The following is a 72,089-nucleotide window of genomic DNA, read 5'->3' on the forward strand; positions in this document are numbered from 1 at the left end:
CATCATCAAGATTACCTATGCTGGGTATTTCAGGCCCTTGATGTTTAAAGACACACATGCTTTGGTAAGAGAATGCAAGAAGTGTCAATACTATAGTGGTATGGACAAGACGACAACAATGCCACTCAGGCCAATAATGGTGGAAGAACCCTTTGCTCAATGGGGACTGGTTTTCATAGGGATGATTAATTCACCTAGCTTAGTCGGACACAAGTGGATCCTTACTACCACTGACTACACCAGATGGTTTGAGGCTGTACCCCTAAGGAATTCATCAGAAATAGAAAGACTAGAATTTTTGAAGGAGCTAGTATGCCGGTATGGTTTGCCAAAGACCATAATATTGGACAATGCACGTGTATTCATGGGCTCCCATGTAACTCAATTTTCTCTCCGCCAGGGCATATATCTGAAGACTTCCTCAAATTATCGCCCTCAAGGAAATGACCTAGCTGAATATACTAATAAGAACCTTATAAGACTCATTAAGATAATGGGGTCTAAACAGAAAAGGGAGTGGCATCACCACTTGAGAAGCGTATTATGGGTGGACTGGATCACGCCTAAGAAGATTTTAAAGAACTCTCCATATAAGCTAGTCTATGACAAATACGCCTTATTCCTCGTGTCTTTGGAGATCCCCGCTTCACAACTCCTCTAGTCCATTGAGGTGGCTCAAAATGAGCCCATGGAGGTAAGGTTGGTAGAGTTTATGGAGATAGAAGAAGCAAGGGAAGCGACATTAGAGTCTCTTTAGAACCGCCAACAAACCGTCAAGAGGTGGTTTGATAACAAGAAGAGTTCTGACCCTAAGCTCAAACCAGGCGAACTTGTTTTAAAATATAATGCGAGGGTGACCAATACAAGTCAACACACTAAGTTTGATGGTTTATGGGAGGGACCCTCACACATCATGAATTGTAAGGGGTTTAATGCATTCAATCTCAAGAATATGCAAGGGAAATCTCTCAAAATTCCAGTTAACGAGTTTCATCTTAAACCTTTCTATTAAAGCTTAGTGCCCCTAATTTAAATAATGTATTCTAGTGTGCCTTATTTATTTAATTATATTTCTTCATTCATTGTAAGGAAAATAAGTTAATCATAAGATACGCCTTAAACAACCAAAAAAATTGTTATATTATATATATCGGTATCTTTATACAATGCATAAATAGGCTTGCAACCTACAGATCTTAGTAGCAAGGTGGCAGTGTTTTAGCTATCTTCCTCGTCCTCATCCTCATCCATGAGAAATTATGAGTCATCATCTTCATCATCATCATCATCATCTCTCATCCACTCGTGGCCAGAGTCACTGTCGGATTCCTGAGATATAAACACAAGCACCAGGTTTGGAAGAATATGCGACACTAGGATCCGCAGGAAGATGTAGTCACGAAACTCGGTATACCATGTTGTGTTGGCCGAAGTGGGCACTATTAGATGGAATCTAAGGAGGAACTCCGTAGCGCGCTCTATGCATAGGCGATGAGCGGACAATGACATACCCTTTAAGCCACCTATAAGTGGATACCAAGTCACCTCCTCTCCGAGGGTGATGAAAAGCTACAAGTCCGAGGCCAAGGGAAAACCTTTGAAAGGGATGAAGTATTCCGCGACATCCTTAAGGCCATCTAGATTCTCTGATGGGAAGAGCGTCTTGGTTATCTTCGTTGTCAAGTAGTCACTTATCCCAGCATCCATCAATGAAGCCATGAAGCGGGAGCAGATATCGGTGTTGACACGATATTTGTCAACGTCGTCAATAAAATCTTCCCCGAACACCCATTTAATTGCAGCAGTGATCAACAGATTTTTTTGCCATGTCATTCCTTGCAACCTCCGGTCTGAAATGTTGCCAAGAAAAGCGACTTGTGCCTTGTTGCTTGTAAGCCTAACGAGAGTATCCATAACTCAAGAAACTCCGTCGTTGAGCTAACTTCTGTGCGAAAGAATGACCAAAAATATATTTATAGCTGATTTCCAGCTCTGAGTAATAAAATCAAATCAAGAGCCAATGCCCTCGATCTCTGATGTGGCTTTCCTTTCTCATTACTCACACAAGTGAATGGAGTCAAGCTTGAAGGTTTTATATGTCCTGTCTAGAGCCTCGAAAATAAAAATAGTACACTCAGATGCGACACGTATTTTTGAGTATGTCGTGCCTTAACCCAGTAGTCCACGAGTCTGTTTTGGCTTGTGCGAGTGTCGCTAGCTCTGTATTTTCTCTTAAATAAAGAGATCCATCCAGATAGGAAAATCATCTCTAGTGGATTGGAATGATGGCGTAGTGGGCTAATGTCTTTTCAAAAACGCAAGTGGCGGTGCTTCCTCCCATGTTAGCATTAATGTTGCCTGGAAAATGAAGTGGCATACGTGTTGGCAGATGCCTATCATGACTGCTTCCTTTTTGCGCACAAATATAGGCATGCGATACATTTAAGAAAGAGAGCTTTAAAATTGCATGTCATATTTGCAGTTTGCATTCCCAGTGCCAAAAGTTATAGTGTCAGAAAATATCGCTTGCAAAAATGGAGATGGATACCATAGCCTCAAGTCCTTCCTAGGGTGAAATGTGGGTGGACATATACAGGGAAGTTTCATACTCATCCCACGCCATGCCCCCCAAGCAAAAATATCCCAAAACCAAACTCAAATCCAAGACAGTCACCCATGATTACATGGTGGTGATTGATTCCTTAGACGAGGTCATTGAGCCCTAACTACACAAACAACCAAGAGCTCTTAGAGAGGTTGCGTTTAGAAGAATGCTAAATCACATAAACGAACCGTAGTCTACAATGTTCAAATTTTGGAATTTTGACACTCCTTAGTTTGTGGTCCCTATGGTTCCACATTGTCCAAAATTTGTGGCTACATGCGCAAGTAGATTCATGCCATAATCTCTTTCGATATAGGGCTCCTCTCTGTGGGTCGTCATAAACCCAAAAGCTATTCAAGACATGCTGTGTTGCCCCAAAATTGATAGCATGAAGGTGTTTGATAAAGACTCTATGGAAGACTAATGGCATCGAAGGCGGGATATTGTCCCATTTTTTCAAGCTAATCTGAACCGGAGTTCGATGGTCGATCCTCTAAAGCTCCCTATCCACTACAATGATTTAAGGAACAATGATCTCAAAGATATCTCCTCTACCATTGCGTTCTTGTGTAGTCATGACAATGTTGGCATTCTACACTCAGATGAGAATAGTTGATGTTGTCATTGATGGCAACCAACTGGTAATATGGCTCACAACTTACATCGGCAACAAACATCATCTACTGGCATCGGTAGGAACAACAAGCTTATTCTCACCAACACCCATTCTACACCGACAAAAGATCTTACCGGCACCCCAGCTGACATGGAAATTATATTGTTTCGTATTGTAATCATATTGTATAGCCGACATGATGTATTGTAAAGACTCATATATGTATGAGATCTTATAGGTCATTTTGTAAGTGACATAGGTAAGAGAAAAGTGTGATAGGTATGCATAGGTAATTAATGCAAGTAGATTATGAGAGAGAATATCTGTATATGCATTTTGATGTAATAATTTTGATGAGTGAATAAGAGCAAAGCAGAGCGAAGAAAGGTTTGTGGCAGAGGTATTTGACAGAGATTAAACCGGTACTGAATCAAGCATTGTAGATGCTATTTTGAGTAGTACATTGTCATTGGATTTAATCATCCAATTTTGTAGTTAGTGACTCCTTTTTGTGATTGAGCAGTGAGCTCTAGGCTATTGGCCTTCCTGCATGTGCAAGCCCCTATTGTATCAGTAATATTTATTCATATTAGCCAGTGAGTAAATATTGTGGGTCACAAATCCCACCGAGGTTTTTACCCTACCGGGTTTCCTTGCCAAAATATCTTGTGTTATGGTGTGCATTGATGTTGTCTCTCTTATTTCTCTTTATTGCTTTATTGCTTGTTTACTGGTACATTAATTTGGGATGTAAAGTTGCAAACAAGTTTAAATATTTCATATACCAGTTAGACACTGATTCACCCCCCCTCTAAGTGTCTTTGGGACCGATCGAGTATCTAACAGACAATGACCAAGAGATCACCGCTCCTATGATGGGTTTCTTGTTCAAATGCCGGAAGCAAAAGGAGCCATTCCATTTTGACTTCTCTGTGTTGATAGCTAGAAAAATGGTGAGGTAATTGATCGAATTTGAGCAATCACGATGGTTCAGGTTTGCCTCATTCCTAGTTCATTTGTTTGTACACCAAACTGTCATTTTCTTTAGTCAATTCATGCCATTGGCTACTCATGATGAGTTAGTAAACAAAATGCCTGTATCCACCTAGACCCCCATACTATTAGCCACTTATGATGTATACCAGTTTTTAGATAGTTTCCTGGCTCTCGTCCTTCTCGATTTTGGTGTCATCCCTAAGGAGCATCTTGCTCATTTTTCTCAAATCCAAATAAATTGGATGAGTAATGAACGTCCCTGCTGCGACTAGTTCTTGGGTAAGGATTTCTCTTTTGTCCGAGTGCATGGATTCTCTGAAGAGCCCTTCTACCTTACTACTTATGTTACTGAGAGAACCCTGGCTCTCAAGATATCATGACTGTTGGTGGAAGTTGAAAAGGCTATAGGATCGGGAAAGCATGATGCATCTATTACTAAGGACCACAAAGTTATTGACGTTATTATTCTTGAGTGAAGAAGCATCGACGAGAGGGTCTTGACCTCCAAGCTAGTGCAAATAGGCTTGGTAGCGTTGGATGATGTATGGAGCTATGACCTAGATGAATGTCTGTCCAATTAACATAGGAAAAACACTAGTAAGCATGTGCCACAAAACTCATGGGAGGGACACATCTGCCTGCTGGTGAATGATCCAAGACTTTATGTGGGTCCTAGTGACTTTCCTATCCTTGAGCGCCCCCCATGGTTGGCTTTTTACCATATCTTTCAAAGGCACAATTCAGCTAAGCCTATTCCTCGAAACATGTGGCAAGCCATGGGAAATGATCGTTGGTCGAAAAAGAAGAGAAATGATTTCTGGATCTACCGCCAAGAGACTAATCAGCCTAGGCTAATCTAAGGAATGCTCATTTTGATGACCGTTATGAGGAAGAATGGTGTAATCATAACAAGTCAGAAGAAGAGACAAGTGATGAGTCCTCGCGTAATGACTCCTCCCTCGAGGAGGTCTGACCTCAAGAGGACGAGATTATAAATATAAAAGAGCAAGGTACCAGAGCTGACATTTCAGTTTCTCTCATTAGCTCAGTTCAGAGGCCCCATTTCCAATCTGACAAGAGATCAGCTAAGAAAAAGACACCTGATTCCCCTTCTAGGAAGAAACAATATTTGGGTTCAGTGAAGAAGGGTTCGTCTTCTCAAGTCCCCTGTGGTTCCTCCAGCTCCTCAGCAACCAGTGGCTTCTACGGGTCAGGTACGCTCTACTCTTCCCTTCCTCTCTGCTCAATTTGGGGTTTCCTTAGCTCCCCAAGTTGCGTCAATGTCTACTAATGTACCTACTGCTCTTACATATCCCCTGCCAGAACACCGGTTGAGCCTTAGGTTGCGTCATCGCAGGTCGTTTCTTCGCTCCCTGCCCCCGATGTCTTATTTCTTGAAACATTTTTCCCGCAGATTTATGCTACAACCACCATTTTGTGTAGGCTTGGTTTTAGAGAGTCCACTTCTCCCCCAAATGTTAGTGCAACATCCACTGATCCTGCTCTTTTAGGAGCCTCTCCCTTTGTACCATTATTCTCTTCGACCACGTTAGCACAACCCATTCAAACCACTTTCACCGGCCCTATTTCCTATTTCCCCTATGCCATCTCTCCTGGTGTAGCATTTGTAGGGCAATCCATTCCGATCCTGAATACTTTTTATCAGCAAGTTTCCTATTCCAAATCTGTGCAGGTTAGCCAGGTACGCAAGAGAAAGGAGAAAGATGGTGCTAGGCCAGCCCAACCACATGTGCAAACACATTTCAATGAGGAAAATAATAATCTCCTCTTTGCAACCATGTTCCCAAAGGTCAACAAGCCAGAGGCACAAATGAAGCCCAATTATTACATTCTACATGTTGTCGGGGTTAATCTCTCAAATGCCACAGCTATGGATAAAGTAGAAATGATGGAAGAAACTTCAAAGATGCTGTCTTCGGATTCCATCAAGAAGAATCATTGCCTAGACAAGATGCAAGAAGAGCTCATCCACCTCAGAGAATATTTGGATACTTAGAGGAAAGAGGACAAATCTAGAAGTGTTGAGATAAACCACTTGTAGGGCTTGTTAACTCAAGCCAATTTTGAAAAAGAGAAGTTGCAATCCACCCTAAACAACATGAGCTCTCAATTGAAAGGGCAAGAAGCGAAGAGGAATGTGGCACTGAAAGAATTGTAGGAGAAGGGACAAGAGATACAACAGAAGAAAGCAACTTCCTGAGATGCTACCCAGATTCATACTCAACTGCGAGAGGAAGCCCGCCTAAAGGAATAATATGCTCGACAGCTAAGCAAAGCATAGGTCACGCTTTCAGAAGAGAGAGAAAAGTTTGAAAGAGAAACACATAAGATGTAGAGTAACCTTGACTGGACTAAGAAGAAAGTCCAGGATATAAAGAGATTATTACAGCTAGAGCACGACCACACAATGCAACTTTAGGAGGCTTTTCAAGATGAAGGTACTAAGATCCTCGCTTTGGAACATCAAGTGTTCCATGAGAAGGACATATGCAAAAATCTCCAGAATGAGGTAAGAGAAAAGGACGATGAAATCGCGCACTTATCTCATCTTCCTCCCCCTCTGGAAGTTCCTCAGGATCTATCCCTGGTTGTGAAAAAATTATATGTTTCTCATTGGGAGAAGATCAAGTAGCATTTCCCTTCGCTACAAGACGTGCTAAGGTTCCTGGGTGAGGTGCAATTTCTCTGTGCTGAAGTGGGCGCTCTTATTGATATCATTATACTTTTCATTGGTCCTAAACTCCCCGTCGCCCAAAGTTTGATTCATTTGTTGTATGTTGCTTTAGATGAGGAATTAAAAGAAAAAGGGGTGGCAGATCGCAAACAATTGATCAGGGAGGCCAACATTTTCATTAATCAATACAGGGCAACCATGCAGGCATCGACAAAACTTGAGTCCTTGAATATTTCAGTTCCAGTTATCAAGCGACATGTAGAGAAGTTTGCGTTCCTCAGTCTGCCTTGACCTTTTCCTACGAATGGCTTTGTGCTAGGGATTGAGCAAGTCATGAATCAAATCAAGAAATTGCAGCAAGATCGCACTTTCCTACAATGCCTTAGCAGTCCTATTTTGATGGAGGAAGTCGAGCGTCTCTTGCACCCCTTGGCCCAACTCTATGTGCTCCTGAAGATGGTCCATGATGAACCGACAAGCTTGCCATTTGATGAAGTGATCTGTTTGGACTAGAATTTTTAGAATATGGAAGCTCAGGTGTTATCCTCTGAAGATGATTGGTTTCTGTTGCAGCAGGTCTTTGATCTGCTTTTTCTTGTTCAAGCATGAAGTTTGGTCTTCGAACCAACAATTTTGGGTCCTAGCATTCCATAGACATAATTCCCCATTAAGTCACAAAGAAATGTTAATATTCTTTCAGAGTGGTTCGTGTGCGGCATTTTGGTAAAGTTTCGACCACTTTTTTTAGCCTGCTCTTTTGATCGCTCATGCATGTGCCAAGTGGTGTCTTGGTGTTGAGAGGACATAGAGCTACCATTTGTTGTAGGTCTTTTCTTCAGCTTATGTTTCCTGGCCCCACCGTCTTCCGTGAGCTGGCAACGACACTTGGTGCCCCCACATTGCATGTTCCAGTTCTTTTTGTGCTCGACTTCGGGTCTCCCCTGGATTGCCACATGTCTTCTTTGATGTTTCGTGAACCATAATGTTGTTTGCACCGCGATTTTCTTGTTTGGCAGGTGTAGGGGTCGCATGTTAGGTCCCAGAGACAACTGAGAGGGGGGGTGAATCAGTTGTCCAATAAATTCAACCAAAATTAACTTAACGAAAACTTAATGCTTAATACCGATAAACCAAACTTTATGCCGATAGACAGTCTTAACAGTTAACTGCAATACCGATAAAGATTAATGCATGAAATAGAAAGACAATAACATCCACAACATATAACACAAATATTTATACATGGAAACTCTGTAAGGGGAAAAACCACGGTGGGAAGCCTTACCCACAATCAAATGATACTACTGCAGATAGTATATGTGTACAATATGGATTCTGCACATGCAGAAAGGCCAGCTACCTAGAGCTCACTGCTCAATCACAAAATGAGAGTCACATTGACTATAATTGGATGGTTAAATCCAATGATAATGTAGTGCACAAAATAGCATCTTCATATGCTAGATTCAGTACCGGTTTAGTTCTGATTGCCTTCACAAAATCCTTCTTTCAACCTTCAAATGATGTCTATGTGTATAGCTCTGCTTATTTTCGCATATACCTTATTGCAATCCTTTTCGCATTCACACATTTGTCTCACAAATGAGATCTTACATTTATACCATAACCTAAGACCAATTGAATAGGTCGGCTCACTAAAAGATATTATAATAAAATCAATTACAAATAAATCAATATCCAATGCATGATGTCGGCTCAATGTATTTATAATAATAATAAATCATCTCCATAATGTGTCGTGTTGATTTGGAATAGATATACCTGCCGGTGCATATCCTGGACCTATTTGCCAGTAATAGCAAATATGCAAACCCGAATAAGCAAATAACCAAAACCAAGTGATCGGATAATGTCTTCGACATAACCAGGTAGTCTCCAAGTCATTCCAAGTGCCAGTGAGCAATATAATCTGCCGGTGAACCAAATACCGGTGACTGTACATAAGTCTCTGACTTGCCAGTGAACATAACCATAGATCTCCAAGTGCTGATAAGTGTTGACAAGTGATGACATGTGTTGACATAAATGACAAAACCATATCAACATATCCAAAATACCAACAATCTCCCCCTTTGGCATTGATGGCAACACAAGATGGAAAAACTATCAAAGTGCCAAAACAGAAATGCCAAAAACCAAAAACCAACAATCTCCCAAAAAGATCATTAACCAAAAATCAAAATACATAATATCTCTCCCCCTAGGAATAATCTCTCCCAAAAGAAAAAGAAGATAATGTGTTTTTCCATATCAATCTCTCCCCCTTTGACATCAAATGCAAAAGCAATGCAAAACCAAATATAAAATACAAACTTATTATACCAACTACTCCCCCTGAGAAGTAGCTCTCCTCATCAAAGTCGGAATAAAAGATTTCTCTATTAATTCTGTCGGTTGATGACAAACATCAACTGTCTAAGTCTCTACTGGTGGAGCCAGGACTCCAAGTTGCTCTCTGAGATACTCAAATGTTTCCTTAGGCAAAGGTTTTGTAAAAATATCCGCAATCTGCTCCTTAGTATTCACATAAACCAATTTCACTTCTTTTGCTTCAACATTCTCTTTTAGAAAATTGAATTTGATATAAACATGTTTAGTCTTAGAGTGAAATACTAGGTTCTTTGATATATCAATTGCTACCATATTATCACAGTAAATAGTTATAGGTTCCTTGCATTTTACCTTTATGTCCTTCAACATTTGCTTGATCCATAATACCTGTGTATAATTAGTTGTTGTTGCAACATATTCTGATTCTGCTGTTGATAGACTTGTACAACTCTGTTTCTTTCTCAACCATGAAATTAGTCTGCTGCCAAGAAAAAATGCTCCGCCAGTGGTGCTTTTTATGTCATCCACATCTCCTGCCCAATTAGCATTTGAGTATGCACATAAATCAAAATTTTCATCTCTAGGATACCATAAACCAAGATTTGTAGTGCTTTGTAGGTACTGGAAAATCCTTTTCACTGCTGATTCATGATTTTCTTTAGGATTACTCTGAAATCTTGAAACAATACATACTGCATTCATAATATCAGGTCTTGTTTGTGTCAAATACAGTAAACCTCATATCATAGACTTGTATCTAGTCGGATTAACAGGTGTTGATTCATCTTTCAAGGATAATTTATCAGTTGTAGTCATAGGTGTGCTTACCAGTTTACAGTTTTCCATGCCAAATTTCTTTAGTAATTCCTTCAAGTACTTAGATTGACATAGGAAAATACCTTTATCAGTCTGTAAAATTTGCAATCTTAAAAAGAATTTTATCTCTCCAATCATAGACATTTCAAATTCTTGCTGCATTTTGTTAGAAAAGTCTTTACACAAACCATCTTCTCCTCCAAAGATTATATCATCAACAAAAACTTCAATAACCAAGATGTCATCATTAGTCACTTTATAGTATAGATTGCTGTCAGCATAACCTTTAGTGTATCCAAGCTTCAAAAGATATTTGTCCAATCTAGCATACCAAGCTCTAGGAGCTTGTTTCAATCCATATAAAGCTTTCCTTAACCTGCAAACCATGTCTTTGTTATCTATCAAAGAAAATATATCTAGTTGTTCAATATAAACTTCTTCTTCAAGATCTCCATTCAAAAATGCACATTTAACATGCATTTGATATACTTTATAGTTCTTGTGTGCTGCAAAAGCCAATAAAAGTCTGACTGCCTCAATTCTAGCTACCGGTGCAAAGGTTTCATTGTAATCAATTCCTTCTTTCTGTGAATATCCCTTACACACTAATCTTGCTTTGTTTCTAATTACTATACCATCTTCATTAAGTTTATTTCTGAAAACTCATTTAGTTCCAATTACATTTTTGTCTTTAGGACGGGGAACTAATGACCAAGTGTTATTCCTTTCAATTTGTTCCAATTCATCTTCCATAGCTTTAATCAATATTTATCTTCACATGCCTCATTAATTGATGTAGGTTCAATTTGAGAAATAAGACATACCTCTTCATTTTCCAATCTTCCTCTAGTCATAACTACTTGAAATTTGTTCCAATTATCTAATCTTCAGAATGATTCAGTCTTACATACTGGGGTGTTTTTACTTGCTGTTGTTCTTCAGTGACTGTTGAATCTCCAGATGATGCCAATGTCACTGGATCACCATTATGTACCAGTGTATTCATAATAGGTTCATTTGTGATTATCTTTATTGCCGGTTTCGAGTCTGTGTACCTTGAATTTCCTCTAAACTGTTCATCAATCTTTACATTTGCACTCTCAATAATTTTCTGCAATCTCTTGTTAAAACATATGTATGCCTTGCTTTAGATGAATCACCATGAAATATTTCTTCATCACTTCTAGGATCAAATTTTCCATCTCTTCTAATATAGCATTTACTTCCAAATGTTCTGAAATATTTAAGAGTAGGAGTATTAGCAAACCATAGTTCATGTGGGGTCTTACCGGTTTCACCTCTGATGTGAACTCTGTTGAATGTATAAACTGTTGTATTGACCGCTTCTCTCCAGTATATATGAGGTAGATTTCCTTCTGATATCATACTTCTGACTGCATCCAAGATAGTTCTGTTTTTCCTTTCCACAACTCCATTCTGTTGGGGTGTCTGGGGTGCTGATAACTGTCTTTTGATCCCATTCACTTCACAGAGTGTATTAAATTCCTTAGATGTGAATTCACCTCCTTGATCTGATCTCAAACATTTGATTTTCTTGCTGGTTTCATTTTCTACCATCACCTTGAATAGTTTAAATTTCCCAAATGCTTTAGATTTTTCCTTGAGAAAAGTAACCCAACACATTCTAGAATAGTCATCAATGATTAGCATTAAATACCTATCTCCTTGTATACTTCTAGTTCTTGCTGGACCACATAAATCAGTATGAATTAAATCAAGAAAATTGTTAGACTTCTCCGGAACACTCCCAAAAGTTGCTCTAACTTGCTTTCCAAATTGACATTCCTTACATACCAGATTGTGAGGTTTACAATCTTAGGTAAATCTCTTACCGCCTTAGTTGTACTGATTTTCACAATGCAATCAAAATTTACATGACAAAGTCTCTTATGCCATAACCAACTTTCATCAATATGTGCAATCAAACATGCTTTCTCATTGTTGTTCAAATGAAAGATATTACCTCTAGTCTAATTACCGGTTGCAATTTCCAAACCAGTTCTATTTAAGATTTTGCATTTACCATTCTTGAATCGTAACTGAAATCCTTTCTCAACTAATTGACCAACACTCAAAAGATTAAGCTTCAAACCTTCAACATAGTAAACATTATCAGTATTGTGCTTACCATCAAAATATATAGTGCCTTTTCCTTTGATCAAACAAGCTTTATCATCTCCAAATATTACTAGACCTCCATTGTAATCCTGAAAGGTTAAGAATTTACTCTTATCACAAGTCATATGATGTGAATGTCCTAAATCAATAATCCATTCATCCTTATCTTCAACTTTAGCTGTCAGGGCCTGCTCTACTGGTTGAACAGTAGGTGCCGGTTGATCTTCTGTTATAGCAACAAACGCCCATCCATTGTCTGCCGAATCTTCATCAGAATCATCAGTAACTCCTTCATCAATATAATAACAAGATTTGTCTCTATTCTTCTTAAACTTGTATTTTTGATAGTCAGGGTTAGGCTTATATGTTCTTTTAGCTTCTTCTCTTAATCTTGCATGTCTATCAGGACATCTAGAAGCCATATGACCAATCTTATTACAATTAAAACATTTAAAGGGTGCTTTACCTTCATACTTACTTCCAATTGGACCTTTAGGCATTTTCCTTGCAAATAGTGCTTCAATTTCTTCAAGCTCTTCATTTTCTCTCCCGCTTTCTTCAAGTTCTCTTGTATAGAAGGCTTTTCAATCAGATTTATCAGATAACGATGATGATGTTGCAGTTGATGATGATGCCTTCAAAGCTAGATCTGTCTTGATAGTAGTAACAGGACCAAATTCCATAAGCTCAAAAGCTGAAAGTTTTCCAACCAAAGTGTCTCTAGATATTGATGCATTAGGCATTGTTCTCAATTCATTTATAGCAGTAACTTTCATTTTATATGTCGATGGCAAATCTCTTAAAACTTTAGAAACAATCTCATCTTCACTTAAGGTTCCTCCACAACATTGTATACCCAAAAAAAATTCATTTACTCTTTCCATAAAAGCAGAAATTCTTTCTTCTTCTTCCATTTTCAGACTTTCATACCTGACCCGGAAGCATTCAAGTTTTGCAATTTTGACTGTGGAATCTCCTTCATTCAATGTTTTCAGTTTGTCCCAAATAGCTTTAGCAGTAGATCTATTTGACAATCCCATGACTTGCTGATCAGACAATGCGCTCAAAAGTGCTTCTCTTGCTTTGGAATCATTTTCTTCATCTTTAGCCAAGGTAGGTGGATTAGGTTGACCTTGAGTAGGAGCAGTATAGCCATTCTTTGTAACATCCCATATGTCCTTTCCAATGCAATTCAAATGTGTCTCCATCCTGATCTTCCATATGCCATAGTTAGTTCTATCAAGTTTCGGACTGTCCTTCCTGAAATAGTTAGAAGACATTGGATCTCCTCAAGCTGTTAAACTTCTGCAAAAAGAGGACTATGCTCTAATACAAATTGTTAGGTCTTGAAGACAACTGAGGAGGGGGTGGGGGGTGAATCAGTTGTCCAATAAATTCAACCAAAATTATCTTAATGAAAACTTAATGCTTGATATCGGTAAACCAAACTTTATGCCGATAGACAGCCTTAATAGTTAATTGCAGTACCGGTAAAGATTAATGCATGAAATAGAAAAGACAATAACATCCACACCACATAACACAAATATTTGTACGTGGAAACCCTGTAAGGGGAAAAACCATGGTGCGAAGCCTTACCCACAATTAAATGATACTATTGCAGATAGTATATGTGTACAATATGGATTCTGCACATGCAGAAAGGCCAGCTGCCTAGAGCTCACTGCTCAATCACAAAATGAGAGTCACACTAACTACAATTGGATGGTTAAATCCAATGATAATGTATTGCACAAAATAGCATCTTCATATGCTGGATTCAGTACTGGTTTAGTTCTGATTGCCTTCACAAAATCCTTCTTTCAACCTTCAAATGATGTTTGCGTGTATAACTCTGCTTATTTTCGCATATACCTTATTGCAATCCTTTTCGCATTCACACATTTGTCTCACAAATGAGATCTTACATTTATACGATAACCTAAGACCAATTGAATAGGTTGGCTCACTAAAAGATATTACAATAAAATCAATTACAAATAAATCAATATCCAATGCATGATGTCGTCTCAATGCATTTACAATAATAATAAATCATCTCCATAATGTGTTGTGCTGATCTGGAATAGATATACCTGTCGGTGCATATCCTGGACCTATTTCCCGGTAACAGCAAATATGCAAACCCGAATAAGAAAATAACCAAATCGCCAAAACCAAGTGATCGAATAATGTCTTTGACATAACCAAGTAGTCTCCAAGTCATTCCAAGTGCCGGTGAACAATATAATCTACCGGTGAACCAAATACCGGTGACTGTGCATAAGTCTCTGACTTGCCGGTGAACATAACAATGGATCTCCAAGTGCTGATAAGTGTTGACAAGTGATGACAGGTGTTGACATCAATGACGAAACCATATCAACATATCCAAAATGCCAACATCGCCATGATGCAGTTGGAGTAACAACATTAAAGGCCATTTTTGATGGGCAACATCTCATGGAGTTCTACGCTGGGAGATTCCTGATCGGAAGTTGTTGCTAGGATTTTTTTGATGCTTTTGTGCTATTTGTTGAGGGCCGAGGGCTCTATATAGGCTTTCTTTTCTTCTTTTTAAGGGGTTCAGACTTTCGGGAGAACTGATTAGACTTTGGCTCATTGAAAAGTCTTTATGTTAATTAAATTAGGTGAATGGTAGACATATCAAATTGTGCCTATGGCCTCTGTGGTTGTTTTATTTGAAGCTTAGAAAATTGACTTATGTGTTGTATTCAGATTCAGTAACTTCTATGATATATGTTGTGAGACTCTACAGATTAAACTATGTTTTAGGACTTGTAATCTGTTGGATGAATGGTGAATGTCATATTATGTTGAATGAAGTGTAGTTTGATCTTCTTTTGTAACGATGATGAACATGTAGATTGTTGAATGAACTTTAAAATTGCATGTATCTGGGTTTTATATGTTGCTAGTGTCCCAAAAATATTCAGGCGTATCGCCTAAGTAGTGTAGTTTTTAAAGTTTTCCCTTCCCCTTTTCTCCCCCAATTGTATGAAGAGTCGGCTTCTCAAACCCGAAGGTTATTTAGTGAATCTCGCACAAAAGGTCCCCCATCACTGAATTTCCCATAAGGCTATTAGTGTTTAATGTAAAATTAAGAGCCAACAGTTCTTTCTGCTATCGCAATCTATCTAATGTCATGTTTATCCCTCTCAATTGGAGGAAATGAAATACTTGTCAAGAAGATGAGGAACTTCTATTGGCAAGGCCTAACAAAAAAAAAGAGAATGGTTTTGATAGCATGGGATAAGATATGTAGGCCTAAAATTTTAGGAGGAGTAGGATTGTGAAACCAATTATGACAAAACAAAGCATTGGGAGCTAAGCTTATGTGGAAGATTTATAGCTAGCCAAACTTGAAATGGGTTAGAATTCTCAAAGGAAAATACTTGGATGACTTGAGCTTAGAACGAATATTTTGAATCAAGAACCCTCCAAAAGGATCAAGAGTATGGAACTTCATATTGAATTGTAGAAATCTGATCTCAGAAAATATCTCATGGAATGTAAAAGATGGAAGTAAAGCTCTATTTTGGTCAGACTCTTGGGGTGGATATCTAGCTATTGACTCAGTAATGGATTCAACAAATCTCAAAATGGTTACTGAAAATAGATGGGGTCCATTTTTGAAAGATTATATAGTTAAAGATGAAAGGAATGAATCTCTAAGTTGGAAATGAAAAGATTTTGAAGAATTAAAAGTGGATGGAGTTCAAATATCAGAGCTTAAGGTTATTTTGAAACATATATCATTAATAATCAAAGTAGGTATGAATTCGATTATATGGCTCAAAACTAGTTCAGGGAGCTGCAACACAAAACATGGTTATAAGACAATTATTCAAAAATAGAATTTAAGAAAAACATAGATCCCAATAACACTTTGTTGGGACAACATATGCCTCCCTAAAGCTGGATATTTTGTATGGGCAACTTAACAAGGTCGAATTTTAACTACTGAATGGTTTAGAAAACTAGGTTTGAAGGGCCATCCAAATGTGTTTTATGTGAATCCGAGGAGGAATTGATTAACCATCTTCTCCTTTCATGTCCTTTTGCAGAGAAAAGTTGGCAATGGCTTTGTGCTAATCTGGGTTGGATCTTGGCTTTACCTAATGATATGTTGAGCCTCTTTAAGATTTGGCCTATCCTTTACTCATCTAGTCTGTTTCAATCGTTATGGATTTCTTCTCCTTCAATAATAATATGGGAAATTTGGAAGGAAAGAAATAGAAGAATCTTTGAAGGGGATAAATTTCCTTGGGAAATTTTCATTAACAACTTCAATAGTGGAAGTGGTAAATAGCAGTATTTTTAATTAGCAAATAAAAAATATGCACTTTTCATGCTGGTATGAAAAGATGAGAACAAATTGGTTTGGATTAAAAATTCCTCCCTTTATTGAGAAGGGGGGAGAGGAGACAAAAAAACAAAGAAAATCAATAGAGTGGAGTCCTCCTAAGGATGGTTGATCTAAATTGAACTTTGATGGGGCTTCAAGGGGTAATCCTGGGATATCTGGGGCATATTGTATTATCCACTCCTCAGAAGGTAATGTTGTAGCGAGTCTTAAAAAACCTATTCCAATTGACACTAACAATGTGGTAGAAATCCAGACAGTAATAGAAGGTATCTTAATTGGTAGAGATATGGGAATCAGGAAGATTCAAATAGAAGGAGATTCAACGATTGCCATCAATGCTCTTAGAACTGTTTTTAACCCAAACTGGAGAATAATTTTTTTTTAAAGTAGAGAAACAGATCTTCTAAATTCCTTTGAAATTTTTGCCATCAACCATGGCTACAGAGAGGAAAATGTGAAGGTATATTTTCTAGAAAATAGAGGGGCAGACAGTTTTGAAGAGAATTTCACAAAAACGTAAGAGCTCAAAAGTCAAGATCAGACTTGCCGTGAGAAAATGGATTATATAAAATAACAATGTGTCTTTTTCTAAACTGGCAAGTAGGAAAACGGTAAAGAAGAAGAATGATGCAAATTTCAAATCAGGATTTATCTTCCCTCATTAATTCTCGACAACAATTGTCAGGACAAAATCCGAGCTACCGTGAGAAAATGGATTGTTTTCTTTTTAATTTGAGTTAGCAATTAATTCGGTTGGTGGCAATACAATTACAACGGATGTCATTCCTTGGTTTTTGCTCTATCAATTATGCCAGTTTAGCGGTCTTTTTAATAACTTTCTTTTTAGCAGATTTGGTTAGTTTTTGTTGCTATCAAGTTTGGTGCTGGTTATGTTGCTTTTTAGTAACCATAGAAGTTGGTGGGACTCCTCCTTCAATTAGTATTCAAAAGATATGACGGATACATCAGAGATTGTCCAATGCCTTGGTTTCTGGTATTTCATCCTCTACAAGGTTCTCGCCCCGCTTATTTTTCCTCAGTGTTCTCTTCTCATTTCATTATTTTAATGTAGTGGACTTGCAAGGTCTTCTCAGTGAAGTTTTTTGGTGATCGCAGTTTTTGGTTGGGTGGTGAAGCAATGGATTCATCAATTCGGTTGATATCCTCCAAGAGATTAATGGTGTTTCAAGGAGAAATTTTGAAGGAAAGAATGCAGGAGGTTTTGCTGAAGTATCATCCAATCATCTTTATGGTGGTGAAAAAGATCTTGGGAAACCAATTTTTTAGGACAAAACACAAGTATAGGGTTAACATAGAAATCTCGATAGTCTTCTTGGCAACCCTACTGCATTTCGGTCTTCCAAAAAGAAAAATAGAGATTTAATGCAGAAAAGTGTTTAAATCAGACTTGTTGGGTGATCTAGATCAAGTTCTCAGAAACATTGATGAGGATTTGACTGTCCCTTTGCTAATTGATTATGGAGTGTCTATTAGGAATGGAAGAAAACCACCGAGATTCCCTATTCTCTATATAGAGGATAAGCTGATTTTTTCCAATAGAAGGTTCTCTGTGGTAAGCAAAGAAAATTTCCTTTGGGCCCTCTTTCAGTAGATGAAAATAGAAGATGATGATTGGATTCATAGTTTCCTAGACTTGCATGGTTTTACAAAATTTGTTTCAGAGGATCATTTTCAGGTGTGGGCAGATGAGCTAAGAGAAATTTGGATTAGCAATGGAGTTAGTCTGAACCAAGAGATCGTATGTTTTCCAAATCTAAAACATTAAGAAGGGGGTTGTCGCATTCCTGCAACCCTTGTTGGTTTGGGGCTAGATCCTCCTCTTATTCTAGGTTCTTCATCCTCTATTGGTTGATGTTTTTAGGTGTTTCTTATCTTTTGGTCTAGATTCGTGGTTTGTTGCCAAGATGGGAGTATTTAGAGCTATCTTTTCTAGTGCTATCCCTCTCTTGTTAGTTGCGTGAAGCTTATCAGATTCAACTCTTTAGATTCGAGCAGTTTGTATCTTCTTTGGATCTTTTCTGGACTCTATCTTTCTTAAAACTCTTTTTTAAATATGTATATTTTGCTTTAAAATTATAATATATCATCGACTTATGTCCTTTATTGATAAAAAAAATTAGGGTTACGGTTAAATTAAGATAATAAAACCACTAAGTAACCTAATTTACTAAAACATTAAGGAAAGATGGAATCTATTAGATCTGACCTTGATAGATCAAGATTATGATCAAAATTATAGGCCTCCTAAATGGGTCTCTTTCTTCTCTCAATTGAATTGAATTTGAATTGTTAACGATTAGGGCAAAATAGTGAATTATTGAAGCAATCTGATAGAAATAGTGAGATACAGATGTCATATGGAGCCACCAACCTGGATTTGAGTAGAAGAAGATGATTTGGATATGTTCCTAGAATTTTGTCTTGATTTTTTGGGACAGTGGTGCTCCAATTAGGCCTGGTCCTTTGAATTTATTGCCATCAAAATGTGAACTTGTTTGTCTCTGTGAATCTTGTCGATCCTCTCGAACACAATTCTATACCTATTTCTTTCAAACAAAAAAGAAGGGGGAAATTGTTGGGAATAGGGGCCTTAGGCCAAACCCCAGTTTTGGAATTAACCATGAAATTGAATTGAAAATGTAAATGAAGTACTATAGTAAAATACTTTCGTTTTGAGGGAAAGACTAAAAACGAATGAAACACTAATAATATACCTCTAATGAAGTATTGTTTATCTTCACAAGGAATTAGGGTTTCATGTAGATTGTCTTCATAAAACATAGAACATGAATGTCATCTTGAATGCTTGAATCTTGACTTCACTTACGCTTCAATACTTGATAGAAGACTGATTGCTTGATCACTTGAATTTGCTAGAATGTAGGATGATAAACTGATCGATTAGGTCCTAAAATGAGAGGGGAAGACCTTAGGTTTTATACTTGCTTATCGAAAAACAAATTAAATTTTTGATAGAGGCTACACGGGATCTAGGTCCCTACCTGACTTTGGTGACTATTATGAGGCCCCAAAATGGGTCCTTTTTGAGAGGACCATGGCACCCAGGTCCTGATTTAGGACTAGGGCACCCAATGCCACGGTCCTCTCAAAAATCAATGGCTTGGTTGGTAGCCAAATTCAGACCATAAACCTGAAAAATGTAAGCTTTGTCAATGCTCTATACTATCCTATTTTTCTCATCATCTGTTTGTGCCACTTTACAAACACATTTGGGACCATTACTTTCCCCAATTCCAAGAACCAAACATTTGATAAAGATATGCATGACCTCTTCCAATACGAGTGCTAAAAGAGTGCCCACTCAATTGTAGGAATGCTAGCATCCCTGCAATCTCTACCATTGTCCATTAATCCATCCAACATAATTCCTAGCCCTTGGGAATGCATTTATTTCCTAAAAGAACCTAGGAGCTAGACCATGAGGTCTTCATCTAGAGGCCTTTTTTATGGTGTTGATTGGGAGCTAGTTTGACTCATTTTTAAAAAGCTTGGGATTTAGGGTTTTCAAATATAGCTAGAGCTTAACAATTAAAGACCTTCCACATCCCACTTCACTTGTAATTATAGTTATACAAACCCTAGAATTTGAAAAAGAAAAAAAAGGAAAAAAAAGAAAAGAAATCTCATGATTTAGGACTTGAAAACTAAAATTACTTGATTATCACGCACAAATCGTAGTTGGCTTCTATGAAATCGAAGGAGCTTGAACGAGCACAAACTCTTTAAAAAAGGCACTATGGAAGATTATCGTTATAAAAATGCACTTGGGCATAATCTTTAAGAAATCCAATACATACCATTCAATTCCATCATTATTGCTCATCTGTTCATAATGTTCGCAATTAGCCATTTTTCTCTATTTGATCATTAACCTTTGATCTTGAATGGTGTGGGCAGAATCAGTGGTGATTGCCTTCTTTGATCAAATTTGAAAAATCCATTGATGCATTAAAATTTTGTTGCTCAATTCCATGGAAACTAACAAGTACACATGTCGATTTATCATGCTATTGTAGTACTCACTAGGTTTTTAATAGCCCGTGATATACCGAGATTGAACAATATGATTCTATGAGTCTCCATCCATGCAAGTTGGTTCTTGAGAAGAAAAAAAGAGAACCAGCAGTCCCACAACACATGTCCAAATTTCGTACCGTCATGACTTTACTAAGGTTCGGCCTTCAGGAGCATGCTAGATTCCACTTATGGTTAAGGAGATTGACAGAATTCATTCTGATTCTAACGTGATGAGACATGTCTTCATTTTGTAGCATCGTGGCTTCATTTCCTACTGATAAACGAGAACTTACAATAAGCCAAAGATGGGCGATGCAATGGAGAAACAAGACCTAGTGCCAACTAAGCATAAAGTGGGGAATACCATAGAAGCTGATTCTTGGGTAACTTGAGTGGTTTAAAAGAGTATGTGGGCTAATTGTCAACAAACGGATGATATTGGGTGAAGCATGAAAAGGAGATGTGAAAAAAATAAAGAAAATATTGGGTGAGGACAAGGATATCATGTCAAATGATATTCCTAATGGTTTACCACTTGTGCGCAACAGAAGCCACGAGATGGATATAATTCCCAAACCCAATTTGTGAAACAAAGCAGCATGCATGATGACACCAAGGAGAATGAGATGAAGCCAATGGAAGCAACATGCATGATGGCACCAAATGAGAATGAGGTGAAGTATGCATGATGACACCAAACTTGCTTGCAAAAGGATCGATCAAAGAAAGTTTGAGCATGTGCACAATACCTATTGTGCTAGAGCCAAAGAAATGAGAGTTGAGGATGTGCACTAATTCCAAAGCCATAAAGTCACCATTAAGTACATATTCCCATTACCGTGAATGAATGAATTAAAGGATTGCTTGAGTGGAATGTGATACCCATGAAACAAAGCAGCATGCATGATGACACCAAGGAGAATTAGATGAAGCCCATGGAAGCAACATGCATGATGGCACCAAATGAGAATGAGGTGAAGTATGCATGATGACACCAAACTTGCTTGCAAAGGGATTGATCAAAGAAAGTTTGAGCATGTGCACAATACTTATTGTGTTAGAGCCAAAGAAATGAGAGTTGAGGATGTGCACTAATTCCAAAGCCATCAAGTCACCATTAAGTACATATTACCATTACCATGAATGAATGAATTAAAGGAATGCTTGAGTGGAATGTGATACCCATGAAAATAGATTTGAAAAGTGGATACTATCAAATTAGGATCAATGTTGAAAATAGAGTAAGGACAACTTTTAAAATGAAATATGGATTATCACTCTCATGCAATCAGTGAATGAAGTGTTGAAACCATTTTTTTGTAGGTTTGTCATTGTGTATTTAGATGGCATTTGACTTCAATAAGTCAATGGGAGAACATCTAGCACATTTGAAATGAGTGCCACAACATTTGAATGAAAAGAAGTTGCTTATAAATTTGAAGAAATGTATCTTTATAAAGACACGATTGGTGCACTTAGGATTTGTGATACCTCAAGATGGTTTAAAAATGGATCCTAAGAAGATGAGCGCAAACCTTGAATGGTCATCACTAGAGAATTCTTTTGAAGCACACATTTTTTATGAATTGGCAAGCTTCTCTCAAAAGTTGATAAGAGACTTTACTTGGGTTTGTGTGCTGTCACAAAAAACAATGAGTGGTGATAAGAAAGAGTTTATCTAGACTATGAAAGCCAAATGTAGATTCCAACAATCGAAGAGGATGGTGATTGAGCAGCCAATGTTGTCACTACTTGGTTTCAACAAAGTATTCCATCTAGATCATAATACAAGTGCCATAGTGATTGGCATGATGTTGAGTTAGGAAGGTAAGATAATTGTGTGAAAGAATGCATGATGCACAAAATAAGTATTTAGGTATGATTAGGAGTTTTATGTTATTGTGCAAGCATTGAAGAAGTTAAGGCACTACTTGTTGCAGAAGAATTTTTATTGTACATAGACCATCATGAATTGCAATTCATAAATAAGGAAAATTGAATCAAAAGCACATGAAATGGGTAAACTCTTACAAAGCTACTCATTTGTCTTGAAACATAGGAGTGGCAAGTCTAATCAAGTTGCAAACACGTTAAGTTAAAGATATGTTTTGTTGAATGAGATGCACAAGGAAACCATGGATTAAACTAATTCCATAGCAATGTTGTATGCAGAGGATGAGGACTTCAAGGAAGCATAGGTGTGTCAATCCCCCACTTGCAAGCAAGGAGAGTTGTTCAAGGGAGCATATTTACACCTATTTGAAGGATTAATGCATGAGAACACCAAGTACAAACATAGCAAGTGCTTTTCTAGTCATTTTAGTATGGATAACAATGGTATAAGTAAATGAAGTTTATTTCTAACCACATCTATGGACCTACAAAGATTCATACAAGGGTGCAAGATTTGTCATTTGGCAAAGAAAGTAGTCAAAACACAAGGTTATATCAACCTTAGTATCTAAGGATCATGCGAGCATTTGGACATGTATTTAGTTCTTAGATTGCTTAGAACACATAAGGGCCATGATTCTTTTTTTGTGTGTGATAGATCGGTTTTCCAAGATGGCACATTTTGTGGCTTGTAAACAAACTAACACCATGCAAGTGGCAAATTTAATTTCCAAGGAAATAGTGAGACTACATGGTTTGCCATCCAACATTGTATTTGATAAAGTTCGTGGGGCACTTCTAACAAACATTGTCAAAGAAGCTTAACACTCAGTTGCAACTTAGTTTGATATATCATCCCAAAATGGATGGTCAAGCAAAGGTGATTACCAAGAACCTTGTAAGCCTATTGTGTTGTCTGGTGGAAGTAAAACCTAGACTATGGGACTTGATCTTGGCACAAATGAAATTTGTTAATAACAACTCAATGAATATAAGTTCTTGAATGAACTTCCAAATTGTTTATTGGCAAAGTACAAAAGCGGCAATAAATTGCATGCTACCTAAAAAGTGGAGAAGAGGGACACATGAGCAAAAGATTTCCAAAAATGCATACACAATGTGTACAAACAAGTGCACATGCAATTAGAAAAGAGTAATGTGCAATATAAGCAACAAACAAATATTAAAAGATGAGAACCTGAATTTCAAGTTGGTGACATTTTCTTGGCACATTTACACAAGGAGAGGTTTCCATAGGGAACATAAAAGTTAAAGTGGAAAAATATTAGACCATGCAAAGTCTTGCAAAACTTTGCATGAAATGCATACGAGATAGAGTTGCAAAGGTAATTGATATGCCACCTCCTGTCTTCAATATCGCAAACTTACACCCACATAAAGGAGCAACCTAAAGAAGATAACATCACAAATTTTGGAGAGGTTGATTAGAGACGATAATTGCCATAGAAAGGATAAGAGGTGCTTGAATAAGTGATTGATACTAAAGCCATGAAGACATGCAAGATGCATATAAGGAATCTCTAGTCAAATAGAAAGATCATGGAGTTTAAGATACAACATGGTTGAGCAAATCTAAATTTGTTGAGTATGACAAGATGGCAATAGACCAAACAAAATGCACAAGTGCAAGTTCATTGTCCTTTTCTTACCAAGGCGTTTGATGCAGGAGCCTCCAAGCACACAAGCAATCCTCATCAACCAAAAATAGATCATATGGATAGATGGCTTACACAAAACTTGCACATACAAAGTGAATAGTGTAGTCCCAATAAAGCTTTATGTTTGAGCACAAAGGTTGGGGCTTGTGCACTTGGAGCAATTGTGTTGTTGGTCACACACATAGATGCGAGCATGAACACTTTGAGGCAGCTTGTGCAATGGCACGCTCACTTGGTTAACCATGTTTTGAGAAGTCATTTGGCATTCATGCATTGCAAAGAAGAATGAAGTGACATACATATCTCAACTTAGATCATATACAAGAGGGAGATGTAACATCTTGATAGAACAATGAGTTGGCAAGTACAATGAACAATTCAATTATCATAATTGTTTCGTGTACCTTGATTTGACAAAGATTGGATTAAGTTGACAAAGGTTGGTGGAGGTTAGCAATCTGAGTAATTATATGTGAAGTCGAGTCTAGAAGCAAGAGACAAGTCAAGTGAACAAGAATATGAATAGTTTGAACTAGGCATTAAGAAGAGTAGTTATTGCAGAGCCTAGCTTGAGAGAAGGCATTGTGTATGTGACCTGAGCATATGAAAAGTCATTTATGTTGTTGATATCCCTTGTGGACTTCTGTAATCTTTCTATTGGAATATCATAATAAAGAAGTCAATGTTCTCTATCATTTTGTGTTTAATTCCGTTCTTAACTCTTAAGGATTGCATGGTCTAAGGCATCCTTTCATAGGTAACGTAAGGCTAACTGCATCACAAGGGCTTATGGATTAGATAATCTTCAAGAAACGGTAAATAAGCTTCCTATATTATATTTGTAAAATAGTGGCAATAGATATGAGGACAAAACAAGAGCCATCTACTCTTTTAATTTGAATTAGGCAGATGTTCTTAGGCTCCCGTCATTAGTGCTACAATTGAAAAGCACAACCAATGGCAAATAGTCAAAATTAGTGGGTTGCTCTAAACAAAAGATATGTTTAGAGAGAATCCATGTTCTCAAGCTCATGCCTGCATTTGAATATTCAAATTTAGTGGGTTGCTCAATCAAGTAAATGTTCATAGAGAATCCATGTTCTCACGCACATGCCTGCATTTATGTAAAATGATTGTCTTTTATTTGAAGAGGAGATGGAATGTTATTCTATTATTCTACTCTGATCTTTTACTTTCTACTTTGTAAAGGCAGTAACCACAATCCTGAAAAAGAACTATCAATCTCCATAAAATAATTCACCTAACCTCATAAATTTCCCAAAAATGAATTTTCCCATGCAAAATAAGAAAGCTTTCTGATTTAAATCTTAGATTTATTAGAACAATATAGAATGTGACTTATTGATCAAAATAATTACAATAAGAGCATAGTGCAGAAATATTAATTGACCAAAAAAGGTGTTTATGGCATTAATCCTAGTAATAATTTGGCTGTTAATGAGCCAAAACTTGCACTCAATATCCAGTCCAGATTAACCTTGCTGCACCTCTAACTTTAGATTTTCTGGAATTCTTAGAACAATCCCTCTGCTCCACACAGAAATTAGTCACCAAAAATCAATAGAAGATCTGGAATGATAAACTATCTACAAAATTCTCAACACTACATACATTTGATTTACAATCATTTATTATATCCTCCTTCAAGATGTGAAATAAAAATGATAATAACTATGGCCTTCAAACCTAAAATGTAGAGCCTCTGAAACCAAAGTAGGATCCCTGCCAATTACGACATAAAACCATGAATTATAAAAGGACCTTTAAGAGGTAAGAGATGACGTTCTACACATGTAGATCTAAGCATTATGCCTGCATTTCAATATTTTATAATTTGATACAAGTAGATCAATAAACAAGTTTCTAGCTGTGAATCTATAAACAAACCCATTTAACAAGACCAAACCTGATAGTCATCCAGTTCTGGCAAGTGATAAATCTGTTAAGGAGAACCAACTAATGCGTATTTTTATTAGATTCACAAATAATGGGAAAATTAATTAGGATCGCTGCGAACTACAACATAGAACCACTAATTAAAATAGGATCTTTAAGAAGTATGAGATAAAGTTCTTCGCATATAGATCTAAGCAATCAGAATAAATTTGAAAGTTTGATAATTTGATTCATCAAGTGGGCCAGTAACTGAGTCTTTAGCTATGAGTCTCTAAAAACTCACTGTTTAACAACACCAGAACTAATCATTAACCAGTTCTGGCAAGTGCTTGATCTGTTAAAGGCAAAACCAACGAATAAGTATTTTATTAGACCCTTACATAGGAAAAAATAAATTCATCGCCTGTTATTTATTCAGAAAAAAAAACATCTTGACAAGAATTTAACCAAACAGCAAAACACGGTCTCTAGCTGTAAATTCATAAGCTATTTGTAACCGAAACTCATTTAACAACACCGGAAAAACTGCTAATTACCCAGTTTTGGCAAGCGCTCAATTTGTTAAGGGGAAAGCCAACCAATAGGTATTTTTATTAGACTTAAAAAAAGGGGGAAAAATAATTCATTGCCTTTTTTTAATTCATCAACAAGAATTTCACCAGTACAACTGTGAGTACAAAAATAGCAAAACATATGCTAATTCAGTGAATTAAAGTTAAATTTATATGTATCAACCAATGTCAAAAACATCAGATAATTGTCTTCGACATCAGCACCCTATAGTTGTATTTGCACACGATAAGTGAATTGGTGACACACCATTAATCCTTGTAACACTAATATTAAAATGCCAATAAAAAAGCCTTTTTGATGAATATTTTGCTTGCATGATCATTTTTCTTTATTCGCAATTCAATTATAAATAACCTGCCATGGTCATACAAAAGTTTTTTGTCCCATAAGTGGCATCTTATCCTTTCATTCCTTTTTCTTGACTTGAGGCGGTATCAAATTATCAATTGCTGTATAGAGATGTAACCATAATAATAAAATATTCCAAATCTATGTCTTAATAATTCCATCTATGCTGGTCACTAAGAACTTTCTGCTATGTCTTAGTTACAGAATGTAGAATAGTGCTGCCATTTGACTTCTATTCTTAATACCATTATAATCTCTTCTCCCTTGCATCTTTGGTAAACCCAATGGAAGATATTATACTAGTCTCCCCTAGATCCGTAGTTGATCTCCCAATGGAATATTGGAATATTATCTGTTCCTCCACAGGTTTGCAGTAAATCTCCTCTTTGGTTATTGTATCTTTCTCCTATGTCTATAAGAAATTTCAAATTTATCAATGAGTTATTCTCTATTTTATCTGAGATGAGGAAGAAATCTGCCAATGAGATATCATATCTTTCTCCCCTAGCTCTTACTAAATCCTCCAAAAGTTTATATCTTCTCCCCTATCTAGCAAATCTAACAGAGGGCTATATTTCTCCTATATGCCTGTGGTAAAATAACATCTATTCTCCCCAATAATGTAGCAACTGGTAGGATATATTTCTTTCCAAGATCCATAGAAAATCTAAGTGTGGCATATTTCTTTCCAAGATCCATAGAAAATCTAAGTGTGGCATATTTCCCTCCTAGTTCCAGACACTAAGTAAAAACTAACGAAGAAGTACTGCCCATGGGTCTATAGTAAATCTGCCAGTGCGTCAATATATCTCTTCTTCCCTAGTTCACATTTCTCTCCTGATAGAGGATGGTCAAACATGAGTAAACTGAATCAAGTCTTAAGAGTGAAGATGACTGAACTGTAATTTAAGATTGGATATGGGTTGTGTTTGGTGCTGATCATGCTCCATACTTATCCTCATAGGTTTGGTAGAAATGCATTCACAATCTACGATATATGCTTGTACCATATCTTCACTGCGTAGTTGCAAACTTGCAAGTACAACAAAGGATTTGTAAGAGTTCATTGAAATGGTGAATGCTAAAAACATTGTTGAGCCATTACAGACGGCACCAAAAGTTGCAAGGTGGCAAGTTTATTAGTGGAGACAAGATATGGGCACATTTTTCGGACACCATGCATTGTTTATTACTCAACTTGGTGATGCAAAAGATTGGCGTAGAGATAGAGTGGGTGAAAGAAATGTACATCAAGATTGAAGAGATTTAGACATTCATGACAAACCATCGTTTTTCAATTTTCACAAGGCATCTTCAAGCCTTGTCCAAGTTGAAGTTGTTGAAAGTAAGTTTGTGACTTTCATTATATTTTTAATTTACTTGAAGTTTGCAACAAAATTTTAATTATATGAAATCCTCTACATTTTTATTTTTTTAAATACTATATTAAGTTGGTGAGACTAGATTGGCCCCACACACAATCATCATGAGACGACTAGTGAAGGTACCAATGTCATTGAGTGCCATGGTTATTAGCAACCTTTGAAATGTGTGGAGGCAATCAAATTTAGAAAGAACCCAAATGGTCAAATTATTGATCTTGGATGATGATTGGTGGACTCATGCAAATTATATCTTGAGTTTCACTAAGCCTATGAATAGGTTTGCTAATATGGATCAACTATGCTGAGGAAAATACATTATGGTATGGACTCCATGATTTAAAAAAAAAAGCACAAATAGCAACCAAGGAGAACGATCCAACAAAAGCATTTATTAAATGGGTGAAAAGGATCATTGTTAATTGTAGAACAAGATGACCAAACCCTTGCACATTCATGCATTTACATTGCCTCCTAAATAATATGGCACAGAGATACTTTATTTGCCCAAGAGAGTGGCATCATATAGAGACATAAAAGTTGTTGTTGGATGCAAGGCTGCATTTAGAATAATCTTCCCAAATCTAGATGCAGCTATATTTAGCTAGTCAAAGATGCTCCTACTAGTCTCTATAACCCCCTCTATTCCACAAGAGCACACATATAACAACACACGACAAAAAAAATTACATTGTTCCTAGAATTTGCCAAATGTATAACACTTATTCCTAACAATCTCACCCTTAGTTGTAAAGATTGCAAAAGCATAAGGGGTTCCAACATGATAGACTAACAGCTAGGGGCAGAAATGTCCATAGCTAACCAGCACGATCTGTACTTCTCTGTGCTCAATAGATCGTCAATGAATTTGCAGCATTCATTTAAGATCCATCCACCTTCTCAATCATCCTACTTCTGTCCACCATCTCATAAACAAAATGTTACTGCACATCAATGTTCCTTGTCCATACATAAAAAGTTGTCTTCTTGGCCCAAGTTAATGCCACTCTAACTATCACAATCAATCTACATTGTATCCTGTTTCAAGCCAACATCTAAGCACAAACTTTATAGTGAAACTACCTACTTATGAGCATGAGTAGCTGCCATGTACTTAGCTTCTATAGTTGAAAGACCAACCACAACCTGTCTCTTGCACATCCAGCTCACTGAACCATTAAACACATTAAAGGCATAACCACTGCTAGACCTCCTATTATCCACATCACCTACTCAATCTACATTAATGAATCCATGTATATCCATTGTCCTACTCAAATCAAGTCCTCCCTAGTAGCAAATAAGTGCTCAAATATTGAAATTGCGACACAAGAACTCAAGGCTCTAATACACAAATTATTAAATTGATGAAACATCTTCAAAAACCAAATAATTACATTACAATGCCAGTGTAAAAGCCTTTCTTCCTTCTAACTACCCCAACCACCACATAACTAACACCAATTAATAAATTAAAAGTATTATGTTAAATTATTCTTTATTATCTATTAATTATTAACCTATATTATGCACTATTTCCCAACAAGCCCCCTTTATTGCTAGCATAGAAACTTTTATGTTTGCCCTTCCTTCAATGGAATTTTTTCTTTAGATGTGAGTTTCCACTGATAACCCATCCTTTTACAAAACAAATTTCTAATTGGAGAAATATATTCCCTCTTATAAAAGTTTCCTGCCATTGTAACTGTTTGACCAAATCTAAACAAAGATGCCACTTGATGTCATGCCTGAGATCTTTTGTAAGGTTCTCAACTCTCAATGCTCTTCATCAATTACCCTGGTTTCAAATTATTTATATTGGTCACATGTCAATGGACTCAATTCCTAAAATCTTCAAGGAGAAGGAGCTGATGCAAACATTGTTTGTATCAGTCCTCCTTAATCTCAATTCTTCCACCCTGATTGTCAAAGATTGCAAATAGGTCTTGGTAAAGTGTGCTTAGTTGTTGCACCCTGCAATATTATGTATTTCTTTCACTCAAACCTATATAACTTTAACATTCAATCCAATATGGCAAATGACCTTGACCACAACCACCATCTTCACCCCCTGTACCCATGGTTTCGAAATCGTGAGCCTTGGAAATAAAGAGTGGAAAAATGTATTCTTTTCTTAGGTCTGTCATAGCTCAATCGGATCACCAACATATAGTGAACCAAATTCACAAAGAGATAAATGTGAAACTGTGTAGGGTTTTAAAAACAAAACTTTACTGGTCTATTCGACCATGGCTTATCTAGCTTTCTGAAGCGATTTGTTATCAAATGAAATGGCACCACAAAGTCCATAGGTGGACGTCCTTTTCTTCACCCATGCAAACAAAAAATATTGGTCCAAACAATTCTAATGCCAAAACAAAATAGTAATCTCCCACGCTGTGAAAACAAAATTGTAATCTCCCACACTACCAACAATAGATAGGCCCAAAGTATGATCTTCTTTGCAAACTTATGAGGAACGAGTCCAAGCAATTCATTGAAACAAGAAATCAAATTGAAATGGTGATCAAAAAATAAATAATGCTTATTCCAAATAGTGCACTAAATATAATTACTGAAGCAACACCAAAAATCATAACAAATTTGCATCCATAATTGTCAAATGGTTGAAACAAGAAACCACAAATTTATTATAACTGCTCAAGCTTCTTGTTTGGTTACTGGCCACAAACAACAATGGTTTCTTCTATTTGTCCATGTGATTTTTAGATGCCATCTTTACATGGCTATGGTTCTTAGTTCTAGTCAGCCTGGAACTTTCTCAAAACCCTAAATAAAGCTCCCACTCAAATAAAGATTAATAACAAGGTCACAATCATGGAAGTATCCCCTTCAAGTTTAGTTTGGGAAATTTGGAAGGAGAGGAATTGTAGGCTATTTGACAACAAATCCAGAAGAATAGAAACAATCTTGAACTCAATTGAATCGGTTATTGTGGATTCAGTTAACTGTAAGATAGCCTTTTCTTTGGGACCACCTAAAGTTTTCTCATCTTGGGATGAAAGCATTAGGAAAAACTGGCATGGAATCAGGATTCCTCCCTCTTTTGGGCAAAAAGACAATATGAGAAAGACCGCTATCTAGTCTCCTCCAAAGCCTGGCTGGATAAAACTAAATTTTGATGGCGCCTCTAGAGGCAACCCGGGCCCTTCAGGCATAGGATATGTAATCAAAGATCATACAGGAGCAACTCTTGGGAAAATGGCAAAGCCGACCCCCCCAGACACAAACAACATCGCAGAGTTCAAAGCTTTGCAATTTGGACTGATAGATTGCATAAAACATGGTTTTAATAACATCTTAGTGGAGGGTGACTCAGAGATAGCAATAAATGCCATCAAGAGGAAAAACACTCCAAATTGGAGATTGCAGGGAATTCTAGAAAGCATAATTGCAAGCCTGGACAGGATTGAAAACTATGAAGCTAAGCACATCTACAAAGAAGCAAACTCAGAGGCAGATGTTCTCTCGAAATTAGCTGCTCAAGGAACCTATCTCTACAGTTAGGATTAGGGTAATCTGCCTGTTATTCATGCAGATCATCGCACTTGACAGGCAAGGGTCCCAGAGGTTTTTTATTCAGATGTGAGAGTCTCCTCAGGAATATGCAGAAGCTACTTAACATTTCGCTACCTGGGCAAACATTAAATTTAACCTTGGTGGCTAAGTTTAACAGTTATTTCAATTCAAATTTAATCTTACCTATTTTGGGGAGAGTGGGCCCGCATTTAATCACATCATCCAAGCTGCAGTCATGTCCTAAGCTTTCTCCGATCCTCCTAACGAGATATAGCTGCCAAACTGTCAAATCAACTTATGGTTTGCGTGGCTTGAACGGGAGATTTGGCATGCCAAGGACAAACATCCCTCGCCACCTTTGCTGGCAAATTTATTGCATATCCGTCCCTCATCATTCGGCGTTAAAGAGTGTGCTAGCCTTCTTCTTCGCATTAGTTTTCTGCATTTTGTTCTCATTCTCATCCTCTTGCTAATTACTCTCAGAATCCAGATTTCTCCTTCTTGTTTGATAGCCTACATTGCCATCCATGTCGACCGAGCCCCCTTTTGGTTTCATTATGAGTGTGTATCCCAGACCCATCTCCTGTTTTGGAGCAGACACTCCAATTTCCCTCTCGGCGTCGACGCGCCAAGTTTCATTCAAGAAAATTTCAGACTTGAGGATCAAGCGCCTCCTCTACTCGGATTTCCCTCTCATATTGGCAGTCAAGATGATCTTGGGTAGCAGACACCTAAACAGAGACGAGTATCCTCGAGATAACACCAGTATCTCCTCAAGGTTTGTCGCCTCTCTGCTAGACCTAAAATTTGCCAAGCAGGCAATTTGGACTCTCACCAAGAAGATTTTTCCAGAGGAGGTCACCCAAGAGCTCCAAGAAATTCTAAACAAGGCAATTCATGACTCTGGGGCTCCTCGGCCAGGTTATAGAATCCTTTTCAATGCTCATGGAGAACTAATTAACTATTATCCTTTCCTGCTCGACCTGAAAGGAAAAGACTTGGATAGGCATCGCGTTTTTGCGATAGTTGGTCTTGGCTACCTTAAATGGCGGTTCTTGGGAGATAATTCAGATGACCCGGGCAGAGAGGATGACCTTATTCAGTTTGCAAGACTCAACGGCATTCTGCCTCTGAAACCAGAAGATGAAAACCCTCAAATGGAACAAGCATGCAGGGGTGGCGCTAGCAGGGGTTGTCGCGGGCCCGGACTTGGCCGTGGGCGTGCGAGGAAGGAGCATCTGCCATCTGAAGCCCACAAGGAAAGTGCAAGCTAGGTCCCCTTTAGCTACTTTAAAGCTTACTGTTTTGACTCTCGAGCGGGTATTTGTTTTTATCAGCATAATCTCTGTTAATAGGGCAGCAAGCTTCTGCCAGTTAGACTTTAAGTTTTTTATTAAAAGGGAATCCTCAGACTTACATATGTTAATTAGGAAGGACTCCTTATGCCTTCCATGGACTGCCTGGTTGCATTCCTTCTCCTCTACTAAAGGAATTTTGATGCTTCCATTTTGAATTCTGCTAAAAATCTATTTGCTATCTTAGCTTTGTAAATTCTACATAATCAATATAATTATGGCTTTGCCTTTACCGATCAAAAAAATTAACAAGGTCACAATAGCCTCTTCCCACGAATATAAACTCTAATACCAAATGAAAGGAAACTACGTTAATCCTATGAGAGATAATGTGAAGAACTACAAGACCTAGACAAGTTTCAATAGCATAACTACATATGGCACAATGTTTACTCTGGGATACCCATACAAGAAAAAACCAAGAGACAATAGCACATTCGAACTGTATTAATCAAATGAATAAATTTACATCACAATAAGTCTTAGTTCTATCAATGAAGATCCTCAACTATCTTCTAGAGTCATCCTAGATGCATATACCTAGAATAAAGTTACATATAATCTTCATCCCAAGCCTCCAACATATAGAACAAGGAGATCAAAGAGACCATAGGCTCAAAACCATGAGTCAACTCCAAGTCAAAATGATCCAACTTAGACTCATGAGCCCCTTTCCATGAATAGCTCCTCCCAACATAGCATGTAACTCCCTATGGAAAATAGTGACTCCTCAAAACAGAGGGGTCGTATGTAACTTCCAAGTGCTCTACATTTTAGCACTAATTACTCTGAAATCCTTCTTATACGTGACCATATTCAGCCAATCAAAGAGGCTCCTCCTATTTTGCTATGTAACCCCCCTTCATCAATATGCTGTTACACATGTCATAATATAACTTCCAAGTAACGTTGAATGTCATTCAAGGAATCGAATGAATTCCTACAAGACCAACACCCCATTCCATGATGACCCAAATATTGCACACACATTACAAGTTTTCGGACCCTTACATCCTAAACTTCTATTATTATTATGAGCGTAGTAATAACCATAGTTTAGTTAATATTAGGTTGTGTGCATTTGTCCCTCATGGGTTGTACTTTGTTAGGGGTAAATAACGTATGTTAGCAAGAATAATATTTATAAGTGTGTTTAAGTTGTGTTTATGGTTATGGTTGTCGTCGAGAGGTTCTCATCGGGTAGTTGGGAGTTGGTGATGGTTGGCAATGTGGCCAACCGTCGGGTCTATATATTGTTTAGATGGAACCTCGGCAAGGGAGACTATGTATGGAGATATTCAAATCAATCAATAAAGATATAACTCTTCTGATCTAGTTGTTTATTGTTATCGTTAATACTTATGCTGTGACATATGAATGTATTGGTACATGAATAATTGGTATGTGTGGAAAAAATTGTGTTATCTGTGAGTTTTACCAACCTTACAATAAGGACTAAACATTTTGGCGCCGTTGCCTGAACAAACCTGGAGATAACTATGGCGGCAAGCGGAAGGAATTAATGGGTCAGCCATTCAACCAGCAATTAATTGTCGTGGACAGCGACACGCACGAAGAGAGTACCACGGAAGAGGCATGAGAGGATCAGTTGACGACAGACTTGGTAGAGTTGTGGGACGTGTCGGTCACGCAGTACATGCAGAGAGAGGCTCGGGAGAGAGCCGTCTCGAAAGGCACGGTATGTGGTGAACTCACCGTCAGCACTCCCGTCTTTGACCTGCTCGGAAGTATTCCAAGGTTACTCGCCAGAAATCTGATTGCACTTCAAGACCGAAGGGAGGAAACTGCACAAGAACTCCATCGGCAACAAGTAATCTGAAGGTATGAGGAGCGGAGCCAGAGGGAGGAAGAGGAGAGGGAGGCTAGTCGACGCCGTACCTCTGGCACTTGATGCCCCTACTGCCAAACAAAGACAAACGTACCACTGCCACCGAAGGAGTAGACGAGGGAACTATGCGGAGATCCCTCCGCATAAAAGAACAGGCCGACCAAAGACGACGGTTATGGGAGGTTACTGACTCGAAGAGCCTGGAGAAATGCAGCAAAAGTCGGAGTGTGAATTGGAGTCGTAGTCGGGAGAGACAAAGGCCGTGTACGTGGAAGGAGTTGGTTGAGGTTGCAAGGAACTTGCCACTCCCAAACATAGCGGAGGAAGATCTCGCCGACCAGGCCCCACACTCGACGTCAAGTGAAGAGGATTTCGAAGCCAAGTCGCAAAGCAACCCATCAGAATATTCTGAACAAGGAGAGGAGGCGGTACGAGACCTGCACGAAGAGATTGCCACTATTTTTGAAGCAACATTATCTGGCATTAGGAATTTGTCCTTGTCAGAGGGTATCGAAATAGGAGGGTCAAATCCAGAAAGCTCGAGAAGGAGGGAGTATAGGACCGAGGGCTGGCATTAGGAATTTGTCCTTGTCAGAGGGTATCAAAATAGGAGGGTCAGATCCAGAAACCCCGAGAAGGAGGGACTATAGGAGCGAGGGTGACCAAAGCCCTGCGGACAAGGACCCAACCAGACCAAGAGCGTACGGTACCTCCCGGACACATAATACCTTCCCGGCATATAGTCATTTCCAAGCACTACATAAAACCATCCAGGCAAGAACAATGGCACACACCCCAGAGAAACAAAAGCTTCCAAAATTCATGGGCAACGGGTCTGAGGACCCTGTATGGCATTGTAAGACATGCGTGACCATTTGGGAGGCAAATGGCCAGGACAATCGGGATTACTGGTTGAAGGCGTTTCTAGCCACTCTATGAAGAATAGCAATTGACTGGTATACGGACCTGGATACCCAGTATAAAACGTCCTGGAGCAATCTGAAGAAGGCTTTCGAAGAGGAGTTCAAATTCCTACGGGACAAATTCCTACGGGACGACAACGAAATTGTGGCGGAGATTTACAACACCAAACAAGGGAAAAATGAAAGTACGCGCGCATATAACAGAAGGCTAAGGGAACTACTTAACAAAATGGAGAACCAGCCGACTGATGGCCTCAAGAAGCGGTGGTTTGTGGAAGGATTGGTACCATCCCTCAGACGGACAATAAAAGTGGTCCCTCCGCCCTCGTATGACAAAGAGTACAACCGCGCGATGGATATTGAAAGTGAAAACAAGACATCTCGGGGGAAGTGACGGGTGAGCGACGGTGACAGTACGGATGAAGACAGCGATGGGGGTCCAAAACCGTGCAAGCACTCCTGAAGGATATGATGAGGATGATGAAGGAATTAAAGGGTGACAAGGAAAGTGGCAAGGAAGGAAAAGAACTATGGTACACCGACTGCAAGACTGAAGGACACGCTAAAGGAAGTTGTCCCCGCAAAGTTTTCTGTGATATCTGCCAAGTAATGGGACATTCCACTAAGGAATGCCCGTACAACTTGAAAGCACTAGCACACAAGTGCTCTACGCCCAACCCGACCAAGCCACACCGCCGGCGACACCTCCGAATCCAACAGCAAACTCTGACGCCTCCCCTGGAGGGTACAGAAACAATCGGCGGGGGTAACAATAAATCCAATAATAACACACCAAGGAGTAGAATTCAATACAACGCGAAGGGGTGACCCATGATTCAATGCAGGAAGTGCAACGAATGGGGTCACTTTGCGCAGGAATGCCAAAACGGGGGTGATGTAGGAAGTTTGTTGTGCAGATGGTGCGGCCTAGGAAATCACGAGGACATAGATTGTCCAAAACAAAAAGGGGTGAATATGCTGGACGTGGAAGGACCGGGAGAAGACGTATTGGCAATCACAAGATTGCAAACCAAGAAAGCCATGTATCTTGACCCTCGCACGGAAAAGGAAAGGCTTCAGGAAGCCAGGGCGGATATTGAGCAGGCGATGGCAGAAGAGCGGAGGGCCTCGCACTTGGCTGCCAGTACACCACTCCGGTCAGGACCAGAGAAAACTATCACTAAGTAGATGTTACAGACCACAATACCCGTACGGGTATCCGACCTTCTGCAAACCATGCCACAATTGAGGATGGCCCTGACAAATGCAACCGGGGACACCACCCTCAGCAAGGAACACCAAACGATGATGAAACCATGTAGTACGGACCCAGTGAAGGGACTTGGTACGGACGCCATGAACCCTATGCTACTCACGGTAAGCGTTGGATGGAAACCGATAGTAGTAGAGATGGATATAATGGGACAAAAGCTCACGAACACCATTGTGGATGGTGGGTCCGGAGTCAACGTACTACCGGAGGAAACTTGGAGAAGCCTTGGCAAGCCTACGCTCTGGCCACCAACATTCCACCTGGTCGGGGCAGACCAACACGGTATCAAACCCCTCGATACCCTCATGGCACAAAAGATGGTAATCGGGACGCAGCAATTCCTTCTGGATTTCGTAGTCATCCCACTAGAAAGAAAAACATACGACGCCCTCCTGGGAAGGGGATGGCTGATCATGGCCAGAGCCAATCATAACTGGAAGAAGAATACACTCTCAATTGAGAGTGACGGTTATAAGCATGTAATCGATCTAAGGAACCAGTCCGTCAGTGAAGAGCTCGCGTCATCCGACTCCGACTCAGAAGATTCAAATAGATGGGAGTGGGGTTCTGAAGGAGACAGAGGAGGGAAAGGGCCCAACGAGGAAGGAGTGTTGGAACTGGACGGATGTTTCGAAGATGGAACTAGTTCACTGGCCGGACTCTTTCATTGGCAAATGGAGGACTATGAGGTCTTCCACCCGGAGTGTCACATGCTGCAAATATGTGAAATAGGGGAATCAAGTGGCGGTATGGAAGAACAGTCACTTCCCCTGCAGTATGGTAGGTACCAGGAGGGAATGGCGCGGATGGACGATACGCCAGCTCACCAGTTTGAACGAGATAAACCCATCAAGTACGAGGAAAGAGATGTGAAGAAGCTTAATCTCGGCAATGAGGAAGAACCCCAGATGATACTTGTAGGGGATGACTGGAACCCTGTGTTGAAGGCAGCAGCCTTCAAGATATTCCTGGAATATAAGGATGTCTTTGCCTGGACTTACAAGGACTTGAAGGTGGTATCGCCGGAGCTATGCGTACATCGCATAACCCTCGTACCAGGAGCCCAACCGGTATGAAGGAGGCCGTACAAGATGAACAAAAACTACGCAGCCAAAGTAAATGAGGAGATCAATAAAATGCTAGAAGCAGGGATCATATTCAAAGTGGAAACTAGTGACTGGGTTTCCTCAATAGTCATCTCTCTTAAGAAGGAAGCTAATCAGATAAGGATATGCATAGACTTCAGGTACCTGAACGCGGTAACCATCAAGGATCCATTTCCGATCCCATTCACTGACAACATCCTAGAAGTCGCCGGGCATGAGATATACACATTCCTGGATGGATTCTCCAAGTACAACCAGATAAGTATCGCGGAAGAAGACAAGCTGAAGACCACACTCGTGGTGGAGGAAGGGGTGTACGCCTATAATCGCATGCCCTTCGGACTATGAAATGCACCTGCAACCTTTCAGAGAATAATTTTGCACATTTTTGACAAGATGTTCGTAGGAAACTTCAAGGCATTCCTGGATGACTGGTCGATTTTTAGCGATCAAGACACCCATTTGAAGGTTTTGGGAGAGTGCATGGAAAGGTGTCAGAAGGCTAGGCTAGCCCTAAACCCAAGGAAATGAAGGTTTATGGTACCACAAGGGAAGCTTCTGGGCCACATCGTTTGTAAGGAAGGTCTGAAGACAGACCCGGACAAGATAGGAGTGATTGTCAACATGGAGAGCCCAACAAATGTGATAGGGGTGAAATCATTCCTGGGCCATGTCGGCTACTACCGAAGATTCATCAAAGGCTTTGCGCAGGTTTCCTGGCCCTTAGATAAGCTGACAAGGAAGGGAGAGCCGTTCGTGTGGGGTACAGAGCAGGAAGAAGCCTTCAAAGAATTGAAAGATCGGCTGGTGAGTGCACTGATATTGGTATACCCGGACTGGAACAAAGAGTTTCACGTACACGTCGATGCCTCCAACTTTGCAATTGGTGCTACCCTCGCGCAAGTAGGGGCGCAAGGACTGGACCTTTCCGTCTTTTTCGTAAGCCGACTCCTGTCAAGGGCTGAACGAAACTACAACACAACGGAGCGAGAGGCACTAGGGATGGTGTACGCAGTACAGAAGTTCTGGCACTACCTGTTGGTGACACCGTTCACATTTTATGTGGACCATCAGGCACTAATGTACCTGATAAATAAACCAATCATCCAGGGTAGGGTAAGTCGATGGCTACTACTCTTGCAGGGATTCACCTTCACCATTATCGTACAGCCAAAAAAGTCCCATGTAATAGCCGATCAACTATCAAGGATCAGATCAGGGGAACCAGCCGAGGGAGTGAACGAAGACTTTCCAGATGCACACTTGTTCCAAATTGCAATACTACCAGCCTGGTATGAAAAGATAGGCCAGTACCTATCTACCTCCACATTTCCAAGAGAGATGCCTTCAGGGGAACGGAGGAAGTTGGCGCTGAAGAGCAAGACCTTCCAACTAATTAATGGGCTTCTATATAAAATGGGTCCCGACCAAATCTTGAGGAGTGTCATGGAGGAGGAAATTCGCGGTGTGTTGAAGGAGGCACACGATGGGTTAGCAAGCGGACATATGGGACTAGATGCAACTGCCAAGAAAGTGCTTCTGGCTGGTCTATGGTGGCCAACTCTACACATCGACGCTTGAGAGTGGGTGACTGGGTGTGACACTTGCCAACGGGCGGGAAAACCACTCAAGAGGGACTTCATGCCTCTCTTTCCTTCGCAGTCGTAGGAGTTATTCGAACGGTGGGGTCTGGACTTTGTGGGACCTTTGAAGCCAAGTAACATGCACAGGTGTAAATATATTGTAGTAGCCACGTAATACCTCACCAAGTGGGGAGAAGCTAGGGCCTTGCCGGACAACACGGCTCTGAGTACGGTACGGTTCTTGTACGAACAGATTGTCACAAGGTACGGGATACCCCTTCAAATCACCAATGATAGGGGAGTGCACTTTGTCAATCAAGTATTTCGTACCATGACTGTAGAATTTAAAATATTCCATAACCTATCTAGTCTGTACTATCCTCGAGCTAATGGACAGGCAAAAGCAACCAACAAGGTGTTGGTATCAATAATCTACAAATCATGTGGGGTGGAACAGGAAGACTGGGAGGAAAGACTACTAGTCGTGCTATGGGCGTACCGTACAACATACAAAGTCACTACCGGGCATACCCCATTCCAACTCATGTACGGGCAGGAGGCAGTAGTACCAGCTGAGTACACCATACCAAGCCTTTGGGTGGCGGTGGATAACAGACTCGGGGAGAAGAGAGCTTGAATGCAAGGCTTGGTGGCCTGATAAAACTGGATGAACGAAGACTGATGGCACAATGGGCGACGGAGGTGGCGCAATGCCGACGGAAGCATTGGCATGACCAGCATCAACAGCGGGCCAACTTCCGATCGGGGCAGTTAGTTTTGAAGTATAACGGCCGGAACGAACTTCGACTAGGGAAGTTCAAGGTTCGTTGGCTCGGACCCTATAAGATCAGAGAGGTCGGTAGGAACGGGGCAGTAAAGCTTTTGACTTTGGACAACAATTCGATCAGAGACCTAGTGAACGGTTCCAAGCTAAAAATCTACAAAGAACGGAATAAACCTGTGATTGAGATTAACATGCTAGGATATGCCACCAGAGGGCACTGGACCATTGGCCAGAGCAAGGTAGTCGAAGAAGACCCAATGGTAAAAGGAGAACCCTACCAGAGAGATGACGACTGGGCGAAGCCTTTGGCGGCCATGGAAGAACGACTTGTACCGAAAAGGGTGGAAGGTGTGGCGGTTCCCAGGATCCACAAGCACCTCACGAATGCGTATTTTGGGGACCCAGCTGTGTGGGTGCGGGTTTCAAGACATTGGAGGAAGCAGGCCCCATACGAAGGACTTCGGGAAGGGTACGTAGCATATGATATTGATGAAGAAGCGGAAGCCCGGAGGAGAGCGGAGAACACAAATAAAAGGAGGAACTGGTAGACCTAGAGAAGGAACTTGACTTAGAGGTATATGGGGCAACACTAGGTCCTTGTTTAAAAATAGTGCTGAAAACAGAAGATCTATTCGTCATCGCCTCCCAGTCAGGCGAGGCAAAAGCCGGACCTAATTCATTGTACCGGGTGATCCCTAACCCCATGAGGCCACTGGAGGTTGATGGAGAGAAAGTAAAATGGTACCAACAGTACGGGGATCGCTACATTGACGACCGATACAAGGGTCTGGGACCTGCTCCGTTAGTGGACAAGATATGGGACCTGGAGTACGTAGGGACATGTTGTGCACAAGAATGTTACAGGAGACTCCCACACGTCTGTATGTGGTTGCACGACTCAGAGATAAGAATGAAGACGCAAAACGATCGCTCGGAAATCAAGAGGAATAACAGTGGGGATGAGGACACCGAACAAGAACCAAACAAGAAATGGAAGGAAGACAGGACATGGAACAAAGGAACGGTGAAGAAGGTGAAAAGGAAACATAGTATCTGGCCAACAAGGAGAAAACAAAGGGGGCAGAAAGATCGTTTAGCAACGGGGGTAGACGTAATAAACTGGCCAATGGATCCCAGAAGACCAATTAGAAGGCACAACCTGACCAAGGGATACATTGGTAAACTAAAGGTACAGGGACTGATATTTAAAAAGCTCTACCAAATAAAGGAAGTAAAACGACTGTTAAAGAAGGGGGTACTAAAGGGTGAGGAAGAGAAATACAAGGAGAAAGAAAAAAAATCAAAGTTAGCGAGTATTAAAAAATTGAAATGCCAGGCAAAAATAAGCAAAATAACTATGGAAAAATTAAGACTGCTAAAAAGGCATTTATTTCATATTAAGTTAATAAAACATTTGCACCTAACCCTAACCCTGACAAGGATAAGTGATTATAAAAACCTCCAAAAGGCCCAATTGTACACAGAGCAGGGAAGGCAGCGAAGTGAACCCGGCAGCCAGGCGGAATCGAGAGGACGAAGACAGGTAACCGTACGGCTGACCAAAGGAAGGAAATTCAGTCCGTACACCATATGGACTAACCGTACGAACGTAAAGGGGGGCGGAGAAACAGTGATAAATCCTTACGGCGTACGGATTGCACGAGCTGGGAAGCAGGAGAGCCAGAAGTCGACACCGTATGGCATACGACCTACGCGTACAGACGTGACGAAGGAGAGCATACCATCGAATAACCCATATGACGTACAGTGTATGGGGAGCATCTCGAGGGAAGGCACGTGGCGTACGGTGGTCGTACTTGGCTCATACGGTGGGTACCCAAGTTAAGTATTCCGTGCGACAAACAACTTCAGCGCCATAGTCCGTACGGAGTGCAACACATACCGTATGGTCAGCTAAGAATTTCGTACAACAGACAACTTCAGTGCCATATTCCGTACGGAGTGCAACACATACCGTACGGTCAGCTAAGAAATGGGTACAGCAATGTTCGGCGGTTGACGCAGGGAAGAAGGAAGTCGTACGCACATGGAAACAAGTACTGTACAAAGAACAACACGCAATAGTCCGTACACGTAGGCACCAGGCAGGTATAAGAAGCAAGAGGCAAAGCACACTACGGGATCTGTACGGTGAGAAGGCTGCAGGTAGTGCAATGGGTTGTACAAATTGGCGAAGCACACTGTCCGACGGTTATAATAACGACCAAGGACGGGGCAGGGGAAGGAGAACAAAACAAGGCAATTGCAGTGCAGCCATGACTGCCATAGAGCCAGCCAGTAGTAAGAAAGCCAAGAACAGGTCAAAAGTGCAGAAGGATTCAGAGGGAATCACGGCGGAGAATGTAGCATTTGAGAGTGTGACTGGCAGTGAATGTCGTACCTGGTGGGAAGAAACCCCTTTGGACCATGTAACAAAGGATTCTCTCAGGAGGGCCCAAATCGACCACGCCATCCAAATGCCCACATTCAGCATTAAGGATTTCGAGCTAGTTCTACGAACCATGGTATCCAGATACAACCCACAAGAATGAGCTTCAGTCATTTAGTTTCAAGGGTGCACAGTGCGAGTTTCGTTTAAACCAGAGGATTTCAGGAGGGTATTTGGTATACCCGAGAAAGGGGCATCTGTGGCCAAACCAACCAAAAAACTCACCAAGGAAAAAAAGAAATGGTTGATGGATTTGGTTTGCAGAGATGATCTCACGGAGGAACAATGGAAGAGTGCCTGGGCTGATGGCAGAGGAATGAAGCGTGCGTTTATCGCACCAGGAGAATGGAGGATGTTAATGGACCTGGCCAAAAGCCGCCTTACTGGAGCTAGCTGTGCATCTGACATAGTTGTTTGGATGATAGGATTAATGAATGGGATTAAATGTGGGAAGGTGTACAACTGGGGGCAACTCCTGGCAGAACGAACCCATGATTTTCTGAGATTGGAACACAAGACGTTCTACATGTGCCATCATGCTATCAGCTTATTCCTATACGTCGTACGCCTGCAAGTACCACCGAAAATATGGGGAACATTTGAACCACGCAAACAGGTGGAGCCGAACAAACCCACTATGTACTATTATATCCACCTGGACACACTAGGTGATGCCGCGCAGCCGACCAAAAAAAGAAGAAAACTAGATGCATCCATCGAGGTCGAGGATGTCAGCAGCGCAGAGGGTTCGGAGGAGGAGGTGAAAGAGACTGAGGAGCAGGAAAGTGGTGATGAGGGGTCCCATCTGGCAGGACACAGCTGTAGAGGAGGAAGGGGAAACAAAGTCGCAACAGCAAGAAGAGGAGGAACAACATGGAGGGTTACGGGCCCAATGGAAAAGTACAAGGGTAAAGTTCACACCTTCGAAATTATCCTCGACACACTTGGTACCACAGGAAGCGCTTACGGTGGCCAGCCCCATGGGAGACGTATGACCAGTAGGGATGTTGTTCCGAAAAATCAACGAAGGGGAACCACCAACACAACGGCGAGTATCACTACCACAGATCAACTTGGCCGTACTTGCAACAGAAACCACGGAGGGTACGACAGACACTGGTACGACAGACCTTGGTACGTGTTGTGACGTTTTCACACATCACCCCATTGCAAATGGGGACCCATGTTTTTTGCTTTTTAGGGTTTGTTTTCTAGGTCTTTTAGGGTTTTGTTAGTTAGCCTTTGCATTTTGAGTGCTGTCGGGGAGATCAATAGGATAGCAGGTCCTAAAAATTTGGCTAAGTCTGAAAGTCTTGATCCTGAAATTTGGCTAAGACTGGAATGTCCTGAAAATTTGGCTAAGTCTGAAAGTCCTGATCCTGAAATTTGGCTAAGTCTGGAATGTCCTGATCCTGAAATTTGACTAAGTCTGGAAACTGAAAAACCTCAAAAAACTAGATTTTGCAATATAACTCCTGGAGGTCTGAAACCACTCTCAAACACCCTGAAAGTATATATGGAATATAACTTAAAGTATATACTTAAATGTTATATTCCATAAAAGTTATCCTGATAGAGAGTTCGAAAAGTCAAATTTCGCTCCTGTCCTTCACTGAGGATCCAGAGCGAATTTCGCTCCTGTCCCTCCCAGGAGGACCAAGGCGAAGCGCTCCTGTCCCTCACCAAGGGACCAGGGCGATAATACTTATTTGAGCCATTCCTGACCTTGTTTGGACGAATTGAGACATCAAAGGCATGGTGAAGGACGAAATGAGCATGATAGAGCATCCAGACTTGATCAAAAGCAATGAAATGATGAAGTTTTTGCCTAGAAGGTCAAATTCGCTCCTGTCCCTCACTGAGGGACCAGAGCGATTTTATTCATATGCACATTTTTAGACTTTGTTTGGACATTAACTTTTATTCATAGCATGAAGCAGGATGATATCTTCCCTAACAAAGACATTTCATGGTGAAAAGTGAAGCATTTGGGCCTGGAGGACAAAAATCGCTCCTGTCCCTCACTGAAGGACCGGAGCTTGAAATCCAAAATTGCCTTGCCCTTGAAAGATTTGAACGATTTTGCGAATTGAGAAGATCAAAGGAGATACATTTTATCAGTTGAATATAACTTGAAAGCGCAATCATGAGGAAAATTGACCCTAGAAGCAAAATCGCTCCTGTCCCTTTGCCAGGGACCAGGGCGAATTTAAAGTGATAGCTCCCGTCCCTCTCTCAGAGACCAGAGCGATTTTCCCTATAAGACAGGTTTTGGGCGAAGATCAAGTAAGTGTTAAGTTTGAGGCAAGCAAAGGAGGCGTAACGAATCCGTTGAAGATAATTTGAAGATTGCAAAAACGCCAAGTGAAGCCCATATTGTCCTAGGCGCTCCTGTCCCTCTCCCAGGGACCAGAGCGATTTCTTCCTTAGACAAATCTCTCGCCAAGATGAAGCAAATTACATGTCAAGGATGAGTGAAAGGGGGCACAACATGTCCGTTGAAGATAATTTTAAACATGGGCAAAGTGTGATTGAGCCTAGAAAATGAAGTTCGCTCCTGTCCCTCTCCAAGGGACCAGAGCGAAATGTTCAAGTGTGTCCAAGTTTAAGTTGCCACTCACATTTCAAGTGTTCAAAAGGGAGTAAGGAACATCATTTTACACCGTGAAGACAGTTGCAAGTTAATATAAACAAGGATGAGCACAAGGAACAAAGGTTCGCTCCTGTCCCTCACCAAGGGACCAGGGCGATATTCACTCAAATATCAAATTTGCATTGTAAAGGACGAGTAAAGTATGCATGGAATGAATAGATAACATTGTTACCTGCCTTGCGATATAAATTGGTGATTAAAGAGACAAAGACCCAAGGAAAAGGGCAAGTTCGCTCCTGTCCCTCACCAAGGGACCAGGGCGAAAGTACTTTAAAGCGCACTCCTTCCACAAAAGGGACGAATTAAGCTCAAGATTCCCCATTAAAATGCTATTTTGGACGTCTAAGACATGACTCTGAACGTGAAAAACAAGAAAAACAAGGCCAAAATGAAGGGCGCTCCTGTCCCTCTCCCAGGGACCAGAGCGATCTTGTTGATGTCCATTATCTTGCCATGCCTAGGCGCCAATATCATCTATGACACATTAAATGCCAATTTCGATGAAACCTTGAGATATTTAAAAAAATTAAATTGGCATTTAAAAATAGCGCATAAGGTATTTAATTAATTTATTTAGCCTTTTAAAAATCGAAATTATTAACTACAAAGGCATTTAAATTAATTAATTATTAAATTAAATTTTAAAAAAAAGGGGAGCGCTTGGGGTATTGTTTTGCAAGGTCGGCCCCCTCTTTTATTAAATTTTATTTGTTTTTTGGGCCTATTTTCCAAGTCGGCCTAGGGGCAATTGTCAAGATGAGCGCCTATATAAGAGGGGTGTGTTGAGCATGTTAATCCATCTTTCAATCATTTGTCCAAGTGCGATTTTGAAGGAGCAATAAAGGAGTGCGAGTTGAAGGCTAGAGGTGGAGCGAATTTTCCTCAAGACGTTGAAGGCTAGAAGTGGTGAAGTTGATAGAAGAAGCACATTTTGAAGACTTTGATCCACATTTTGCCTAGCAAACTTGCTTAATTTTGCATCTTTTCTTAGAGTTAATTCCCAAGTGGAGGTATGGCGAGATTCTCCTAGTCTCAATTTTGAATTTTGAATTTTCAATCTCAAGTGGCTTAGTAAATTTAGGAAATGATAATTCAAAGATTTATCATGAGGTTTCCTAATTTAAAACTTAAATCCTCTTTCTAGTCTATATTTCCACGTTGCAAAATATATTACTAATTTTGAAATGTTGTGTAGGTATCAAGATGGCGACTCCAAGCTCGAAGGATCTGCAAGTCGGAAGATTCTCCTCAAGGAAAATCAAGCCAGATCAAGGACGGTCTCCTCAAGGACAATCAAGCAAGGACAAGGGCGGCCTCCTCCAATCCAGCGTTTCAAGGCGAGGTACATCATCATCCTGCAAATCAAGGACGCAAGAAGTCAGAACAAGGGTTGTCATCACTTCTCCAGTCAGTGTGGTCCACCTCAGCATTTCCAGATTCAATGTACCTAACTCATGGAAGGTGGCACAAACTCCGATGTACCTACCCCGGCTATCCATTGGTCGATTTTTCTAGAGAGGACATGTGTCCAAGCAATACAATTTTATCATTGGTCAAGCATTAAATGTTATGTAATGGTTGTAACAAACCCTAATTAGGGTTTTCATTGTTGAATCTTGGCCATTGATCTCGAATTGATCTAAGCCATCGAATTGTATTGAGGGCACTATATAAGCCCTGGCATTTCATTTTGTAAGGGCATTAGGAATTAGAGAGAATAGAATAGTTGGAAGAGTTAGAATATAGTTGATAGAATAGCAATTAGAGTAGAGTAGAGAGAGAAGGCAAAGATTGTTGCCAAGATGTTGTTGTAAAAGACTTGTAACTTCATTGAAGAAATGGTGAAATTTATGGGTCGATTCGACAATTTGCATGGTCTTTATACTTCTCATATTTGATTTCATGTTATTAGATGAGTGGAAGAAATATGCTTGATTGATGGTGAAATTCGTATATCCATACTACTAGCAGTTTGTTGATTGCAGACTTGCCTTGCGTAGTCAACTGGAATCATTCAGCTTAAGCTTAACTTCAATTGTCGCTTCTTCATTGATATGCATCAACTTGATGGTGTCTATGCCTGCAGTGATGATTTGAACATCATAAAGCTTCCCTTCGAAGATCGCACTAGCCTTGTGGAGATGGTCCTGCGATGTCAAAACAAGACCTAGTTAGAGTTTCATCAAAAATCAATCATTGCTCCTACATTCTTAGTACTAGGATTAGATCCTCTCTTCGCCCTCATCTTTTTTTCCATTTTTCAAATCTAAGGCAGTAAGATCCTGTGTTCCAGCAATATTCAAAGGCAAATCAGAAGTTCGGGCATCAAATGTAAGTCCCCTTGTGATTCCAGCAAATCACATCATACCACAAAGAGCTTATCCACACGTAGAGACCCTACATACAAGAACCTTGGAGTCATCCTGATTGATCCTTTTTCGCGATATCTTCAGCAATCAGAGGCTTTATTCAAGAGAGGATAAGGTACCCTTGGGTATTTTATTCTGTGTTAGGCAGTGTACAAAATACACGTCAACAGTACGGTACCAACATGTACTAGTACAACATTGGCAAGTACTGGTACGGTTCCAACTGGTACGATACCAGCAGGTACCAACATGTACATGCACTGGTACTGTTCCATCCGTTACTGGTACGACCCAGCAGGTACTAGTACGGCTCCAGCAGGGAAGGAGACAGGGAATATATGGATGACTGAGGATGACCTGGAGGCAGTGACAGCACTGGATACTCTCACGGACGAAGATATAGACGCCTTGCTGGATGGATGGCTAGGGCAGTTCACACTCGCCCCACACCTTCCCCCCTCCCCTGCACCACATAACATGGCCATTGGGGCGCGCATGACTCCGGACAAAGATATTACTATCTCAGACCTGGACGGAGGGAGACCCATTGATCGAGAGCATCAGAACCCAAGGAGTGACAGGCAGGGCCAATAGAGCAGTGGACCAGAGGGATCACTAGCAGGGCTCCTCATCACTCCACCGGATCCAAGTGATCCAACAGGCTCACTCCGGCGATTCTTGGGAGAGCTACAGGGGCTCTCCGATGTTGCACGCAGCATGGCACAGCTTACTGGACAGATGGAGGTCGGCAATTCAGCCGACGCTACACAGCTGTGTCACTTCATGACTACGGGGTGTACGGACGAGTTCGCGTGCCACTTCGAGCGGCAAGGGTGGCCGGACCATAGCACGCCAGAGATGATTCAAAATTGGACTCACAAGCACCTGGTGGGAGGCACAGGCACCACCTTTTGTAGCATGGAGAGGGCCTTCTGGGATGTGTACTTGCAGATGCGGCAGCACCAGGTGGAGCAAGAAGCTCAACAGCTGTACATAACAAAACTGGAGGAGGAAGGCAAGAAGCATGCACAGTTAGCTACAGTGGAATGAAACCTGCAGAAGGAGTTGGAAATGAAGATGACCACCCATGAGGCCCGTTGCAGCATGCAGGAGGAGGCGCAGGTACTAGCAGCCAAAGTGGCCGAGCTTACCTCTCAGTTAGAACAAAAAGATAAGAAGCTATTGGAAGCTGCTCACATGGTAAAGAAAGCACGGGAACGGCAGCTGCTGGCAGAAAAGAACCTGAAAATTCACGCCGGACAACAACCTCCTCCTACGGCCACTACAGGGACGCCTCCTCCCTCTTCTCGGTCCTAGTTATGTTTTATATTTCAGCTCTTATTGTCTTAGTCGTCTAGAAGACAACTACGTTTTGGGGGGGGCTAATGTTAGGGGTAAATAGCGTATGTTAGCAAGAATAATATTTATAAGTGTGTTTATGTTGTGTTTATGGTTATGGTTGTCGCCAAGAGGTTCCCGTCGGGTAGTTGGGAGTTGGTGACGGTTGGCAACTTGGCCAACCGTCGGGTCTATATATTGTTTAGATGGAACCTCAGCAAGGGAGATTATGTATGGAGATATTCAGATCAATCAATAAAGATATAACTCTTCTGGTCTAGTTGTTTATTGTTATCGTTATTACTTATGCTGTAACATATGAATGTATTGGTACATGAATAATTGGTACGTGTGGAAAACACTGTGTTATCTGTGAGTTTTACCAACCTTACAATAAGGACTAAACATACTTCATAAGTAACTTTTTGTGAAGGTTATATATTAGTATTGTAATCATTTTGGAATCATATTGTGTATTGGAGATTTGCTCTTAAGGAGGTTGCCCCCTTGAATAGGCCTACGATATTTTTCCAAATTCATGAATATAAGCATATTTGCAGCTATTTTCCAAGCAATTATGTTTTTTTTTATCACGAATATAAGCATATTTGCAGCTATTTTCCAAGCAATTATGTTCTTTTTTTTGCTTCAATCTAATAATATTTTGCAGATAAGTGCTTACCAACAAACTTAAATTATTACATTGTTCCTAGGGTTTGCAAGGTGTACAACACATACTCCGATCAGTAAGTAGATATGGTAGATTAGCGGTCAGATACAATAAAAGAATTGTTTTTTACAACAATATACTAAGACAATTGGTAGGCTACAACCCTGATATGAATGTGCATATCAAAATAATGCCTGAAAAAGGGGACTGCTGTATCAGAGCCATATTTAGATACAGCCAAAAAAATATGATGTTTAACAGTTTCTGACAAATACCCTTGAAGTATCTTGGAATGTATCTATATATTTGATGCACATATATGGATAGGAGGGGTGCTCTAAAGCATCCTTAGCTTGGCAAAATATGCTCATAATAGTTTAATATAGAAATTGGCATCACGACTGTTTTCTGATATTTGGTCTAGTGTATTGATTCTGGAAGGTATGTTACCCCGAGTTTCTGGGACCGGGATGGTAGGAAACGGGGGTACGTGTTTCCGGGACACTGATTTTTTTTTGCCAATTTTGGGGACGGCTAGGGGACAGCAAAGGGGACGGCTATATAAAAATAGGGAAAATTAAAATCTATAGGGAAATTTAAAATATACATATGCATGCACATATACATTATAGAACCTTAACATATAAGAACTAGCAGAGTTCTTATGCCAAATTTGTGTTAAATTGAGAGTCAAAGTCAAATTGCTTATAGAATTCATTGTCAAAATTCACTGTCAATATGCAGAATTTATGAGGACATCTCCTAGGAGTCTCCTGTCCCCAGGACGCCTGAAAAGAAAGCCGGGGACGCGTCCCCGGGTAACGTAGATCTGATTCTGTCTGTTCAGGAGCCTTGTAAGAAAGTTGCAACTCAGACTTATCGTAGCCTTAAACAACTTTGGGCCAAAAGAGGAGGTGTTGAAACTCCCTCTTCCCTCCTGCCTCACATTTCCTGGTGCTTGAAAACTATAGGCAACCTTCAAACAAATCTGTCTTCGATCCTAAACTTCTCCATTACAACGCGAATGATCTGATTTAAACATATGGAATTACTCTCTAAAGCAGAATCTCTACATGTCATCACACAACCTGTTTTTCATCCCTCGTACTTCATTCATTTTCCAGATGTGCTTAATTTCTTTGTTCTTTTTGCATGACTACCATATCGTCCTTAAGTTAAAACTTTAATAGCAAGCAAAAAGCTCAGGAATGGTGGAAAGTTGGGAAGTACATTTGCCAATTGATAAAAAAATAAAATATCAGATTTTCCCAGGTTACATGTTAAATAACCAGAGGAACCATGGGCAGGTCATCTACACTTTGCGAGTTTCATCGTGATAGGATATTGAGAGCATTAAAGGAGAGAATAATGCTTTTCATAGTTGCATCCCAGTGTGGTGTGTGTCATATAAGCAGAGGCTCGTACAAACTTATTTCTGCTAATGTGTTTATTCATATTGGCGGTACTTACAGTGTTTTCGCTCGTTTGGTGATGGGCTCTGTTGACGATTCCGAAGAAACTTGTCAGAATTTGCAAACTACAGGCTTGCTTATTTGAAGAGCTTCCCAAATGTGAGTATGAGTTTGTGCAACTAGTAGGGCTATTCAAAACCTACAAAAATAGACGTTTTTTTGTTGATTAGGAAGCTGTCGGTGATAAAAACCCTTTAGCGACTGCATGAATTACTGTTTTTCCTTTGAACTTTAGATGACAAGGTCTAACAGATAGTTATTCTCACGCTCAATCTCGTGCATTTATATCAGAATGGAACCCTGGTGGGAAACAGTGAACCACACAAAACTCTTGTTTTAGGGCATGTGCTGTGTGTAGAATTTGCCCTAGTGCCAAAAACACAATTGTGTGGCCTTGTCTGGGAAGGACCAATATCCAGTCTTGCAAAAAATCATGAGAAAACATTGCAGAACTAAACACAGCCATTACGAGAATCCAGTTTGCTTGTCTCCCAGAACAAATATATTATGTATTCCATTGGATAGCGCTTCAAAGTCTTGAAATTACAGAATTTGTGTAGTTACCTGCACGTCATAAAACTTGATATAAAACCTTGACTTGTCGACGGAGAGCTTGGACTCGAGGATGTCTGCAATGGCTGCACTGATTTTTCCATTGACAGAAGGACCCAGCCCTCCAATGGAGACAAGCTCGCCATATGCAGCTGGTTCCTCAGTACCACCGAATGAAATAGGTACTCCTCCTTTCAGCAACACCATCACATACTAAACACAAGAACATAACTGAATCTGTCATCGTGATTCATATTCATATGAGCAGCTAGGCAAACTTGTATGAAATGAGTTAGCTTACAGATTCAGGCTTGCCAATGACCCTAGCCACAGTCTTGCTGCAGTCTTTGAGGATGTCTGAGCTCACCACCCCATCCACAGGTACATTGGTTGACAGATTTAGCGTAGGCATTCCCACAATCTCAAATGTCCGGGCAACTGCTCAAATTTGAAAGCCTGTCCTCTGCTTTTACAAATCTTTTCAATAGATATGTAAGCTGCCCTCGAAGCTCCAGCCTTATCTAATTTTGTGCTACCTTTTGAGGCTGTGTTTTTCTGGATGGGAAACATTATAAATCCTTTTCGTCATCCTATGGTAGAGACTTAGGCTCCTATTTTTATTTGAGGGCCATGGGAAAATTAGGTAACTTGAAATAAACAAATATTACAATTCACTTAGGTCTTTAATTTGGTGATGAAGTGATAAAAGCAATCAGACTTAAATTAATTATGAGGTGAGATAGCAAATGTAGATGTAAATCATAATATAAACAGTATCGTGGGAACCAAAAGGTAAGTCCTAACTGTCACGAAATAGTGATAACAATATACAGCCCATTAGCTGATAGCGGGTAAGAAGGGGTCGGCCCCTGGATGAAAAGGGAACCCTCTAGCCGATAACCCTTAAGTGAAATTATCGTCCTGTCCGGTCAATGATTGAAAAGAATAAGGTCGAGAAAGGTTTTCTTTAAGGCAAAAGCCTTAGGGTTTAGGGGTTTAGGCCTTAGGGAGAAATACAGGGTTTTTAGCTAGTAGATAATTTTCTCAAATAAGTTGTCTGCACGGCTAAGGTTGACACAAAAATGGTCAACATTTCTGGCGACTCAGAGGGGATGGCAAGCTTGCTTGGCACAAGATTAGTAGCATGGGGAAATCCATTGGGCACAAAGTCAAGATTGAAATATGATACGAAAAACCTTTGCCCCTACAATCTGCTAGAAAAACAAAATTCCTTATCATTCTAAGGAAGAAATACCTGTGCTCGTGCACTTCTTGGAAATTTGGAAACTATCTAATATTTACAAGGGCCCAAAAATCACCTCAAGAGCAAGCCTTGAGGTGGATGTCGTTAACTACAATAGGAAGGGCTTCACCATTAATAATGGATAGGTGGAAATAATTGGCTTCCTTGCAATTGGTGATGACATATGGGCCGCTCCAAATTGCATCAAATTTGGAGTGCCTACCCGGTTTAGCTCGGTATGCATCCCCCTTTAAGACAAGGTCACCAACCCTGAAGGTCCTAGGAGTGGCCTTTTGTCAAAAAACTTTTTTACTTGTCCCTAATGGATATTGAGGGTCTACATGGCCCTATTTTTTATTTCTTCCAGCTCCATTGTACTAGACCATAGCATACATCAAACTTCCAACTGCACTCCAGTAAGGCACTCTACTCATGTCTTCATGTAGGCATCTAAAAATGGTCAACACTTGTGGCGCCATACTTTAACATGTCTTTTTGACCTTATTTTAGGGTCATCGTATCTTATTAACATTTCTTCTACGTCCCACATTTGATCTTTATCATCTATCGACATCATGTCATTCTTCTACATTTCTTTCCTATTCAATTCTAGTCTCTCACATTTTGAATTAGGTCTTGTTCATATCATTTATGAATTGCAATCATTCATCGTGATCAATTTTGTCATGTCAATTGGACATTGTCAATCCTAATTGGTGTTGAACTAAGGTTTTGTCCTAGATTTCAATCATTTTCAATCAATTTTCAATCATCTTCAATCATTTTCGAGGAATGTGATGTTGTGCATAAGATTTTGCTAACTTTGCCTAAATCCTACATGTTGCAAATGTGATGTTGATGGTGTTGATATATTTGTCATGGTTGTCATTGATGTCAACATGTGATTTTTTGAGTTGGTGATCCAGAATATGTTTCCCGAATTGATTGGTGCTCTAGAAGTCGTGCTCCAATTGATGATGTTCAATGTTGACTGATAATTGATAGTGTTGGGTGTGATCCATATTTCTATGTTTTTTGGATATGGTGTTGATTGCTTGAATTCATGTTTTTCTTGGTTCCATCCTTGTTTTGATTGAGAAGTGCTATTTTGGGTCCGATCCAATCCGAAATTGGAAATCGTGTAATGACATTTGTGTAGTGTTGTGATGGATGTGTAGCATGTTGATCTGACCGATGAAGTGTGAATGTAAATGTAAAACATAATATGAAGTGTTTAGCTTCTTTCTTTTTTTTATTTGTTATATTTGATTAAATGGAAATTTTGTTGTAGGTTGGGTTTGACGATTAGTATCAAAATTATTGAATTAGATTTGTAATGTTTATATTATAACATTTTACATTATGATTCTAACTTGTTTAAGGGTTATGTTGTTAAGAATCAATCCAAGCATAATGCGAGTGATCCAAACTTCAACACAACACATTTAATCTCATCATTGCTAGAGGTGTCTATCTAGTCACTCATACTCTCATGGCAAGCATCAATCAAGCAGTGGTGGGACTGATGGGTTGTTTCATTTTTTTCGAAGTGAGACATTACGAATGATGATTGTATTATTTTTATGATCTATATGTGGGTCAATTTGATGGTTTTTGTGATTTTGTTTATTTAATTCATAAAATTAAGAGATTAAATCATAGTAAATTCAAATTGGTGTTTCTTATCTCCCTTATAATCTCGAAATATTGTCATGTCTCTTCATGAAAATGACTAATGACCTACCCCTGAATTTAAAATATTCTTAAGATGTGCCCGTCCTTAAAGTGTTTTGCTCTATTTGTTATAGGATTTTTCTTTGTTCCTAGACAATTTGTTTAGTGAGTTTTTTTATGAACTAGCAGGTTTTCCCTAGTTTCATCTAATATTTTATTTTATCTAATATTTCTACACTCTAGTGCACACTAAATGTGATCATTGAATTCAGGAAGAAGATTTCTAATTTTTTTATTTTTTTTAATATTGAATGTTGTATATCGAATGATGAGATCAAGGTCTTTCTTTCTTTGTCGGTTGAATATTAAATGTTGTGTGCCTCGTGATTAAATCAAGGACTTTATTTATTCTTGTATGCTTGATGTTTGTTTGTTTAATGTTGTTTCTACTACAACTTAAGTCTATATGAAAGTAACTCTTTTTTATTTTACCAACAAATAGAGGTTATCTAATTATCTACTTTATTGAAATTAAAAGTATTTTATAACTACAAAACTAGGATGGCTTTTCTCTAATGCAATTTCCTATATTTTTGGTTTTTTTGAGTTTTGATTTTAAATGTGAACTAATCCAATGGAAGGAAAAATAATTTAATTTAGCAATATTAGAAATAAAATAAAATTTAGTAAAGTAATAAAATTTTAATCTAATTAAGAGAAAATGATAGTTTTACTTTTCCAACATGCAAGAGCCTTTGCTTATTACTAATATAGTTAACTTTATAAATTAAGTAAAAAATCTAAAAATTAAGCAACTTCGATACTTGACATATGTCCTTAGAGAACCAATATAGTGTGGATCCTCCTCTATAATAATTGGATTCTCCACTTGATGGTGGGAAAGAAAACATGAATATTGAGGGAATATTGTGACAAAATGATTAAAGCTTAGAAGAATGAATAAAAAATTAAAAGACTCACAAAAACCTACCTGAGCATGAGAATGCTAAAGGGGGTTAGAATACAAAAGCTTTATATTATAGAGACAATATGGTAGGGAATGAGAGATCTAAATTAATATGGAAAGAATCCAAATATAATAACTAGTCTCCCTCAAGGGAAACTGGTAATAATATGCAAGAAACTTTAGAAGATTTAGAAAAGGTGAAAAGCTAAAGGCTCTTAAAGTTTATATGAGCATGAAAAATGCTAAAGGGGGCAATAATGCAAATAAGATAGCTAGTTTCTATTAATATGAGAGAGGAGGGGATATTTATAGCTTGGAAATCAACAATATAAGTGGGCTTGTTTGAGAGAGAGCTATAGAGTTGATTGAATATCACAAAATTTTGATGGGGAAAGAAAAAGAGAATGAGATATCACAAGGGAATGATTGGGAGTGGACCACATACTAATCAGGATAAAATAAATGGTTAGGAGTCATGGTTTAGTCAAACAAGAGAGAAATCTCAATTAGAAGAAAAAATAAATTAACTTACTATGATTGAAAGAAATCATGTGTGGCAAAAGATGCCAAGGTCACCCCTATTTTCAAGTTTGATTGCCCAAATGACCCTCCCCTTGAGATATATAAAAAATTTGAACATGTATAAATACATGAAACTCATTTTAAAGGTTTCATAAGATGGTCAAAGGGATAAAAAAGTTGCAAGATGCATTATCAGGTATGAAACTGATGGGATTAATTTAACTCACACCTTTGAGGTTCATGAGTTAGGATCACTAAATCATCACTAAACTATCATGTTAACACATGCAATGTTGGTCACTTACATATTTATCTCCTCAGGTGTGATAGTCCACATAAAATGTAGGTATCGTTCCTAAAAATAGTGTTGTTGGAATTTCACTTATGTTTATTGTTGTCCCACATGTTTGGACTACAAAATGAAGATCGACAATTGACTAGATTGTATTCCAAGAAAGGATTAGTTCAAAGTATATTTAAAAAATGAGAGAAAGGATCTTGTATGTGTGAGTTCAATATTGGCATTCATGTCACTTTGCCTTGCTTAATGGCTTATTAAGATGAAAGAAATGGTAAATGAGAATAAAAGTAGATTACAAAAGAAAGAATGATAAAATACATATTTTTTTACATACAAAGTTAAAGAGGAGAGAGGAGAAGAAAGAGGAAAAGGGAGATAAAATAATGAAACTATGAAAAACTATGTGAATAGGAGTAGTCAATGCAAATCTTACTATGAGGGGATCAAGACCATGGCCACTATTCAACCTCTTTCTCATAAGGTACAAAAAATGAGAAAGACCCTTCTTAAAAGGCCTATATTCTTTTTTATTAGATTTGTCTTGTAATTGTCTATTATACCTAATATTAACCTCCATGATTTTTTATTGGTCATGAAACTTAACTTGCACACTTGTACACCAATTCCAATGTATCTAAGATAGTAGTTGAAATTGTTAGACAGTTCAGATAACTGGAAGAAAACTGAGAGGGGAGGGGGGGTGAATCAGTTGTCACAGATTACAGGAAAATTTAGAAATTAAAACTATAATATTGGAATAGCAGTTAATCCAATTAAGCATAAATAGTAATCACAGAATAAAAGCCATCCACACGACACCAAGGTTTGTACATAGAAAACCCGGTAAAGGGAAAAACCATGGTGGGAAGCCTACCCACAGTCAAATAATACTTTTGCAGTAAGTATGTGAATCACGATGAAGGGGCCTATACTTGCAGGAAGGCCAACAACCTAGAGCACACTGCTCATCACAAAAGGAGCCTCACTAACTACATAGAAATCCAGAAAACAATCCGGAGAAGTGTTGAACTGCAAAAGATAGCATCTCATATGCCAGAGTACAGTTTCGATTAAGCCTAATACCGAAGGAATAAATCCTCTTACATAAACCCAATTCGATCTCTAATGATCAACCAACTCCTCTGCCTGAATGATATTACATTATTCGCACATTACATTCCTTGACCATGACCTCTTACATTAACCATGATGATCTACAATGAGATCTTACATCTATTTATACAAACCCTCGACCATAAACAATTAGGTCAACCACCAGACAATAAACCGATTACATAATTACAAAACCATGTCGGCCTTAGACCAAACAAGTAATATCAACACATAAGACATCCCAAAAATACATCAATAGGTCCTATCCACATATTACATTAAAGCCAGTCCATAACCTAGATCAACCGGGACCAAGTATAGGTCCACATGCTTCAACAATGATCTCCAAACGCCAAGTCTCAAACATGATCACCAACAGCATCCTGAAACTCCATTAAAAGCTGCACCAACACCACTTATGCAATTCAAAAAAGATCTCCACTAAAAGCTCTGCCGGTGAAACCCTCGCTGGAACCAGAAACCAATCTTCTAAGAAAGCATGATAGCATCCAATCACCAGACCAAAACCAATTGACCAAATATGAGTATAAGTATCATGAACACGCCAATTCCATTACTAGATTATATTGGAGCCTATTGGATCATGTCGGATCCAAGTTAACCAAAAACCACTCATCCTACCGAGACCAGAAGGGTGTCGGTAAAGCATCCAAATAACTAGTGTTGACATCAATGACAAAACATCAATGCAACACATAATCAATTCCACCAAATGGCCAACAATCTCCCCCTTTAGCATTGATGGCAACACTAGATGTGAAAAACATCTAAGTACCAAAAAAATGCCAAACAAGTCTCCCCCTGTGGAAGACAACCAACAATCACCCGCATATAGCTCTGAATATCAATATCTCTCCCCCTTTGACATTTAATTTTTCACATCAATATCACTCCCCCTTTGACATCAATGCTAGAAATCTGACAAAAATATCAAAGCAAAAACATAAGCCTCTGAATCTCAAAGCTGACTACTTCCCTTGAGCAGTAGCATCCCACATCAGTGCCAGAATGAATAGTATCTCAAATAATGCATGTTGGACTAATGCCAAACCACATCAATCAAGTCTCTACCGGAGGGGCAGAAACTCCCAATCTGTCTCTCAGGTACTCAAATGGTTCCTTGGATAACGGTTTAGTGAAAATATCCGCAATCTATTCTTTAGTGTTCACATAAACCAGTCTAACTTCATTTGCTTCCACCTTCTCCTTCAAAAAGTTGTGCTTGACAGATATGTGCTTTGTCTTAGAATGAAATACCAGATTCTTTGATATATCAATAGCAGCAGAGTTATCACAGTGAATAACTACCGGTGCATCACAATCCACCTTTATATCCTTCAACATTTGCTTCATCCATAAAGCTTGTGTACAATTAGTAGCAACAACAACATAATTAGCTTCAGTAGTAGATAGAGAACTACATGACTGTTTCTTGTTGATCCATGAAACCAACTTCTTTCCAAGAAAGAAAGCTCCACCGAAAGTACTTTTTCGGTCATCAACATCTCCAGCCCAATCAACATCTATATATGCACATAAAGTAAAGTTATCATCCTTAGGGTACCATAAGTCATATTTTGATGTACCTTGCAAGTATCTAAAAATCATTTTCACCGCCATCTCATGATTTTCTCTAGGATCACTCTGAAATCTTGAAACAATACAAACAACATTCATAATGTCAGGCCTAGTCTGAGTTAAATAAAGCAGACCTCCAATCATAGATTTGTATCTTGTAGGATTTAGCAGTGTAGAAACATCTTTTCTTGTCAATTTCTCACTTGTAACCATAGGTGTACTTACCAGTTTAGAATCTCCCATACCAAATTTCTTCAACAATTCCTTAGCATATTTAGTTTGACAGATGAAAATACCTTTGTCAGTCTGAGTAATCTGCAAACCTATGAAAAATTTCATCTCACCAATCATAAACATCTCAAATTCTTTCCCCATATTCTTAGAAAATTCTATGCATAACTTATCTTCACCTCCAAAAATAATGTCATCAACAAATACTTCAACAATCTGTATATCATCATCAGTGATTTTAAAATATAAATTATTGTCGGCACTGCCCTTAGTAAAACCAATCTCCAGAAGATATTTATCCAACCTTGCATACCAAGCTCTAGGTGCTTGTTTCAATCCATATAAAGCTTTCCTTAACCTGCAAACCATATTTGTATCATATGATAGTGAAAAACCATCAGGTTGCTCAATATAAACTTCCTCATCAAGATCCCCATTCAAAAATGCACATTTAACATCCATCTGATAAACCTTGTAGTTTTTATAAGCAACATAGGCAAGAAATAATCTTACAGCTTCAATCCTAGCTACAGGTGCAAAAGTCTCTCCACAATCAATTCCTTCCTTATGAGAATATCCTTTACAAACCAATCTAGCCTTATTCCTTATAACTTAACCATCCTCATTCAATTTATTCCTAAAAACCCATTTAGTTCCAATAAAATTTTTATTTTTAGGTCGGGGAACCAAAGTCCATGTGTTATTTTTCTCAATCTGATCTAATTCTTCTTCCATAGCTTTTAACCAATGTTCATCTTTACATGCCTCAATTACTTATACCAGTTCAACTTGTGAAATTAAACATACCTCATTAGTTGCCAATCTTCTTCTTGTCATCATTCCATTGCTCTTATCCCTAATGATTTGATCTTTAGAATGATTCAATCTCACATACCTATGAGTCTTTTGACTCTTTGTTCCTCTTCCTTGTTCTCCAATTACTGTAGAATTCTCTGATGTTGCCGGAGTAACTGGTTCAACTCTCTGTTCTGGTAAAGGTACTACCGGTTTAGATATAATCATTTCCACTACCAGTTCCTTCTCATAAACTCTGATTTGACTTATGTTCAGCTCATCTACTTTGTCATTAGCACTCTCCACAATTCTTTGCAATCTCTTGTTGTAACATCTATATGCTTTTCTTTCATTAGAATAACCAAGAAATATTCCTTCATCACATCTAGGATCAAATTTCCCAATAGTATCATCTCTCCTTATATAGCATTTATTACCAAAAATTATGAAATACTTAACCGTAGGTGTATTGCCAAACCATAATTCATAAAGTGTTTTACCGGTTTCTCCTTTGATATGTACTCTGTTGAATGTATAAACCTCTCTACTCACTACTTCTCTCTAGTAGATATGAGGTAGATTAGCTTCCATCATCATTGTTCTAGCAACATCTAAGATAGTTTTGTTTTTTCTTTCCACAACTCCATTCTGCTGAGGTGTCCGAGGAGCAGAAAATTGTCTTATTATACCATGATTGTCACAAAAGTTATTAAACTCACCGGATGTGAATTCTCCACCATGATCTGATCTCAAACATTTAATCTTCAATCCTGTCTCAGTTTCCACTTTAGCCATAAATATTTTAAACTTTTCAAATGCTTCATATTTTTCTCTCAAAAAAGCAACCCACATCATTCTAGAATAATCATCAATGATTAGCATGAAATATCTATCACCATGAAAACTTTTAACTCTAGCAGGGCTACACAAATCAGTATGAATAAGATCAAGAACTTCGTTTGATTTATCTTATATACTCCTAAAAGAGGTTCTGACCTATTTACCCTTTTGACATTCTTTACATACCGGATCATAGGGCTTCATAATCTTAGGTATATTCCTAGTTGCCTTAGTTGAACTGATCTTCACAATGCAATCAAAATTCACATGACACAACCTTTTATGCCATAGCCAACTTTCATCAATCTGTGTAATCAAACATGTCTTCTCATCGGAGTTCAAATGAAATATGTTACCTTTTGTCTGTGTACCAGTTGCAATCTCCAAGCCAAATCTGTTAATGATTTTGCATTTTCCATCCTTGAACTATAATTGAAATCCCTTATCTACCAATTGTCCTACACTAAAAAGATTACGCTTCAAACCTTCAACATAATAAACATTGTCAATATTGCTCTTACCATCCAATGATATAGTTCCTTTTCCTTTAACCATACATGCCTTGTCATCTCCAAATCTAACTAGTCCACCATCAAATTCTTGCAAAGACAAAAAGTTCCCTTTATCTCCAATCATATGGTGTGAACAACCACTGTCAATTACCCATTCATTCTTGTCATTAATTTTAGCAGCAAGTTCCTTCTCTTCAGGTACATTCTCTTTCAATGCCGGATCATCTTCCTTGATAACGAGGAACACCCTTTCCTTTCCATTGTTGGATCCACTAGCAGAGTCTTCTGTCGGTTCATCATCTGAACCAGTAATGCCTTCCTCATCCACTATGTAGCATGATTTGTCTCTATTTTTCTTGTATTTATACTTGTTCTGATATCTAGGGTTAGGCTTAAATGATCTTTTAACTCTTTCTTCAAATCTTGAATTTCTTTCAGGACATCTAGATGCAAAATGACCAATCTTATTATATGCAAAACATTTAAAAGGTGCTTTTCCTTCATACTTACTTCATATTGGTCCTTTAGGTACTCTTCTAGCAAATAGTGCTTCAAGTTGCTAAAACTCATCATCTTCTCTCTTCATATCTTCTAACTCCTTTCCATATAAAGTTTTCCAGTCTTGCTTACTGGTTGCAAATGTAGATGCATAAAAAGCAGGTTCAATATTCATAGCTCCAGAAGGTCCAAATTCCTCAAGCTCAAAAGCAGATAGTTTCCCAACCAAAATATTTCTATTGATAGATGTATTAGCCATTGTTCTCAACTCATTAATAGCAGCAGCCTTCATTTGGTAAGCCGATGGTAGGACTCACATGAATTTAGAAACAATTTCATCTTCACTCAGAGTTCCACCACAACATTGAATTCCCATAACAATCTCATTTACCCTTTCCATGAATGCAGTAATCCTTTCATCTTCTTCCATCTTCAAGTTTTCATATCTCACCTGGTAACCATCAAGTTTAGCAATCTTCACTGTAGGGTCTCCTTCATTAAGAGTCTCCAACTTATCCCATATAGCCTTTCTAGATGATTTGTCTGTTAATCCCATTATTTGCTGATAAGAAAGTGCACACAAGAGGGCTTCTCTTGCTCTACAATCATTCTCAAGCTCCTTGTCCAGGTTTGTCGGAGGAGGATTTCCAGATCCTGGATTATAGGGTGTGACACCATTCTGTGTGATTTCCCAAATCTCCTTGCCAAGACATCTTAGATGAGTGTCCATCTGAATCTTCCATACTGTGTAATTTGTTCCATCAAGCCTCAAAATATCCTTTCGAAAGATAGCTCCAGAAGAACTGGATGAACTTGAAATGTTAGTCACCATAGGATCTTCCTCAAGCTATTAAGCTTTCTGTAGAGAGGACCAAAGCTCTAATACCAATTGTTAGACAGTTCAGATAACCAGAAGACAACTGAGAGGGAGGGGGTGAATCACTTATCACAGATTACAAGAATATTCAACAATTAAAACTATAATACTAGACCCCAAAATAATAATACTGGAATAGGAGTTAATCCAATTAAGCATAAACAATAATCACAGAATAAAATCCATCCACACAACACCAAGATTTGTATGTGGAAAACCCGGTAAAGGGAAAAACCATAGTGGGAAGCCTACCCACAGTCAGATAATACTTCTGTAGTAAGTATGTGAATTACAATGAAGGGGTCTGCACTTGCAGGAAGGCCAACAACCTGGAGCACACTGCTCATCACAAAAGGAGCCTCACTGACTACATAGAAATTCAAACAACCATCAGGAGAAGTGTTGAACTACAAAAGATAGCATCTCCTATGCCAGAGTACAGTTCTGATTAAGCTTAATACTGAAGGACTAAATCCTCTTACATAAACCCAATTCGATCTCCAATGATCGACTAACTCCTCTGCCTGAATGATATTACATTATTCACACATTAAATTCTTTGACCATGACATCTTACATTAACCATGATGATCTACAATGAGATCTTACATCTATTTATACAAACCCTCGACCATAAACAATCAGGTCGGCCACCGGACAATAAACCGATTACATAATTATAAAACCATGTCGGCTTAGACCAAACAAGTAATATCAACACATAAGACATCCCAAAATACATCAATAGGTCCTATCCACATGTTACATTAAAGTCGATCCATAACCTAGATCAACCGGGACCAAGTATAGGTCCACATGCTTCAGCAATGATCTCCAAACACCAAGTCTCGAACATGATCACCAACAACATCCTGAAACTCCATCAAAAGCTGCACCGACACCACTTATGCAATTCATCAAAGATCTCCACGAAAAGCTCTACCGGTGAAACCCTCACCGGAACCAGAAACCAATCTTCTAAGCATGCAGAATAGCATCCAATCACCAGACCAAAACCAATTGACCAAATATGAGTATAAGTATCATGAACAAGCTGATTCCATCACCAAATTATACTAGAGCCTGCTGGATCATGTCAGATCCAAGTTAACCAAAAACCACTCATCCTACTGGGACCAGAAGGGTGTCGATAAAGCATCCAGACAGCTAGTGTTGACATCCATGACAAAACATCATGCAACACATAATCAATTCCACCAAATGGCCAGCATAAATAACATTGATTATTAAGAAAAAAATCGCACTCTGAATTCTTAAATTTTGCAACCCTTGACAAGATTAGTAGTATGAAAATCATGGTGGGGATACCCTACAAGTTCCCCTCACTACAAAATCTATCTTTGTGTCCTATGTTGATATGGGAAGCCCTAACAATATTTCCTTGGAATATACCCTTGGGGTTTTGAATTTAGCCTTTTCCCCTTCACCCAATGTGGTGGAGGAATATTTGAAGATCCAAAGTCTCTATTAGGCCTTATTGAGTAAAGAGAAAACCCTTGTTTTGATGGTGTGGCCCCCATTTTGTATTAGAGGGAACACAAAAAAGGGTGGTTGCTATGTGGCTTCTTTTGTCCATATTTCTAAAGAAGGTATTGTGATAAATTTTCTAGACTTTTTTATGGATGTTCAACTATTTCTGAAATGGAAAAGGCTCTTATCAGTAAGTTATTTTCTTTCAGACCTAATATTGATTGATTCAACAATGGTTAGATAAATCTTGGAAACTAAAGGGAAGTGTTTATTTTAGTACTATGGTAAATGACCTCTTTTTATTTAGATTTGTTATTAAAGAAGACCTTATTAAGGTCCATATGTAGGGACCCTATTTTTTTAATAAAGGGCACTGTAATGGGATTTCACTATGCTAATGGAAACCAAGATTTGATCTCTCTCTATAGATCTTAGAGAAATCAATACTATATGGGTGCACCTCCTTGAGCTCCCTTTGGAGTATTGAAGCTCTAAAATTCTTAAGAGTATTGTTGATATTTTGGACATCTTTTAACTTTTGACAAAGTAACTTTACAGAAGTCTAGATTGGTTTTTGCAAGAATGTGTTTTAGTGTTGAGATGCATAAAGTGTTCCCTCAACAATTAATCTTGAACTCAGAGTTTGGAAAATGGACTCAAACTATAGTCTATGAGAATGTTAGATATTTTTGCCAAAATTGCAATAAATTTGGTCACTTGATAGATAAATGTAGGATCCTTATATTTAGTCACTCATCCAAATCTGTTTTCTACTGTGCTCCTCCTTGATTTATTATCTAGCTTGAGAATGCTTTCATGGGAGTTCAATACCTGTATACATTCCTCTCTCTCTCTCTCTCTCTCTCTCTCTCTCTCTCTCTCTCTCTCTCTCTCTCTCTCTCTCTCTCTCTCTCTCTCTCTCTCTCTCTCTCTCTCTCTCTCTCTCTCTCTCTCTCTCTCTCTCTCTCTCTCTCTCTCTCTCTCTCTCTCTCTCTCTCTCTCTCTCTCTCTCTCTCTCTATATATATATATATATGACATGATCTATACCCCAGCCTTATGGGTCTACTCCCATGTCTAAACAACTCTAACCCCACTTCATGCTCACGAGATGAAGGACGTAAATTCAGGCTCCTAGCCTTCCTTCCTGATCAAGGAGTAATGATCCATTTTCTAGTTGTGCCTCACCCTGTGAGGTGGATCTCACTTACTTCATTCAACACCTCATTCGCTAATTAACTTCTTTCTCACGTAAGTAAGTAACGATGGGTAAATAGTCTCATGGGCCCTCGAGAAAATCATTAATTGTTGAGGATGAATGAGATTTTGTGTCACTCTTATGGATGGTCAATATTTTGATGCATGCCCCTTCTATCTCCCCCCACCCACCCAACTAGAATTCCTTCCCCCCCCCGGGAGGATATATCATATCCCCCCACCCTAGGTCCATCCGGGTATTGCCTTCCACCCCCGCCCGATATAAAAATTTAGTTTACCAGGGATTATAGCCGAGTTCAACCCTCACCAACTACTTGACCTATCCAGGTAATCAAAGAAAAAGGAGGGATCAAGACCTAAAATTCTATGGAGGGAATCCCAGGAAGACCCAAAACATATAACATTTAGGAGCAAACTCATTCACAAGGTGTTTGGCACCGAGCTATTTCGAGAAGTGTAACCACCTCTGGAACTATAGCGTGAAGATTCCCCCGTGACTTTAGTCTGAAACAAGGATCATAAGAATAAATAAGTTTTAGAAAAAAAAACTTATTTCCAAGCTTGTGTCAGCAACATTGATTGGTGAAGGTTCAAAGATTGTTGGTCAATTTTAAGTGGAAGTTATCTCTTCCCCACCTTCAGAGTCACAAAGTAAGAATCCTACAGATAAACCTCAAGGAGAACCATAAAAAAAAATTAAAGGGCAATCAGACGAAGAAAAACAAAAGGAAACCTTACAGAATAATGAAAAGGAGAAAGAACTACTTAATCCCTTTGAGGAACATGTAATTAAAGATGGAAACTTCTTGAAGTGTTTCATAACCTACAAGATAATAACTTAGATGTGAGTTTAGAAGTTTAGCCAAATTGTTTTGAAATGCGAAAGGAGGAAAAACTCCCTAAGATTGATCAAGGGTCACAATAATTACAAGATTATTAGGGGAACATGGTTACCCAAGGAGAGAGTGAAAATATGCTTAAATTTCATCCCTCTATTTTTTTTTTTATTTGTCAACCTATTAAAGAAAATCTGGCATCCAGACCCTAGTAGGGAGTAAAAACAAAAAGAAAGAAGCAATGAAAAAGCCAAATGTGGGTAGTGATTTAAGGCAAGGAAGGCCATCTCATAGGTAAAATCAATCAAGAAAAGTAGCAAAAGAGATTGCAATGTGGAAAAAAAGACACTACTAAAGAGAGAAAAATGGTGAGAAGGTTAACTGCATAAACTAAAAACATGAAATACAACAAAGCATTCAAATAAAACAATCGACCTTTTTATACCTTCCTTCTCCTTCTCCTCCGATTGATCTTGAAATGAAGGTGTGCACCCAAAGACCTCCACTTGATTTGCTCTTTGTGATTGAATGAATGTCGATTTCTCTCCACTACACAAGAATACGGATGTTGTTGACTAAGTGTGATGGATGATCGATTGGCTTATGTGAGACAATATTTGGGCATGGTAAGGGTATGATGGATGATTTTTTTCTCAAAGGGACATCATGACAATACTCAAAAGGTGGATATGATTGTGATGGGTGGAAATTCTAATTTATAGATTGGAGGGGCCCAAAATGGATGCCCAAGATCAAAGGAAATGGAGGGCTAGGATTGAATTTGAGTGGGAAAGGATTTGAGAGGACAAGCGGGAGATCCAAGAGATTTTCCATAAAGGCATTTCTTGTCTCCACACTTCTCAAGTACATGGGGAAGAGTTCCCTAAGTACCTTGGGAAGAGGAGAAAGAAAAATAAAATTCCTTGGGAAAGGACAAGAGGAATTAAAAATTCCTAAATAAGAGGATGTGTGGGAAGAATGAAAGAATAAGGAATTAAAAATTCTTTGGGAAGAGTGGGCATGGGAGATTCAAAAAATTTGAAATTCCTTGGAAGAGCCAAAGTTGGTGGCATTTCAGGTTGGGAGGTGAGATGGGAAAGCCATTATGGAAAGAATTTGACCACCTCTTAGTCATGGAGATTAGGAATGTGCAAGTGATTAGTGAGGGGATTAGGTGGGATAATGGAGGATTAGGATGCAAATGGGCAAGTTAGGAGGATGTGACATGAGGAGAGAGAATGAGTGGATGGATATAAAATTGGAGGAAATGATAATCATGATTAGGCTAAAGTTAATTAGGGTAGATGATGGGATTAGAAGGATGATTTGTAGAGATCAAGGGAATAGTTAATTAACTAGGATTAATTATTTGATTAGGATTTAGAAGAAATATTGACTAAGGTTGGGGATTCATATGATTTTTAGAAGAATAAGGGATATAATTGATTTTGATAAATTAATCATAAGGCTAATGTGGTAAAATTAATTAAAATATAATTTAATTAATTTTAAGAAAAAGGAGGACTGACATAATTAACACAAATAATTATGTGAAAGGGCTAAATTAATTAAATATTAATTTAATTAATTTAGGTGTCCACAATTGCAAAATATTTCAAGGCCAAGAAAATAAAAAAATGAAGGTACTATCTTCAAATATTATATGGTGGAATAGCCTAGATAAACAACACCTCTTAAAATGCTTTATTTTAGACATTAGATTTATGATCTTCTTCTTCAAGAAGTGAAAATGGTGGACTTGATTTTTTTCCAAGTTGCTACGATCATTTGTATTAGTTTGGTTCAAGGTGCTTTAGGAAGTACTATCACCATGTGGAATCATTTATCCCTCCTAGGAATGAAAGTGATTCATTGTAAGAACAACTTGAAAATTATTCTTTGTCACATCTCTTATTTTCATAATTATTATTTAATACATTAATTATTTGTGTAATTATTTAATCATGACATATGATTTCTTATTGCACGATTTTAATAATTTAATTAATATATGTACTGATTTTTCCTTTAAATCCTAAATGTAAATTATGTTAATAATATTATAAACAAAAAAAAAAATTGTTTGAAACATATATTATATGAACAAATGTATTTTTAGTTAAAGAATAAAATTTCATTATTATATTTAATGTTTTATTAGTACTTGCCATAGGCAATACTATTGCATTCACTGAAGCTGCTTTATTCAATTAGTATGGATCAATCAAAAGTGATTATTATTTTTTCTTAAAATAAACACTTGGTTTTTGTAAAGTTAAGATTTATATTTTTAAATTTAAGATATTGTAAAAATTATTTATCTACATTATGATTGGTTTAAAAAATTTGGTGTTATAAGAGCAATTTTTTAGGGATGATAGATTTTTTAGGTTTTTTTAGATTTCTTTGTATTTTAAAAACTAAAATGTCTATTTTAGATAGTTTTTAAAAAAAAATTATCATTTATGATATTGTAAAGATATTTTTTTTTTCTAAACAAACATAGAAATTTTAATAATTATTTTTTATCTCAAAATATAGATAATAAAACCAATTATAAGAATTTCATTTACTTTAAATGAAATTAAATGAAAAATTAAATACAAATATTTCTCCTAAAAAAATAAACCTAATTATTATATGTATTATTTATAATTATGTTTTATATATTTTTTGAAATCATTCGATTTTTTAATACATTTTGAAAACCTTAAAAAAATTTAATCATTTTAATATATACAAAATAATTTAATAACTTTTAGTCATAAATTTAAATATTTTTCATTAAGTTATTTAAAAAATGTTTATTTTCACTTTTATAGTTATTTAATTAAAACTAATTATAATTGATATTACATAAATACAAAAAATAATATAATACTATACTAAAAATTAGTAATTATATTTGAGATTAATTTGATTATTATAATTATAATTATTTAAAAAAAAAAAATTAAATTAGGATTATGCTCTTAAGAAAAATATATGTTTTCACTATAAATTTTTTATTATATTATAATTATTATGTTGAAGCATTCCCTATATGAAGTGAACCACCTACTTATTGAAATCAATGGTTTAAAATTGGGGAGAAGAATGAAGACTATAGAATTAATCGCTTAAATTTTATCAATTTTTTGTTTTTTTGGCAAAGGGCAAAGCCCATAATAGATATATTAATATTAGGAAGAAAATACATGTATATAAAGAGAAAAAACATGAGTGGGGAAAGACCACACCCTCCATCAAGTTGACACTAACCCCCATAGCTAACTCCAACATAGAATTCAATTTACATATCAAGAGACTAACCATAGAGTAGATACCAAAAATGAAAGTTAGTCTCACAAATTCAAAAGAGATTTCAAAGCCACCTGTATCAAAATGAAACATTGGCAGATGCAAGAAAGACCACCACTGAGGTGGATACCCTAAAATGAATTCCAAGGCAAAATTCCCAGAACATGAACCATAACTACTAAAGATAGAGAACCCCAATCAACCCCCCAATAGAGAAGAGAGAAGTTGAGTATGTTGGCATATGATGAACCAGTATGATAATATGATAATATGATAATAATATATGTTGTCATTGATGTCAATAAGTATAGGTCAACCGGTATGAAGATTGGAAGAAGTTGTTATTAATGATCAAGTTGGAGAACCGGTATGAAGAGATGTAGTGAACCGATGTCAGGGTTTCACTAAGTGTGACTACCGGTTGGTAGTCTCAGCTCTAGGGTTTCCGGTTTGGAAATCTAGCTTGTGCGATGCAACCGATGATATTATGTGATGAGTTAGCTAAGAAATGAGGATGAGATCGAGATGCCATGTCAGTTTTGTGCATGCGAAGGATTTCCTTGAGGATCTTGCATATGAAGATTGACTGCATTAAATGTCTACCTTGGGAATGAACATTCTTCTTAGCGGTATGAGAAGAAAGCGTGATGGGTTACCGATTTCTATGTGCGGTGAAAAATGGATGATGCAGAATGACTTGTGATCTGTCTGAGATTGTTTCATTCTATGAAAAGTGTTTGGACGGTCAGGATTGGACCACTTGTAATTGTAAACCTAAGTTGCTTAGGGTTTAGGGTTTATGTTACCGACCTAATTGTTGTCTATAAGGTCGATGATGTTTGTTATTGTGAGTTGTTGGCAAAAGTTGTGTATGTATCTGAGTGATGAGATACTTACCAAACTAGTGAGAGAAAAATGCAAAGTGTGATTGCAGATTAGAGGAACTGAAAAAGGATCTGCCTTAGCATATAGTGTTGTTATCAGATCAGAGTTTTACCTATTTTCTTCTAACCATTTCAACAGAAGGAAAATCCCTTTTTTCGGGTAGCTTTAACAGGCTTACTGTAAATCCTCTAACCAGGTGACTCGAGTTCATTGAGCTCTTTAAATCCTCTAGCAAGGTAACCTTTAACAGGGTTTCAACCTTTAACATGGTATATAGCCATCCCTTAACCGAGTGATCTTTAACAGGATCAGTTCCTAGCACAACCTTATTGTAAAGTCTTTAACTGGACTAGGCTCCTAACAAAGCGAGCTTCAAAAGAGTTCAAAACAAGCTTGTGGGTATTCATCCCCACCATGGTTTTTCCCATTTGGGTTTCCACGTGAAAAATCTATGTGTCACGAGTTGTGCATTTTTCATATGATGATTAAGTATTCTTTGTTTAAGTGATTATGCATGCAGAGCTAATAGTTATGGTATTGTTGACACACCACATGCATATGTTTATGGGTGAAGTAGTTATCAAGTATTGAATATATTTGAAGTGTTCAGTTTTACCTGTTTATGTTGTCTGAAGTCTTACTGTGTTTAACCGGTATTGTCATGGTTAAGTTCAGCAATGAAGACAATCGGTTAGCATTGTTTTAACTTGATAATTTGCTGAGAAGTTTTTCTATGTACTGATTCACCACCCCCCCCCTCAGTACCAGTTAGGGTATTTGTTGTTCATCATTATTCATCAATTGGTATCAGA

At 38.6% G+C, this 72,089-nt stretch overlaps 1 protein-coding gene across 6 annotated transcripts; it reads right to left on the minus strand.

Annotated features, from left to right (window-relative positions):
- Positions 1–25,537: 25,537 nt before the first annotated feature.
- On the minus strand, positions 25,538–52,934 carry LOC131051673 (uncharacterized). 6 transcript variants are annotated; one of them, XM_057986260.2, is made up of 5 exons: positions 52,678–52,934; positions 52,389–52,589; positions 51,823–51,963; positions 25,948–25,983; positions 25,538–25,788 (listed from the first exon to the last, which is right to left on the minus strand). In XM_057986260.2, exons 1-4 carry the CDS (start codon positions 52,786–52,788, stop codon positions 25,948–25,950), a joined length of 489 nt encoding a protein of 162 aa, XP_057842243.1. In that variant the 5' UTR covers positions 52,789–52,934; the 3' UTR covers positions 25,538–25,788. The 6 variants fall into 6 exon arrangements, with proteins under 6 accessions (XP_057842243.1, XP_057842242.1, XP_057842241.1 ...); XM_057986259.2 differs by having other exon boundaries at positions 25,940–25,983; XM_057986258.2 differs by having other exon boundaries at positions 25,538–25,983.
- Positions 52,935–72,089: the final 19,155 nt, after the last annotated feature.

This window comes from Cryptomeria japonica, chromosome 10, assembly GCF_030272615.1.
Source record: "Cryptomeria japonica chromosome 10, Sugi_1.0, whole genome shotgun sequence".
Lineage (NCBI taxonomy): Eukaryota > Viridiplantae > Streptophyta > Pinopsida > Cupressales > Cupressaceae > Cryptomeria > Cryptomeria japonica.

Bases quoted from the DNA above. Each gene is read 5' to 3' on its own strand.
- LOC131051673 (XM_057986260.2), bottom strand. From the start codon at position 52,788: ATGCCTACGCTAAATCTGTCAACCAATGTACCTGTGGATGGGGTGGTG. The intron at 52,590-52,677 runs GTAAGCTAACTC...TCTTGTGTTTAG, and splicing joins TCATTGGCAAGCCTGAATCT to TATGTGATGGTGTTGCTGAA. The intron at 51,964-52,388 runs GTAACTACACAA...CTATTTTTGTAG, and splicing joins TCAAGTTTTATGACGTGCAG to GTTTTGAATAGCCCTACTAG.